The sequence below is a fragment of the Capricornis sumatraensis genome, chromosome 10 (assembly GCF_032405125.1).
Source record: "Capricornis sumatraensis isolate serow.1 chromosome 10, serow.2, whole genome shotgun sequence".
Classification (NCBI taxonomy): domain Eukaryota; kingdom Metazoa; phylum Chordata; class Mammalia; order Artiodactyla; family Bovidae; genus Capricornis; species Capricornis sumatraensis.
Genome location: NC_091078.1, coordinates 94,675,271 through 94,736,425, shown reverse-complemented (window position 1 = coordinate 94,736,425; position 61,155 = coordinate 94,675,271). Strand labels below are relative to the sequence as shown.

General features: G+C 54.7%; 2 protein-coding genes across 5 annotated transcripts; both read left to right on the top strand.

The window, feature by feature from the left end:
• The first annotated feature begins 2,272 nt into the window (after nucleotides 1-2,272).
• On the top strand, nucleotides 2,273-33,169 carry TEX264 (testis expressed 264, ER-phagy receptor). Of its 4 annotated transcripts, none has more exons than XM_068982305.1 (6): nucleotides 2,273-2,321; nucleotides 3,312-3,385; nucleotides 5,969-6,260; nucleotides 16,431-16,652; nucleotides 29,104-29,272; nucleotides 32,576-33,169. In XM_068982305.1, exons 3-6 carry the CDS (start codon nucleotides 6,003-6,005, stop codon nucleotides 32,869-32,871), a joined length of 945 nt encoding a protein of 314 aa, XP_068838406.1. In that variant the 5' UTR covers nucleotides 2,273-2,321; nucleotides 3,312-3,385; nucleotides 5,969-6,002; the 3' UTR covers nucleotides 32,872-33,169. The 4 variants fall into 4 exon arrangements, with proteins under 4 accessions (XP_068838406.1, XP_068838408.1, XP_068838409.1 ...); XM_068982307.1 differs by lacking the exon at nucleotides 2,273-2,321 and adding an exon at nucleotides 2,607-2,710; XM_068982308.1 differs by lacking the exon at nucleotides 2,273-2,321 and adding an exon at nucleotides 2,646-2,723.
• Nucleotides 33,170-37,676: 4,507 nt separating this feature from the next.
• On the top strand, nucleotides 37,677-46,132 carry GRM2 (glutamate metabotropic receptor 2). Its single transcript, XM_068982556.1, has 5 exons — nucleotides 37,677-38,126; nucleotides 40,590-41,427; nucleotides 42,941-44,016; nucleotides 45,652-45,832; nucleotides 46,059-46,132. The coding sequence occupies exons 1-5, from the start codon at nucleotides 37,677-37,679 to the stop codon at nucleotides 46,130-46,132; spliced, it is 2,619 nt and encodes an 872-aa protein (XP_068838657.1).
• The last annotated feature ends 15,023 nt before the right edge of the window (nucleotides 46,133-61,155 follow it).

Here is a 61,155-nt window from a genome sequence, read left to right as displayed (position 1 = left end):
GGCTGTTGGGAGACAGGACAGACTGGAGCATGGGGGAGGGAGATGATCCCAGAGGCTAGGCGATCAGCTCTGCTCAGACATGCTACTAGGGGTAGTGGAGAGTGCCTGGACTGCTGTCCCCTGCTGGCTAGGAGAGGCCTTGCAGGAACCCTACCAAGGGCAGAGCTGGCTTTGCTGAGAGCGGCCTGCAGTGAAGCCTGGTACCCTGCAGCCCGTCACAGGCCAACTCTGCTTTCACCACAGAGGTGCTGAGGCTCCTAAGACACATCCTGAACTCTGACGTGGGGCTCTGGAGTTCCCCTACCACGCTCAAGGAAGTGAACAGAGAGGACAAGATGAAAGGGCCTCTCCAGACAACGGTTTCCTGGGAGAAGTTCATCAGCTTCTGAGAAGCAGAACTGACCATGCAGAGAGAGGCTGTCTCGTCTGAGGCAGTAGCCAGCCCTTCCTGGTCGCACAGGAAATGCCTTCATATCCATTTGCCTGGGGGCACCAGAGGGTTTGATCATCTGCCTAATATCCACCAGTAGAACACAACTGCCACAATCCTGCCAGCCCAGCCCTGAGTGCCTCTGAGAAGTCAGCTACCCATTCTGGTTGGCCCAGAGCCCTGAAGATGAGGTTCAGTCTTCCCTTCCTGTGGACAGAACAGTGTGAAGTAGAAGGAAAAGAAACCAGCTACAAGTGCCTCCATATGCTCGGTCTACCCTTTGCTAGTATAGTGGGATCCCCCCAAAAAATGATTCACTTCCCAACCAGTCCTCTGTGTGAGGAGCACCTAAGTAGCTCTTGATCTGGCCTGTCATGTAGACAAGCTTATGAGCAGAGTTGTCCCCTGCCCCATCCCCTCCACTGCAGGACTGGGCCTCTCAGGAGGGTGAGGTTTTATCTTTGGGGCCCTGGAAGAATGCTTTGTTGTTTTGTAGTTCCACTCCAATCCAGTACTCTTGCCTGGAATATCCCATGGGCGGAGGAGCCTGGAAGGCTGCAGTCCATGGGGTCGCTGAGGGTTGGACACGACTGAGCGACTTCACTTTCACTTTTCAGTTTCATGCACTGGAGAAGGAAATGGCAACCCACTCCAGTGTTCTTGCCTGGAGAATCCCAGGGATGGTGGAGCCTGGTGTGCTGCTGTCTATGGGGTCACACAGAGTCGGACACGACTGAAGTGACTTAGCAGCAGCAAAAACACTAGCTGAAGATTGAACGTGTCCTCAAGGAGCTTACAGTTGACTTGGGGTTTGGTGCAGTGGTAAAGAATCCGCCTGCCAATGCAGGAGATACGAGTTCAATCCCTGAGTGGGGAAAAATCCCCTAGATTAGGAAATGGCCACCCGCTCCAGTATTCTTGCCAGGAAGATTCCATGGAGAGGAAGGAGCTTGGCGGGCTACAGTGCAATGGGGTCGCAAAGAGTAGGACACGATTGAGCACGCACACTGTGTGTGTGTGTGTGTGTGTGTGTGTAGAGTACATAACTTAAAAGGGCAGACGGGCCTCCCCCATCCACCTCTAGGGTACTGAAGGAGGAACCTGGAAGGTGGAGTGCCCCCCCCAGCCCCCCCCGCCACCCCGGTGAGCTTCAGGAGGTCAGGGCCTTGATTTTGTTCATTTAGTATCCGCAGCCCCTAGAACTGTACTAGCAGGAAGCGATGCCCAATAAATGTTGGATGGAAGAATGATCACCTCTGTGCTCCGTTTGGCGGGGGGAAGGGGGGCAGAAGAGGGGAGAGGTAGACGCCGAGTCTTGGAGGTAGCTGCTATCTGCGCTGTCCGAGATGGGATCCCGCTTCCTCTGTGAGCTTCAGCTGTAAAATGGGAGCAAGTGGTCCTGCCTTGCTCGGTTCCCAGGTCTGTCGGGAAGCCCTCAGTGAGACAAAGTGACAGTACCTAGGGTGAAACAAAGGCCAGAGGTGTACTGCTGTGCTGCGCTTCCCAACCTCTGCCAAGGATCCCCTCCGGTGCAGCCGTTTGGGACCCCAGACTGCCTCTCTACTCCCCTCTCCTGTCGTGGCACTCTCGACAGTCCAGAAGTTAAAAGATTGTTTCTAAGTCACCGTCGACCTGCAGCCCAGTAGCTTGTGGGAGGCAGGAAAGTACAGGGTGGCATTGGCCCCTGACCGCTCAGCAGGACAGGCATACGTCTGTTGCCATGGACACGGGGCGGGGCAGGCCCCGCCCTTGGGCCCCGCGCGCACGCGCCCACGGCCACGGCCACGTCCTGCCGCGAGAGGGGGCGGAGCGAGCGTGCGCGGCGGGCGCGCGCAGGCTCCGAGACCAAGCCGCGTGCGCGGATTGGCGTCGGCGGCTGGTGGCCGCTGAGGTGAGGGCCAGGTCTGGGAGGTGTCCTCGCCGGGGCGGCTCTACACGCGCCAGAGGCTTGGAACCTCCGTGCGCCTGGGCGCGACCTCAGGGCCACCCGCGTCCCCACCGTGACCCCGGCCCAACCGCTTTTTGCATCTCATCACGCCCACAGCTCGTCCCGGCTTCATCCAAGGGCCCGAACGCGACCTTGGACCACTCTACCATCTCGGGCCACCCTCTGCCTCGGCCACCGGTGCACGGCACAACCGGAGACTAGGGACTCCGGGGCGGGCGAAGGGGTGGGGGTGGGCGGCGGGGTCCGACAACTGGACCAGAACCGCACGTAAACTCCGCCCCTGTCTCCTGAGGCCGCGCCACACAGCGGTGGCTGAAAACTTTAACTTCCTTGTAAGTTGCAGAGGTGCGTGGGACCCCTAGAGGTCGTGGCTGAAAAGGAAAGGGCTGGTTACAGAGCGAGGTGAGGGTGAGCAGGGGCTGGACGCCGTGATTGCAGAGTGGAGGCAGCCTCTCCTCCCCTCGCAGGCCCCTCTGATTCTCAAATCTTTGGCACTAAAAGTTTTGCCTGTGGCTGGCCCTTTAAGGGCGGGCCAGCCGCCGCGGCGCACGTGAGCTGCTTCAGGAAGCCAGCGCGGGGCGGCCCTCCCAGATTGTCTGCTCCGGCCTCTGACCCGAGGAGAAACCGAGAGGGGTCACAGCCTGCCCAGGGTCAGCGGCAGGGGTTGGCTTAGGGCCAGGCGCGGTGGCTGGACCCCTCCAGGAAGAGGACGCTCCAAGTACAGAGGTGTATGCCCAGAAGTCTAGTGAAGAGCTGACATTTTTCAGGCGGAATCTGGCTTCTGATTTCCCTAAGGGGTCTGAGGGCGTGGTGGAGGTACACCACGTCTTGTGGAGGGGAGAGTTCTTGTCGAGGCCCCTGTGGGCGTTCCCTGATAAGAGATCAGTTAGGGCAGGGCGCCCGGCTTAGTGGTTATTTTCTTTCTGCCCTCAGCCCTGGAGCACTTGGAGCTTTGGCCCCTGCCGCGCTGGATGCCATGAGTTGCTAAAGTGAGCCTGGCTTTAGAGGTGAGCTTCTCCAGCCCTTCTTCTTCCCTTTCTCTTGCCCCACCTCCTTCCCGTTCTGCCCAGAGCTCAGCGGGGACCCCAGGTACATTCCCCGCCTCTTTTGACCAGTTTAGGAAGTGTCTAGGAAGTTTAGGAAGTGAGAGGAAGAGAAGGGTTCCAGGAACTAAGCTCCTTTGAAGAGACAGGAAGTGTGCAGCGGAGAGAGCAAGGGCCAGAGGGCTGATCACTCCCAAGACAAGTGGGAGACTTAGATGCTGAGAGCTTCCAGCTAAGAGCCTTGGGTTCAGAGGTGTCCTGCTGCTGCTGCTAAGTCGCTTTAGTCCTGTCCGACTCTGTGCGACCCCATAGACGGCAGCCCACCAGGCTCCCCTGTCCCTGGGATTCTCCAGGCAAGAACACTGGAGTGGGTTGCAATTTCCTTCTCCAATTCAGAGATGTCCAATTCAGGACATTCAGAGATGTCCAACATAGATTAAATTTTTGAGCTTTTCTGGAAGTCCTGTTCCCAGGGAGGAGAGAAGTGGAAATGGGGGAATCAGACTACCTGGATTCTCATTGCCTGCATTTTGTCCAGGCAGTTCTGTTTAGTACCTTTGTGACCTTGGGCAAGTCTCTTAATCTCTAACCACTTGTTTTCTGATCCATACCCATCTGGTTTTGAGGATTAATGAAGTAGCTGTGTTTTAATATTCAGACAGTGCCACTTCCCTGGTGGCTCAGACAGTAAAGTGTCTGACTGCAATGTGAGAGACCCAGGTTTGATCCCTGGGTTGGGAAGATCCCCCGGAGAAGGAAACAGCAACCCACTCCAGTACTCTTGCCTGGAAAATCCCATGGACGGAGGAGCCTAGTAGGCTACAGTCTATGAGGTTGCAAAGAGTTAGACAAGACTGAGCGACTTCACTTTCTTTCTTTCACTTTCTTATCATCATCAAAGAAATCAGGTGTGAAACTAACTGAAGGCGAGTTGAGGAAGACAAAGAATGCATCCGAAAGTGCAACTGTAGGGTAGGAGGAAGGGTGGGTGAAAAGACCATTGCGATACAACGCAAGGTCATGATGCCAACGGTCTAGAAGTTTACTGTCCGTTTCTGTGAGACAAACGCTCTGTGCACATTGACTGCAAAGACAGTTCTTCTGAAAGAAGTTTTGAGACCCAGAAGCCACAGGGAATAAATTATTCCATACACCTAAGTTTTCCATAGAGCTGCAGGGTTGATTTTCTGTTCCTGAACCCTATAGTCTTCTCTGTGGTGTGTTCCTCCCCCACCGCCCCCACCCTGGGTGATGGAGCTCAAACCCTCTAAGAGCGTTAGTCTTCTGGCCCCAAGTTGCATGGAGGTCTGGGCAGTCTGTCTGGAATGGCTCATACACCAGCCTATGGGTTGTGTCCTTCAGCCTGCTCTTGGATATCTTCTCTGCTTTTTTTTTTTTTCCCTCCCCTAAAATGAGTATCTTTATTGCTTATACCATGCAGATAGCAAATAGGTGAAGCAGGGAAGGTCCAGTGAGGAAGAGGGAGAATCATCAGATAAATGACATACACAGAAAGGAAAAGACACCCCCTAGCAAACCTACATGATGCCTCTCTGTGAACTACCTAGTACAGGAGGTCAGTGGGGGAGAGCTGAACCCCCACAATGAAATTCCAAACATCCAGAGCTGTTGGGGAGAAGGGAAGGAAAGGGGCGGGGCGGAGCAGCCGTTGGACCCCACGTCTGACTTCCTGCCTGGCCAGCACCCCTCCCCCATGGGATGCACCCTCCCTGTTGTGTGTCCACTTCTAGGCTGCTTCCCTCTGCCTCTTCCTCTGCTCTGTGGACTGGAGAAGTGGGATGAAGCTTCTTAGCCTGGGGAGCTCAGCAAGTCCAGGAAGCATAGTGCTGGACTTTGCTCTGGCTGCTCAGGCCCCCTTTAACCTGGCCTCTCCTTTGGTTCTGGATGGATGAGCTTGTTGGATAGCAGTATTTCTTGGAACAGATGTGTTTAGTCAAAGAGACTTTCCTATGCGAGCCCCTTCCTGTGGCACATTTTTTCCCCCTGAGGTTTCATTCCTCATGGTTTCCCTACTTTTAATAAGAGGGCCCTGTGCTTGCCCCTCCTCCCTCTGGCAGTGGCTCACAAGGTTTGGGGAGGCTGGGCAGGCAGTGTGTCTCAGTTGTAAGGAAGAGGCAGTGTGGGGAAAAGGCTGGCGGGCAGGCTGACACCTGCCCATCAGGGGCAGCTGATCAGGGCCGAAGTACGATCAGCCGCCCCTGATGGGCCAGACACGTGTCCCCCGCTGACTCACTCCTGCGCCTCTCCGTGACTCAGCTTCCCCAGGTGTGACCACGACTGCCAGCTGACAGAGTTGCTCGGAGAGTCTCCATAGTTGTGATTAAGAAATAAAGAGGCTTGTGGCTTCAGTCATCCTTTGTAGCTCCCTTCTAGGTCACTGTGTGTGTAAACACCTCCGGCTCCTCCCCCTCCCGGGTCAGAGCACCCAAGGCAGGGCTGAGGTTGGGCCACAGCTGGCTGGCGGGCAGGCAGGCACGTTGGTCAGAGCAGGCTACCAGCCTCCTCTCCCTTCTGTCTCCTTTGCAGCTGCCTTGGGGTGTGGCGTGGGGGGCACAGAGCCATGTCGGACCTGCTCCTCCTGGGCCTGATTGGGGGCCTGACTCTGCTGCTGCTGCTGACGCTGCTGGCCTTTGCCGGGTACTCAGGGCTGCTGGCTGGGGTGACAGTGAGTGCTGGCTCACCCCCCATCCGCAACGTCACCGTGGCCTACAAGTTCCACGTGGGGCCCTACGGTGAGACTGGGCCGCTTTTCACGGAGAGCTGCAGCATCTCCCCCAAGCTCCGCTCCATTGCTGTCTACTATGACAACCCCCACATGGTAAGGAGCCTCCTGTGCCCTGGCTGGGGTTCTTCCCCCTGGACAGACGTGGGGCAGGGCTTGTTGGGCTAGGGGTGTTTTGGTTTCTGAGGAATGGGTGGGGAAATCATTGAGCTGGCCGTGCAGACCACCTCCTCTCTGACCTTGAAGCTCCTTCCAGATCTAGTCTGGACTTCCGCTGCCTGCATCCATGTGCTGGCTTTCTACTTGTCCCAGTCTCGTGTCCCTGCCTTGCGGCTCCCACGAACTTCTGAGTGCCACTGTGAGTCCCTAGGCTCTGCCGGGGCTTTGCCCTGTTGCTTCCTCTTCTGGCCTTCTTTCATTCCCATTTGAAGCCAGCATTCTAAAGCCAGGCTATTCAGATGCTGCCCTCTCTTTGGGGTTGTATCTTGTTTCATCGGGGGCTTCCCTGGTGGCTCAGAAGGTAAAGAATCTGCCTGCAATGCAGGAGAGCCGGGTTCAATCCCTGGGTTGGGAAAATCCCCTGGAGAAGGGAATGGCTACTCACTCCAGTATTCTTGCCTGGAGAAGTCCATGGATAGAAGAGCCTGGTGGACTGCAGGCCATGGGATAGCAAAGAGTTGGACACAATGAGCAACTAACACACACACACACACACACACACACACACACATACACACACTTGTTTCTTTGCCTTCCCTCTTTCAGCTCTTCTGCCGAAAGGAAATAAAATCTTACAGTCATTATGATGGTCCCTCACCCAGGGACAAGGTATTTCTTTGGATGTCAAGCTGCCTAGTTCAGAGAGGGCCTTGGGGGCAACTGGAGCCTGGTGAGCTGTCTGGGATGCTGGGGTCAGGACTAAGCTGGCATCACAGGCACCCTGTGGGTGTCTGGCTGTACTTACAGCCTGTGGTGAGTCAGGGCTCACCAATGTGGCTTCCTGCCATGCTGTGGGGGTGGTGCTGCCCACTGCTGCATGGGCTGGCAGCTCTGAGTCTTGGCAAACCAGGTGTTGGGAATCCCCAGCTCTGGTTTCTTTGCCTGGAGAGCTCAAGTGGGCAAGGCCTATAGCCTCCACACTGCGTGTTGAGCGGGCCTCACTGGGGTGCTCAGTCGAAACAAGGATATGCTGACTCCCTCTCTCTGCCAGGTTCTGCTTGACACCTGCACTCTGGAGATGAACACACCTGGCCCTACCCTCAGGAAACTGTGGGGTTGGCAAGTCAGCCCATAAAAATGAATGTCCACCAAGACACTGTACTGTGTTCAATGTTCATGGAACTTTGAGCTTGGGTTTGCCTCAAGTCTCCCATGGAGGCTCAGAGAGGAGGTCTGCCATGAGTATAATTTTACTTTACTGGGAAGGGCCTTCTGGCGAAGGGAACTGCAGAGCACTTAACAGGAAGTGTGGCAAGTGAAAACGTGGGTGGAGAGCGATGTAGAAGGCTTGGCTGGGCCAGGCAGTGGGAGGAACAGCGGGTTGGGAGGACAGGTAAGGCACAGTTTGCCACTTTTGATTTAGGAAGCTAAGTACATGGCGAGGGGAGGAGAGTGGCAGGGGGCCGTTGAGACTGGGCTGAGTCCAGGTGAGAGGCGGCTTGGCCTGGTTGAGGGATGAGCAGACATGGAAGTTTCGAGGTCACGTGACTAGGAGATGGCACTGAGACCCGAGTGGGATGGGGCAGCTCTGGGCTGTGGGAAGCTCCTAGACCAGACGCCGGATCCCGACCCTGGCCGGGTTCTGCTGTGCAAGTCTCTCCGCTACCTTCCCCTGGTCCCTGCCCCTCCTCCCACATCTGACCCAGTTGGAACCCTCTGCAGGAGCTCAGTAGGAGGGACAAGGGTCCTTGTCTTTCCTCATCAGCATGTCCTGTTCCAGAAGCCGTATGTTACCTCTTGGATTGGAGGTGTTAATTCCAGAATGGCAGAGGGCTGTGGTACCTTTGGGTCATTGCCAAAGACTGGCTCAGGGAAGAGTGAGGTAGAAGAATCCTGGCATGGGGCACCCTCCCCATGGCCTCCTAACCCAGCCACCTCCCAGAAGTCAACCACACAGCTCTCCTGGGGATGTGATAGACTCTCTGGGCTGGGTCTTGATTTCCAGGCTTGGCTAGGCACATCCTGACTTGGGTACCAGTCTGAGGGCCCATGGCCTGAGAGCACAGCCTTGAGGTTAGCAGTCCTGGGTTCTGATTCTGTCTCACCACTGTCCTGTTGGGTGATTTGGGGCATAGCACATAACCTGTCTGAACCTGCATTTCCTCATCTGCAGAGTAATGTTAAAAACACCTGTTTTTAGGTTGGCTGGCAAGGGTTAAATCAAGTGACAGGTGAGGCATTCCCTAGTAGCTCAGCTGGTAAAGAATCTGCCTGCAATGCGGGAGACCTGGGTTCGATGACTGGTTTAGGAAGATCCCCTGGGGGAGGGCATGGCAACCCACTCCAGTATTCTTGCCTGGAGAATTCCATGGACAGAGGAGCCTGGCCAGCTATAGTTCCTGGGATTGCAGGGTCAGACACAACTGGGTGACTAAGCACAGCACAGCACAGCGCCTTGAGGTGCTGTGGTTGAGGATCAGAAGTTGTAACAACAAAAAATGGGTGGAAAAAACACTCATGCTAATTAGGTGTGATGAGGATTGTTAGGCTGGGCACTCATAACCCAGGCCTAGGCCCTAGCCCTGGCTGTGACCATCGGGTTGGCACAGAGAATGAACACATAGTCAGAGCAGCCCCTCTGATCCTGTCTATCCCAGTCCTAGGTCACTCGGGAAGTAAGCTGTGTCCCCATTCAGAGCTGAGTCACACCCTAACACCTGGGATGGCTCACCTCCTGGGCAGAGATCCTAGAAGGTTCAGGGGACCCTGGACCCCCAGGATTCATGTTCTCATGGCTACCACAGATTGATGGGTCCATGAGAACTGGGGCCTCTGGGTCCACAGTGCTGATACCATGGGGAGGAGACTAACAGTCATTAGCAAATGGTGCAGTACTATCTCACCAAGTTTACTTATGCTTTCTTATTTGCATCTAACACATATTTGAGCATCTGGTCTGTGCCACTCTGTCTTGGGCACTGGTACACAGTGGGGACCAAGGGATGCAGCCTTCAGGCCCTCTCCATGGATATTAGAGGTGTCAGGGAAGCCTGAAGGAGAGGCCTCTTCCAGTCCTGGGGAAGGCTGAGAAGCGAAGCTTTTTGCTCCCTGGCTGCCTCCCCCAGCACAGCAGTGTCCAGCATGGGGCCCTGCGTGCTGTGATTCACAGGAGGAAGGGACAGGATGTGGCTGAGCTGTGGAGTGTCCCATCCCCACTCCGCCCTCCCCAGCACAGCCCAGCACAACACAACAGGAGCCAGAACCTGGCTTCTCTGAGTGTGGGAGGGAGTGAGGCTATTTCAGGCTCTGAGTGGGGCAGTGAGTGACCAGGTGAGGGGTGGCCACCCCGGTGAGGTGTGGACTGACAGCTCCCAGCCACGCCCCTTCTAGGTCTCACCTGGACAGAGGGAGGTTGGTTCCTCAGAAAGGCCTGGCAAGGCTCCCCTGGTCTGGCTCAGGGCCCAGGAAGTAACACAGGAAAGGGCACCAACAAGGCAAGATTTTGGCATTGCTGTGGATGGACCCTTTCACGTGAGATGCTGTATATCCTGGAGAGACCTGTCTATGTGTGGATGTCAGTTAGCTGGCGAGCCCTATATCTTGGAGTTCTATATGGGAGGAGCCTATAAATCTGGGCTAGTGATTCTTGTGCCAGAGGAATCATTCTGTTTTCCATCCCTGAGGGCCTTGGTGGCGCGCGCACACACACACACACATACACACAGTTCTGTCGTGCTCTCTCTCTCCTACTTGGACAGTGACTTTCGCTTCCCCTCCTAGGCCTGGTCCCTCTGGGAGCCTTGGTTGTTGGCAAGGCGCTGGAGAGGACCCTGCACACCTCATTTGATCCTGACCAGTTCTGACCTGTGACCAGGCCCTAGAGGTCGGGCTGCTGTCACCATGCCTGTGGGCCTGTCCCGTCTGACAGCCTGGCCCTCCTCCTGCCCCACCCTCTGCTGCTGCCATCTCTGCTGCTATTTGGGGCTTAAGTAACCTGCTTGCCCGCCCTTTGTGGGGAGCTTGGCTGAGGCAAGTGGGGCGTGGCAGCCTGTTCAGCTTACCTGATCAAGGCCTAGGAGGGAGTGCTTGCTCCAGGCATGGAGGGGGTGGCGGAGGGGACTGGTGGCGATTGGGTTCTGCCTTTAGTTAGCTTGTTGTTGTGTAGATGCTCAGTTGTGTCCGACTCTGTGAGGCCATGGACTGTATCCCCCTAGGCTCCTCTGTCCATGGGATTTCCTAGGCAAGAATACTGGAACAGGTTGCCATTTCCTTCTCCAGGGAATCTTCCCAATGCAGGAATTGAACCTGCATCTCTTGCGTTGGCAGGCAGATTCGTTATGGATAAGCCACTGGGGAGGCCCCTTTAGTAAGCTGGACCATACTGAAGTTTCTTTCTTCCCCTAGTCCCTGTGAGAGTCGGCCTGGGGGTCACCAAATCTGCAGGGGCTGAGTAAGAGTTTCCTGACGTTGGCCTGTGCCGTGTTTTCTCTTCGGTGGGTATGGGGATGGGGTCCCCTGCTCCCCCTGAAGGCACTGAGGCCACATGGAGCCTGAGAAGGGCAGGGTGAGGGGTTGCACCCTCAGGACAGGCAAGGGGGATGTGGACTGAGCTGGTGCTTCCTGAAGGCCCAGACCATCATCACCCAGCTATCCCATGGCGATAGTCCTGCCGCATGCAGCCCAGGCCTTTGCTCATAGCAGGTTAACTGCAGGCAGCTGTAGAAAGGCGAGACTCGCTCCCAACAGAGCTGGCCTTGGGAAGGAGAAGGGGTGAGGAGTGGAGGAAAGGGCTTTGGACGTAGCCTTCGGGGTTGGAATCAAGGCTCCGTTGCTTACCAGCATGTGACTGAGCACAAGTCCCTTGGTCTTTCTGAGAATCTCTGCTTCAGAATTTTACTTTTTGGGGGGCACTAGATAAGGCCACATACCCAGCTCCTGTTAGGTGCTCAGCCGTCTTGGCACGTGCGCATACACACCCACCCGCCACATCTGCTCCTCCGAGGGCCTTATGCCATGGAGACATGACGCTTGTAGGTACTCTGCCTGCCTGTGGCCTGGCCTTCTGCAGCTGTCCTGGGCCGTGTGAGAAGGTGCAGTGTGGGGAGAAGCCCTTGTGCAGGCCCCTCCGCCCTGTGCCCAGTCACTGAGTCGTCTCTTTGTGACTCCTCTGTGACCCCGTGGACTGCAGCCCACCAGACTCCTCTGTCCATCGGATTTCCCCGGCAAGAATGATGGAGTGAGGTGTCATTTCCTCGGAGAAGGCGATGGCACCCCACTCCAGTACTCTTGCCTGGAAAATCCCATGGATGGAGGAGCCTGGTGGGCTGCAGTCCTTGGGGTCGCTGAGAGTCGGACACGACTGAGCGACTTCACTTTCACTTTTCACTTTCATGCATTGGAGAAGGACGTGGCACCCCACTCCAGTGTTCTTGCCTGGAGAATCCCAGGGACGGCAGAGCCTGGTGGGCTGCCGTCTGTGGGGTCACACAGAGTCGGACACCACTGAAGTGACTTAGCAGCAGCAGCAGCAGCCATTTCCTACTCCAGGGTATCTTCCTGACCCAGGGATTGAACCCGCATCTCTTCCATCTCCTGCAGAGGCAGGCAGATTCTTTACCCCTACCCACTTGGGAAGCCCCAGGCCATCCCTTGGCAAGGCCTATTTCCTGGGCTCCCCAGTGGCTGTGGATTGTATGTGGCGTGGTTCTGGAGTCAGTCTGCCTGGGTTTGAACCCTGATGCCAACATTGCCTTGCTGGATGCCCTTTGCTGAACAGCTTTACTCCCTGGGTCTCAGGGATATAATGAGCTGATGCCTAAAAGGCAGCAACTGAGGCCAGTGGTGAGCACCATGTCAGATGCCAGCTGATATCCTTAGGATTATGCTTGAGGGTGAAAATAGAAAGGCCCTGAAAGACTTCTAGATGGGAGCTCCCAGCAGCCCCTGGTCCCCCCTCTGGAGGGTGGCATCCTGCTGACTTCCCTCCCCTCAAGCCTGAAGTGTGGGTCCTGTGCTCTAACCCGCTTGTCTGTGTCACCATTTCCTGCCTAGTGCCAGTTCCACCGTGCCTTTGGGGCTGACCTTCTCAGGGAGGTTGGATCTGGGGGCTTGCTGTGTTGACGTGCAACGTGCAGGAGGGTACAAGCCCACCATTCACCCTGTAGTAATGGTCAGGGTTGGCTGATCTCTTCTACAGGGGACACCAGTGCAAGTGAACGGCCTTGCCCCACTGCTCCCACTCCCTGGCAGCTCTGGGCTGGGTGGGCCTGCCAGGAAGGAGTCTAGTAGCCTTCTGGGCCTTGGACTGGTGGACAGGGCAGCTTCCCGTCAGCTTATGCAGGCTACAGACCCGAGGCGGGCCATTCCTATTGATCCTGAGGGCTGGGTTTGGTCTGGGCTAGCTGAAACCATTTTTCCTTCTTGGATCCTGAAATTTATTGATCTTGTCCAGTTTCCAGATTCACTGAGATTGTGGCCAGGCAGGGACCATCTCTTCACTGACGTCACACAGCAGGGTACTGCAAGGCCTTTCCAGAAGCGCCAGTGGGGTCAGACTGTACTCGAAAGCTGTAGGCTCCAAGCCCTCTTCTCACTGGGCTAGGGCTCAGGAGGCCTCACAGCCCGAAGGAGGTACTCTGGGATCTCTTTCCTAGCACTTGTGTTCTGAGGGCAGATTCTGGATGGTCCCCTCACTTACCCAAGTTGGTGGTAGGTCTGGCCACCACCCTGTTTCCCTGGTATGGTTCCTTGCTGGTGCTAGTTCTGAGCACCAGCTCTTGTTCTGAGCTTAGCTACCCAAATGATCGATATGGGGAGGAAAGGGAGAAGGCCTTTAGATCTGGAAGGCCCAGGCTGCCTTCCGAAGGTCAGGCCCAAAAAGGATACTGCACTGAACAACGGGGGGTGGGATTTCCAGCCATCAGGACACTCCTCCTCTTTGGGCCCTTGACAACCTCAGTGAGCCATTCCCCTGAGGGAAGGCCTGGGCTGTGCTGGGAGCCCAGGAAAGCCTTCCCCTGCTCTGAGACCAATCTTGCCACTGCCCAGCTGGTCTTAGGACCTGTCCCATCTCTTCCTTGCTGGTACCTGGTTCGGCTGGCTCCCAACTCTTCTCGGTATGGGGCTGCTCAGCAGGTGGTGGGCGTGCTGGGTAACCTCCTAGGCTGCCCCTTAGCCCCTCGGACAGGGGAGGGGCAGGAAGTGTTCTCACATAGAATTGAAAAGGTGCCCAGGCAGGAAAGGAGCACTTGTGCCCAGGATTTCAGGAGCTCTGTCTCCTTATTGGCTGCCTCCCTCCCCCATGACAAGAGTTCCTCCTCTGTCAAAGTGGAGGGAGCAGAGGTTTGCTCATGATGCAGAGCCCATATGTGCATGTGTGTGCATGTAGGCATACCTGTACTGTTGCTGAAGAACTTCCCTTCTGCCTAGAGGTCTGGAGTGGTGGGGAGAGGGAGAGGCCACCAGTTACAGGCAGCCCAAGACCTGTTCCCTGCAGTGAGCGTTTGGGGATCAGAGAGGAGGGCCTGCCCAGCGAGGAGCAGCAGAAGCTTTCGGAGGAGGGTTGAGCTGAATCTTGAAGGATGGGGGAGTTTCCCAGGCAGAAGGGACTCAGAAATAGGGTTAGGAGGACATTCCAGGCAGAGGAAGTAGCCTACGCAAAGGGAGGAAGCATGGGAGGATGTGGCATGTTTGGCGAGCTGCAAATAGTTCCATGTGGGCATGTGTGGGGGTGTGGTGGGAGAGGAGGCTGGCAAGGCTGGCTGGCCAGAGCCTGGATTTGTTTCTCCCTCTGCCACTCAGATGCTTAGTGGGCGCCTGCCCACCTGGCTTTCGGCCCCTACTCAGGGCTAGGGATGCAGAGAAGGCGCGCTCGGTGAGTGTGTGGACAGAGCCGGGCAGTGTGTACACAACACTGAGTGTGGACCGCTCTGAGACAGCCTCGCATGCGGGCCTCAGGAGTTTCATCTTAGATAGAGGTGAATTGGGAGGATCCATTGAGAGGTGCTAAGCAGGATGATCACAGTGTCCTGGTGCCTTTGGGGGGCTGAGGAGGATTGGAGCTGGAGCCACTGAGGTGATCAAGACCGTGGGGCCCAAACCCAGGTAGGCCAGGGGCTGGAGAGGGGACTGTCAGTTGGCCTTCCATCCATTTCTCTGTTTAGCCTGTGGTAGATGTTTCCAGGTACTCTTGCCTGGAAAATCCCATGGATGGGGGAGCCTGGTGGGCTGCAGTCCATGGGGTCGCTAAGAGTCGGACACGACTGAGCGACTTCACTTTCACTTTTCACTTTCATGCATTGGAGAAGGAAATGGCAACCCGCTCCAGTGTTCTTGCCTGGAAAATCCCAGGGACAGGGGAGCCTGGTGGGCTGCCGTCTCTGGGGTCGCACAGAGTAGCACACGACTGAAGCGACTTAGAAGCAGCAGCAGCAGGTGTTTCTTTTGTATGGCATAGGTCACTAGTTTAGGAACAGAAAGATGGGCTTCGGCGCAGGCACTGTCCTTTGGTCTGTCAGCCTGAGACCTGCCCTCTGGAGCCGCCTGGCATTCTGTCCATCCTCAAGTCTTGGGTGTGAGTGGGGCGGTTGCACCATCTAGAGGCAAGAGGTGGTATTGCAGCAGTCTCAGCTCCTCTGGGGAGGGTGGGGGAAGCATTGGGTTGAGAGAAGTGATGCAAGGTTGGCTTGATGGAGGCAGCAGGTCACAGCATGGGGCTGCTGTCGAGCCACCCTGATAAGGCCATCCGGAGGGCGTTTGGGCCTGAAGGATGCGCAGGGAGGAGCTGCATGTTCGGAGGTTTGGGTAAATGGGCATTCTAGGCCAGTGGTTACCTCTTGTTTGGCCTATGTCATAGCTACTATAACTGACACGTATGGAGCGCTTGTCATGTGGACCATGGCAAGTGCCAGACCATGCTAAGGCCTCCTGGGAAGTGTCTCATTTAATAGAGTTCTGTAAGTTGTTATCTAGGCACTGGGCTTCAGGAAACCAAGGGACTCATCCAGAACACGGGACTTGAGATTCACACGCAGGCCTCCCTCTCTCCAGAAGCTGTGGTCCTGACCACTGCCCCATATTGCCTGCCCCCAAAGCCCTGAGCTATGCCTAACGACCTAGGATTCAAGGGGACCGAGCTGCAGAGAGTTGGGGTGCCCCCCAGGGACTATGCAGAGGTGGGATTCGGTGTCCACTTCAGGCAAAGTGACACTCCAGGGTCAGGGCTTACTTGGCCAGAACAGAAAGGCAGGGCAGGGCTGAGGGTCCCTTAGGGGACTGTTGACCAGGCCTGGAAAGGGCCATGGAAGGGCAGAGACAGGCAAACATGACTCCACGGTACTGGGATGGCAGGCTGAGGAGAGGGAACGTGCAGGTAGAAGGAGTTTAAACTGAGGGGTTAGTAGGCCCCAGGGAGGGCCTTCTGATCGAGGGAAACCTGGGACAGAGAGCCCCAGGTCTCTGGTAAGTCTCTCGGGTTTAGGAACAGATACTCCTGGGGGCTGGTACAGATTCAGGCGGCAGGAGGTGAGACACACCAGGGCCCCTTGATGCTAGGAGGAAAAGTAAGTACTGGGCTTGGCATGCCTGGAGTCAACCCTAGGAAGTCTCAGAGCCTGGGAGCCCTTATCTGCCTGCAGTTTGTGGGAGCCAGGGGAGGGAGGGGAGCAGAACACAGTGAGGTGTAGGTACTAGGGGCCCAGAGAGATTTGGAGGGAACCAGCATTCTCAGCCAATAAAGGGGCTCTGGAAGTGGGGCAGGGTTTAGGAAAGGGCGTGGGTTGGAGCAGAGGTACGGAGGCCTTGGTGATGGGGGCCAGCCCTGCCCAAGACCCTGGGGCCAAGGGTCTCACTCTGCTTCCTGACCAGTGCTCCTGTGGCCTCTTTGCAGCCAGCAGGGGCCTGCCCTGGGCAGTGGAGAATGCATGAGACAGGATGCTGCAGGCCTGGGTTTCAGCAGGAAAACTGTCAGCTCCATTGTGGGGTCTGGGCTGTGTGGCTTGTTAGAGCTGGTAGTTCCCCCAGGCCCCAGCTGGCCCAGAAGCCAGGAAGCAAGAGGCTTGTGGGCCTCCGTCCTTCGCCAGCCCTGACACCCCTGCTCTGCCTCCCCAGGTGCCCCCTGAAAAGTGCCGCTGTGCAGTGGGCAGCATTCTGAGTGAAGGTGAGGAGTCGCCCTCCCCTGAGCTCATCCGACTCTATCAGAAATTTGGCTTCAAGGTGTTCTGCTTCCCGGCGCCCAGCCATGTGGTGACGGCCACCTTCCCCTACACCACCCCCCTGTCCATCTGGCTGGTTCCCCGCCGGGTCCATCCTGCCCTGGATGCCTACATCAAGGTGAGACACAAGTCGTGTGTGTGTGTGTGTGAGAAGGGACAGCCAGTCCTTTGAGTGGGAACTGGGAGGCCTGCCTCACCTGCGGGGAAAGGTGGTCTGGGGAGGGTGGCACCTCATGGAGCAGGTGCCTGTGGAGCTACAAAGATGGGCAGAGGCTACTGACATTTCTTCTACACACCCAAGACCTTGTGGGTCCCAAGCATCTCCCAGGAGCACAGGGAATTTGTTGAAAAGTCCAGCCGTGTCCTTTAAGCTCTGACTTGGACCGTAGACATCCTTAGTGTTCAGCTCCCACTCCAGGCCCACCGTGCCCCATCCTGCTGGAGGCTTGCAGACCAAGGGCCCCGAGACAGACTTTCCCTTCTGTAAATTCCTCCTCCTCCTCCTCTAAAACATTTGGAAACTTGGGTGCTAGGGAGATGACCCCGACTTGGGCTTGGAAGCGATGGCTTATTCATCTGTCCGCCTCGTATTTTTCAAATGTCTGTGCCAGGTGCTATGCTGGACATGGTGTGAGATCCTGGTGTGTGAAATAGGTGTTTACAGTGAGGCGGTGGAGATAGGTGATAATGTCAGACAAAAATGGGATGGGTACTAGGAGAGGAGAGGGTGAGAAAAGGCAGGGAACCGAGTGAACAGGGTGGTCAGGGATGGCCTCTCGGAGGAGGTGACGTCTCAGGCAAAAATCCTAGAAGAGCCCTTGGAGGGGTGGTAGGAACGTTCTCGGCAGAGCGAGGGTGAAGAGCATGGGTTTGCTCTAAAGACAGTGGGAAGTCTGTACAGCGTTCAGCCGGAACCCGGGTTGTGGCTCGTGGGGGCCGGGCGGAGGTGCTTGAAGCTGTTAGGAGTCCTGCTGTGCATGGTGGCAGCTTGGGCTGGGGCAGTGGCTGCGGAGATGCAGACAAGGTGGAGATGTGCAGTCTGTTTCGGAGGTAGAACTGTTGACGTTGTGGGTGGGTTGGATTGGAGGGAGGAGGAGTGGGAGAATCACGCCGCGGTCCCCTCTGGCCAGGGTGGGTGGGTGAGCGTGTCTCCACTGACGTAAGAAAGGCGGAGGGAGGAGATGAGGGGCAACCAGCTCTGTGGGCTGTGTCAGGGGGTCTGCCTGGGGGGCATCCTAGGCAGGGTGTGGGGTCGGCAGTGATGTGTGGAGTCTGGGGTTCACAGAGGGTTAGGAACAGAGGGTGGATATGTTTGGCGACCTGCGCCTATTGACAGCATTTGCCCTGGAGGACAGCCGCGGCAGCAGCGGCTGGGCAGGGGCATGGCCGGCGTGGCCGGGGTCGGGGAACAGGAGGACAGAGTCGACAGGAGTGTGAGCCTGGCGGTCTGGGGAGAGCCTGGTGGCTTGTTGTTCTCCAGAGCATCTTGGGAAACGAGACAGGGCCTTGGTGATGGATGTGGGAGCTCAGACACGCCCTGGTGGAGGGGGTGTGAGAGTCTCTGTCAGGGCTGGGGAACGAAAGGTTGGGGCCCCGGGGTCGCCAGCTGTGGCCGTGGTGGGCGGGGCGGGGGAGAGAAGCAGGAGGGCTGCTGTGGCGGGGAAGGGGCGTGGGGAGGACGGAGGAGGGTCGCCTTTGTGGGCTGGAGGGTGCCAGCCAGAAGGGCGCGGGGGCCTGGGGTGGGCTGGAGGCCCGGGGCAGGGTGAGGGGGCCTGGGGGAGCTGGCGGGTGGTGAGGGCAGGAAGGCAGGCATCAGTGCCCGAGGCCTACTCAGCGTTTGTCCCCAGGAGGGGCTGGTGTGCGGTGTCTCCGGTCCTGTCTGCATCGTCCTCAGATTCAAGGGCCCGTCTGGGGGAGCATCCCTGGGAAGAGACTTTCTGGGTTCTGGACCTCAGAACAGGACGTGTGGCATGTGGTGTGGTGGCGAGCCACTCAGCCACCAGAGCCTTTTCTTGGCTTCGGGAGTTTATTTTTAGACACCTTTGTCCACGTTTCCCGGCCCCTGACAGCTTCACAAGTTGCCTGGTTCTGACGTCACCTCTTTGATGAAAGCCCTTCCTCCTACCACTGCCTTCCTGGGGGCCTGTCAGCTGTGCTCCCGGCTCAGTGTTCCTGGGGCTGGGGCGGCAGCAGGGGGTGTACCATCCCCTCTCCTGCCTGGGATGCGGAAGCCACAGGTGCAGGGCAGTGCAAGGGGCTTCTCAGGGATGTCTGTGAGGCGTGCTGTGTGGGCTGGGCCACCAGCTGGGGGAGAGAGAGAGACGCCAGGCTGCCCACAGCGCAGGCACGGCCCAGCTGCTCTGCTGGTTTCTGCGGATGGGGTCACCTCTGCCCCCGTGTTCAGCCTGATCTTTCATCCTGGGAAACAAAGCCAGGTGAAAGACGAGGAAGGGGCAGGTTCTCTTTGTTGGTCTCCGCCTGCAGTGGCCAGGGGTTGGCCCTGTGACTCTCAGCCTGGGTGGCTGCAGAGAATGTAAGGCTCTCTCTCACAGCTCTCTTCCCCCTGACCGCCAGGAACCAGAGAAGAGAGGATGCTGAAAAGACTCTGGGCCCTTCCAACTCTCCCAACCCTGACATGCCTTTAACTGTGTGCGTGTGTGTGTGTGTGTGTGTGTGTGCATGCGCATCTGTGTATACACAGTACATACATGTGCACACGTCTTCTTTCCCCACCTGGCTGGCTTCTCTCTGGAGGAGGCTGGGTCTGCTGCAGAGTTGCTTCAAACACAGTGACAGCAGCTGGCCGGCTTTCTATTTCGAGAGGGGTGAGGGAAGCAGTCGCCAGAGGAGGCAGCCTCACCTGCTTCCCCAGAGGCTCGGGCGAGGATGGAAGGTGTGTGATCCCAGAGCCTCAGGTGGGGCGTGGAGAGCAGCTGCTGTCCTGGCAGCGGGAGATGTTTCTGAGCTGGGGACAGCATTGGTCGCATGGAACAGCAAGGTCCTGGGGGCCTCTGTGAGGCGCCCAGAGAGAAGCACTTGTCAGGCCTCTGTGGGAGTTCTGGAAGGACGGCTGGATCCCAGCCCTGTGGTCTGTGGGGAAGCCCCTGGCTCTCTGGCCAGGCTTTCCCAACTTGGCAGTCTGACAGGCTGTAGGAGCTAGACTCTGCCTCCCTCCACGGGAACCACTGGGGCCCCAGGCCAGGCACTCTGGGGCAGCACGTGTGTGAGGGGTCCCTTGGTGGAAGACCCCCCAGCTCTGTCAGGCCACTCCTCTGCAGTCCAGAGAATTAGTAAGCCTCCAGGGCAGGAGGAGACCCTGCGCAGAGCCCAGGAGGGGTGTTCTCGGTCAACTGAAGACGGGGACTGAGCTCCCTTGAAATTCTAAGGCTACAGAAGGGGTGGGCCCTGGACTCCAGCCCAGAGCAGCAGACAGAGGTCTCAAGACTCACCTCCAGGTGGGACCAGTCTCGACGAGCGTCCAAGGAATGCTTGGGGCACGCGAAACAGACCAGAGCAGAGCTGGAGGCCCAGGGTCCCTGTGTGGAATGGTGTGTGAGGTCACTGAGACTTGGCTCCTGTCTGTCTGTGGCTGGCGAGGAGATCACGGGGAATGTTAGACTGGTCAGCAAAGCCCCCTGTGCCTGACTTCCTTCCGACAGGATGTATGATCTTTTCCACAAACCCTCTTCCCCAGGTCTCTGCTTTTCCTGAGTTTTCAAGAGAGGGTCCTTTTGAAGTCTGTACATCTCTTGAATCTGGGGAGACAGAGCATTGTCTGTGTGGAGGCTGCTTGGCTGGGAAATGCAGGCGGGCCCTGGAGAAGGGTGACAGGCAGAGCAGGAGAGTTCCCCCAGTGGGGGCAGCTTGGTGGTAGAGTCCTGGGATAGCCGGGTTGACGGGGCTATCCCGCCAGGGACAGCTGTGAGCAGAGACCGCAGACCTCAGTTCTCAAACTGTTCTGGGGTCAGGAGCCTCGGTGCTGTGCTCTGGTGCCCCCGCGGCTGGCAGCCAGGGGTGGGGGCTGCACTCAGACCTTTACCTGCTTCAGCCGGGCTAGCTCTGCCTCGGGGTTTGACACATCAGATGACCTCCTGAGCTTTTTTTTGGAGGAGGATGTTTGAGACTTGCCTGGTTTGAAAACCCCCGTCTGCATCACTGGGCAGCTGCCTCCACCGTCCCCAGCCGACCAGACGTCCACCCTAGATCCTGAGGACTCCGCTGCAGTTGCCGTGTGAGTGGAGCTGGGAGGCGCCAGGCCTCATCCCTTGTGCAGGTGGGGGCCAGAGGGTTCCCAGAAGAGGACTTTGTTGGGGAGCTGGAAGCTGGACCTGGAGGAAGCCCAGGGGAGGGTCAAGGTGGCGATCTCCCCAGAAGGGCTGTGCTTGAACCCAAGTGGTGGGTGAGAGGCCGGCAGTGTCCAGGGACGGCCAGCTGAAAACAGAAGCGGGGGCCTCCGTGGGGCGCCTGCAGAGGTGGTCAGCCTGTTGGGCTGTGGGCAGGGAGGCACCTCCCAGCAGCGTGGTCAGAGTCTTGGGCCCTCCAGTGGCTCCAGATCGCCTGTGTATGTTTTCCCTCAACCTGTCCGGGTGACTTTGAGGGAGTCAGTGGTGGGAGCAGTTTGAGTCCCCGCTGAGGCCAGAATACCAACAGGGTGCAGGGTGCTACTGGCGGTGGGAATCCAGGTGAGGAAGCCCCCGTAGGATATGGCATTTGGGGTCCTCTCTTTCCCTGCCCATCACCTTTGCTGAGCTAATGTGGGAGGGTTTCCGAACCTTATTTTTAGTAGGAAAAGCCCTCCTGGTATCTCAGCTCAGTCACTTCCTCCACAGTTATTCACTAAGCCCTCTTTTGTGTGGCGTTGTTTGGGCCATGGAGGAACCAGCTGGGAAGCAGGCATCGCATCCTAGTCAAAGCCAGCGTCCCCTTGGCTTTACCAGTCAGGACCCTGAGGACAGGGGAATGGAGGTTGCTCCAGGTCGGGGGCTGAAGCAGTGACCGCGTCTCCCCTGGACAGACCCGCGGATGGCTGCGCGCCTTTTGTCCCTCTGCCCTGTGTGTGATGGGGGCTGGGCCCAAGAGGCTGAGGAGTCGTCACAAACTTGGGTTGCGCTGGGAGTGGTCCCCAGAGTGGGCCTGGGATAGCAGCCCGGTGGCCTCACACCCACCCAATCCTCTGTCTCCAGCCCTCGTGGGCAGAGTAAGCCGCCGAGGCTGTCAATGTAGGAGCCTGCTGGGGGAGCCAGAAGCAGGGGCGGGAAGAGCCTGGCTGCCCACTGGCCCAGCAGGGACTCGTTAAGGGAGACCTTGGCAGCTGTTCTGGGCACAGGAAGCAGCTGCTGCCGTGCCTCTTGGGGCCACATCCTCGCCCTCAGTGAGGTGGCGACGTCTCCGTTCCCAGGCTCCCTCCCGGGGCTCCCAGGCCAGCTCGCGGCCCATGTTCCTGCCCCCTGCTCGCTGGCCCGCGCAGCTCAGTGCCACCAGGACAGGGGCTGAGGGGTAAAGCCCCCAGGACGCTCCCCTCCCACCATCTCTCCCAGCCACAACGCTTAGCTGTGCCTCGGGGGCGTGGGGTGGGGAGGGGAGAGGTGGGTTCACTGGGAAAGGCAAAGCAACCTTCGGGGGTAGAGGGTGGAATCTGGGCTGAGCCTTGAAGGATGGGTAGCGTTCTCTAGGTAGGAAGGCAGACCAAGCAGAGGCAGTGAGGGGGCGTGGCTTGTGTATCCGCTGTGGCCGGGGTGCAGAGGAGGAGCAAGAATTTGGGCCCAAGAGATGAGGCTGGGTCCTGCAGGGTTTAGGGAGCCACGAATGGTATGTGAGCAGATGAGTGACAGCTTCCGGGCTGGCTTTGGAACAAGGCTAGAGCACTGGGAGAGAGAGAGAGGAAGAGTCAGAGGCTGCAGTCAGACTCTCAGTACCAGCAGTTCAGCAGAGAGTAGCGGTGACGCCATTCCCAGGTTCCCCTGAGCCAGGAGGAGACCTCCACCCCACCTCCCCCTACACACGCACGGGGGCTCGGCTTCCCTGTCGTCCCTGGATGCTGAGTAGGGAAGCCCACGCAGGAGGCTGAGGCTCTCCCCTCTGTCCGGGCCCTGGAACCTGTTCCTCAGCCTCTCTGGCTCACCCCTCCCCACTGCCCTACCCCCAGGAATGAAAGCGCAAAGCCAGCCTTTGCTGGGGCGGGCGTGGGAGCCACCGCACTCGAAATACCAGCTCGGATATGGTAGCTTGGCAGCCCTGCAGGACCCTGGGGGCTGAGGCTTGTCTGGATGGTGCTGTGGGCTTGCGCCGTCAGCAGTCCCAGGAGAGCAGTCTTCCCCAGGCAGATGGGCTTTTCCCAGGGAAGAATTCTTCTACTCTTCTCCAGAGAACTTGGGATTCCAGGAACAAGGAAGGAGGAGAGATTCCAAGGAGGGAGGTCCCTCCACAGCAGAAGAGCTCTGCCTTTTAGTGGAGCCCTCAGACCAGGAGAAACTGCCTGTCTGGATATGCAGACAGGAAACCTAAGGCTCCAGAAAGAGGGTCTTCCCTGAGAGGTGAGCGGAGGTGCCAGTCGGAGATGAGAAGTTCAGGGCCTTCTCCTCCTCCCCTAGCTTCTCCCTTTCCCCCCACTCCTCTGTGCCCAGTGGCCCACCTGTCCTTCCCCCTGGCACTTGCTGGTTGCTCTTGGCTCCCAGGCGCCTGACTTCACGGCTCCATCTGCACCAAGCAGCCTTCCCGCTGGTAGATAATCAATCAGCAACATTTTCATTGGCTCATAAGCCGAACGGGGCTCAAGGTCCTTGACTGCACAGATGCTGCAAACAGCGGCGGGATCTTGGAGAGGGGTGGGCTGTAGAGCCTGTCATCTAGGAGGCTGTGGCTCCCCTTCTAGATTGGAAAGGAGAGTGGTAGGATCCCAGGTCTGAACCCACAAGCTGCCCTTGGGGGTCCTCACCCCCACAACTCCTCAGCCGTCTGCTCCTGCTCCGCAAGGGCCCAGAAGGCCAGAGCAGGGCCGAGCTGGGATTGAGTATTGGCCATGTGGACCCTGAGGAAAGGCTGGGCGTGGCTGTGTGTCAGGGCCTTCCCAATCGACCCAGGTATTAGGTGCGTAAGGGCCTGTGCCCCCATGCCTGCCTAGAGGGAACCACCCTCCTCGGCTTCTTCATACCCCAGTCACCCTAGTCTCCACTCTGCTGAGGTCCCCCTCCTGGGCTGCCCAGGAAGCCAGGGCCTGGGTGTGCAGGGATATGAGCAGAGGTGTAAATTGCATGGCAAGCTGCCGGCTCTGAGGTGAAAATGAAAAGTTTTCAGGCAGCGGCGGCAGCAGGCACAGCAGGCTGGGGTGCCAGGCACCGCGCCCCGCTCTCCCTCACACCTTCCCTGTCTGCAGTCTTCCCCAGACTCCTGCCCCATCCAGGCCTGGCTCCTCTGCCTTCCCCTGCCTTTGGGGCCAGGGCGGGCCTTTCAGCCCTCAGGGAGACCCTGCCCCAAGAGGGCCTTCAGCTCTTGCTTCTGTTTTGTCTTCTAACTAGCTGGCGAGTGCAAAGACAAACGGGCTGTGCTTCTGTTAATACTGCGGACTTAATATTTGTGGTAGTTTCTCCATTGATTCTTCTTCAGGTTTTCAGGTGCACAGTTGTCCTGTCTTTAAGTAGCAGAGTTTTTACTCCTCTTCTCCAGTTCCTCACTTATTTTGAGATCATCTCTTCTAGACTCTTTCATCCTACAGTTGGGCAGATTGAGACCCAGACATCTTTGGTTGCTCAGCAGTAAAGAATCCCCCTGCAATTCAGGAGGCAAGAATTCAATCCCTGGGTTGGGAAGATCCCCTGGAGAAGGAACTGGCAACCCACTCTAGTGTTCTTGCCTGGAGAATCCCATGGACAGAGGAGCCTGGTGGCCTTCAGTCCACGGGGTCACAAAAGCTAAACAGTAAAGACTGAGTCCGAGGGGGAACCCACCCATTTGTCCATAGCCAGACCGAGGCCCTAGGCACCTGCTTGGAGCTCTTTCTGCCACTTCATGCCTGCTCGGTCCTGTTGCTCCCAGCAGCCCCATTTCATTCCTTTTCCCCTTTGCCTCTCGTTTGCAGAGCTCTGAGCCCTCCTGATGGCCCCCCTGTCAGCACTTCAGGGTCTCCGGAGTGTGTCCTGCTGTCACCTTCTGCCCCAGACAGTTAGGTTCTGGGCCAGAGGTGGTCGGAAGGCCCACTGGGGATGAGAGGGATCCAGGGAGAGGGAAGTTGACAGAAGTTCCCGGGCAGAATAATAACAATGTGCCACGTTCCAGCCGCAGCCCCTGCTGCGCCTCCCGCATCGCTTTGCACAGACCGGCTGCCTAAGGGCCCTCCAGGGTCTGAGCCCCCACCTGCAGGGACTGCTGTGTGCAGGCGGCTGCACGTCAGTGTCTGTGTAATTAAAAATGAGCATGCCTGACTTCACCCAGTGAAGAGATGCCGCCACCTCAGTGGGATGCAACAGCTGTGTGCTGGCTGTGTGGCTGCCCAGCTGTCCAGACCCGCGTGGAGAGGCAGGTCGGCCTGGGCCACTCAGTGAACAGGAAGACCCGGGGCCCCTCACCCCAGTGAGACAGGAAGTAGAGCGCAGTGATGGGGTGGAGGTGGATAGAGCAGCCCTCCTTCATTTCTGGGCCTAGGGCTCCTCTAGGAGATGCATGACCCATGGCCATGCCTTTTTGGGGATCTGAGGCCACTTATCTCTGAGCAGACCCAGGCTCTGGGCACCCAGGTTTGGGACCCATCCTGCCTCCCCAGCTCCCGGCCTGACCTCTTCTGCACGCCACACGCTGCCCACCCCGAGCCCAGGCCAGGGCACAGGCTGATGGCCTGAGAGCAGAGCACCAAATGAGGGCAGTTCCGGTCCTCGTCTTCCTCCCGCCTCCCTCCCCTCATTCAGTAAGAACCATCAGGGAGGCAGTATGGGTCCTGGGGGGAGCCTGGGCCTGGCATGCCAGTCTAGTTCTTTTGCAGGATGCCTGAGCTGCACCCCCCGGGATGTGGGCTCAGCCTGAGGCGAGGAAGGAGTATGTGGAGTGTTCCAAGGTGGCCGAGACAGTGGCGCCACGGTGACCTTGGCACGCTGCTCCTTCCCTTGTCAGCCGGCTTCCCATGTCAGCCGGCTTCCCATGGGGCTGTGATGCCGGTGCAGGCATGGCGGGGGCAGTGCTGATGACAGGTCTCCTGGAAATCCCTGCGTTATGGGTGGTGTCCCAAGTCTCCCGTCTAGTTTCTGTGTGTGGAAGGCCCAGATGGGAGGGAGGCCTTGGAGATGTGTCTGAGGGACTGGAATGCTAGATCCAGTCTCTAGCCATTGCTGGTGGCACCTTGGCATGAATAGTTGCCTTCTTCCTGTTAGGTGAGGAGAACTGTAGACACCTCAGTCTCTCCCACCTGGGAGCAAGGCGTTAGGATCCCCTTGAGTCTGTGTGTGGGAGCGAGTTGCCCTGGGTAGTGGCTCATCACATGACCAGTGGCTTCAGTGGTCAGAGCAGGTTCCCCTGTCCTGGCGATGCTTTCTCAAGCCTCTGACTATCTGGGCTGTGGGAGGGGGTGAGCCTAGGGCTAGGAAGACTCCAGGCCCATCCAGGCCCCTCTCTGCAGCCCAGTGTGGCATTGGCCTGGTGTCCTTGGCAGTCAGTTCTCCAAGGGCTCCCTGGGGCTGGCTGAGGGAGAGGCAGCTGGCCTTGCCTTCCTCCGATGATTTTCAAGTGTTCACCAGGTCATCACCATGCTGCTGGGTGGTGCAGCAAGGACCTGGGAGCTGGCCCCTGGCTCTCCTCTCGTCTCGCAGAAGCTGTCCCTGTCTGGGCGGGAAAGGGCTTGTTCTCTCTGCCTGATCACTTAGGGACAGAGCATCTGGCCAGTCCTGCCCCCACCCTCTGTCCCTGACTCATTGTTGGTCAGTGGGCAAAGCGTGGAAAGGGGTCTCAAGGAGAGGCTACTGGACAGTTAAGCCCCTCCACCTGCTTCTGGGCCTGGGTTGGAAGTTTGTGCCTTTGCCTTCTTCCTGCCCCTTCTCTGCTCTGATCCTGAATTTTGACAGGATCTGGCATGTGTTAAAATGATTTAAGGCTGAGCTGTCAATGAGATTTTAATTAGCTCCATGCCTCTCTCCAACAGGGAGGGCCAGGGTCCCCCCACCCCCAGGTGGCAGGGGTAGGAATGGGCTGGGTGCGGTATGAGGCTGCCCCTCCAGGGGCCTGGGGACAGACTTGGGCAGCTGGCGCTCTGTGTGGGGTGCTGTGAGGAGGGAACGCTGGGCAGGGCAGGAAGGCCCGGCCAGCCCCAGGCCAGTTTTCTCTCCCTCCTCTGTCTCCCCTGTTCCTCTGTTCTCGTGGACAGCTTTGAGATGAAGGCGACAGCAAGGATGGAGGGTGCAGTTTCCATGGCAACAGGGCTGTCCACAGCCAGGCAACTTCAGAGCCGGGCTCTCCGGAGGAGGCAGATGCACAGAACAGCCACAGAGCTGCCTCCCGCCTGCCAATGAGGGGGCTGGCAGAGCAGGTGGCAAGGGTGGCTGCTTGGTGGTACCCACCCTGATGCCTAGTCTCAAGGAGAGGGTGGAAAGGGCACTGATCCCTCTCATCACCCCTGTCGCTTGCAGAAGGGAAGCTCGGCAGGTGGCTTGAGCGTTTGCGAGGGCTGTCCCTAGAGTTTCTGGGTGCCCACAGCCTTGGTTCCTGCAAGCCTCCCCCAAAGCCCCGTGTCTCCAGCCCTGAGAGACGGCCTCCAAGTGGTCTGCTGCTGTGGTGGCCACTCGGCAGCTTCCTTTTGGACCCTTTGATGCCCAGAGCCTGGCATGCTGGGGAAGGCCATGCCCCGACTGGGTTTGGGGGGCCCTTTTTTACCTTTAGCTCCCAGGGCATGACCTGGACCTCTTCAGGGAACCTCCCTGCCCCTGGCCTTGGTGACGTGACCCAATACACTGAGGGGTTCAGGTTTGGCACATGCTTGCCCCCAAGTGCTGGCATTACAGGGGCTCCAGAGCCCGGTAGCTCCTCATTCCTGATGCTGTGTCCTTGTTCACCCTCCTCTTGAAGACCAGGGCTGGGGTGGCTGTGTGGGTGGGTGGAAAACCAGAGGCAGCCACTGGTGTGTTCGGAGGTCGGAAGAGCTGGGACCGTGGACTTGTGAGATGACCCAAGTTAGCAAAAAGATCAGATCCAAACTGTTAAAAATAATGACTTCCTTTCAGTGCTCTTGGACGCGTCAGGGCTAGGGTGGCCTACTCTGTTTGAGTGCAGAGAGACTTGGGACGAAAGGCCTTGTCCGGGTCTTCCATGGAGTCACAGGCTGAGCTGCAGCTAGACCTTGGGCCAGGACATCCACCCCCACATGGCCTCCAGCCAGTTGCTGAGGGCCCTGGCTGGATAAACCTTCCTTCCTTCTCTCTCCCGGGGGCTCATTTTTACCTGTTTCCCCTTGCTTCAATTGAGAGGGGTTCCTCAAGCCTAAGCTTGGCCAGGCAGGCTGACAAGTGGAGTCCTGGAGAGGCTTCTCCCCACCAGGCAGTAAGTCTCTCATTACTGCTAAGTGGAAGGCTCATTTCAGAGCTCATGGTGAGAGCCGGGCCAGTGCTATAAATAGCCGTGTTGTGGAGGTTGGCGGGTGAGAAGTGGCAGGGCAGGGGCCTCGCAGTCGTCTTGGTGGGTAGTTGAGCTCTGTTGCAGGGAGGGGGGCAGCTGTCCTGGTGTGTCTGCCCGTGTCAGGGCAGCTCTCTCATGCGTCCATGCCACTTCCACATGTGTTGGGGGCTGCAGAGCCCTGGGTTCTGTGTCCAGACAGGAGTGGACTGCCTGACTCCACGTAGGGCCTATAAGCTGGTGTTTCAGCCCACTGGGGTGTCGGCCAGTGTCCAGTGTTAGATCACTTGTCCTGTCTGTCCCTCCAGCCTAGGGTCTGCCACCTCCACCGAAATCCTGGACCCAGGTCTGAGAAGGGGTGGGAACCAGCCATGTCCAGTAGTCTCAGAGGTTGGGATAGACCTAAACAGGCAGGGAGATGGGAGTGGAAGAGGGGTTTGGCTGGCCTGGAGCCCCTGTTCAGGCTTTGTCCGTAACATGCCTGCAAGGGCAAGGACTGGAGGTCTGAGAGTCAGGCCCTGGCCTCCCCTAACATTGGCTGGTAAGACAGCCTTGTCCAGGGCAGAGAGGAGGTCAGGTCCAGGGATGGCAAGTCTGGCAGGTAAGACCTTGGCTTGGGTGCCTGGGGCCACAGATTTTGGGGTCCCTGTCCTAGGGAAGTTGGGGTGCTCAGCTTCAAGGCTCTGTGAGACAGTGCTTTCTGGAACAGCCTTTGGTACCAGGATTAGCAGTGCCAGGCTCCTGAGTCCTTTCAGCACCTGTCTAGGACTCCCAGGTCGTTAGAGCACTGTCCCCTTGGGTGTGGGCCCTGCCCACAGGATGCTGTGTGGGTGCCTCCCTCAGCAGAGATTTGGAACTTGGGGGAGATTGGGGCAGGAGGAGCCAGCCCCCCGGGAGGGAGGAAACAGTGAACGGTTTCTGGGGCCACTTGGGGACACATCAGAGGCCCTGTAGGGCTCATTCTGCCTTTCGTGCTCTCCAACAAGGAGCGGAAGTTGTGTGCCCACCCACGGCTGGAGATCTACCAGCAAGACCAGATCTATTTCATGTGCCCCCTGGCACGGCAGGGAGACTTCTATGTGCCTGAGGTGAAGGAGACAGAGCGGAAGAGCCGGGGGCCTGCAGAGGCCAATGACGCCTTGATGGATGGCACAGGTACAGGGTCGGGGGTGAGGGTGGGGTCTCACCTGGATCCCCCCTCCTGGATGTGTGGGCCTGGTGAAAGAGCCTCCTCCCTGGCTGTGTGGCCCTGTCGGTGTCCAGACCTTGGCTTGGCAGAGGTGGCAGAAGGGACCCAGCTCCCCATGTGCAGACTTGCCTGTCCCTAGACACACGGATCCATGGAGGCGTGGCTTCACACGTTTCCCTGGCAATGCAGATAGAGATCCTGCCCTGGATTCCCTTCACCTTCAGGTGCAGCAGGAGAACCCTTGGAAGCTCAGATCACAGACAGCTGGATGCTCACGGCGGGGTGGGGGCATTGCTGAGGCTGCTCAGGAAAGGCATTGCTTGGGTCAGGCTCATTAGAAGGGAGATTGACCCTGGATGTGGAAGGTAAGGAGGGGAACACGGTGTCCCTCTGGTCTGGGCCCTGACCGGAGCCAGCTGCTTTGTCCCTTTCAGGGAGGAGCCAGAGAGCACGCAGAGGGAGACAGGAGACAAGCCCCTGCCCCTTCCACCAGAGCCAGCCCTCCTACCCCAGGCCCGGGCACCAAGTGGCTTGCGTGCTCTCAGTCTACCCCTGGGCTGTCCCCAGGAGGCCAGGGGGCCGGCTGGTAACATCCCAAGTGGTCTAGAGGGTCTCAGCCTCGGCCCTGCTGGGAGCCTTGTGGGAACCTGGCAGTCCGTGACCTGTGGGAGTGGCGCAGGACCAGGGAGTGACTGCCTTCTTCCCCTCCTGCTCTGGGAGGCTCCCTCTGTCCATCCAGTCTTCAACAGCCAAGGTCACCCTGAGAGACATGTGTCGGTGCGAGCAGGGGCGGGTATCGGGAGGCTGTCTTCACTCCCTAGGGGCCATGTCCAACACAGTTAACTTCATCTGCCACTTAATTACCTCCATGGGGCACTGCTCCCACCCGCCTGGTAGCGCCTGGCAGACACTCTTCAGCGCCCCTACTGTGGGCCCAGGACGTGGCACAAGGTCAGCAGACCCTGGCAGTCCCCAGGGCAGGAAGGGGAACACCCTGACCTTCCTTCAACCTCCCTCTGCTGCCCGCCTCCTTGGCCCACCCACCCAGCTCCCCTTCCAAACACTGCCTGCCAGGGGTGTTGAAGGACTACTTGGCACCCGCTCCAGCTGGCTGCAGCCTCGCTACCACGCCCCCAGCTTCTCGGCCTGTCCTCCCTACCAGCCTGCCTGCCCACTCCCTGAAGTTGGGGGCCAGAGGTCTGCCCACCTCCGACAGGGTCTGCCCTGGCACCTGGGGTGGACTCCGGGTGTCCGCCTGCCAGGTGCATGCCACTTGCACTGTGGTGTGTGGTGGGCGCTTGGCTGCCCGAGACTTGGCCTGTCCCTTTCTGCCTCCCTGCTGTGGCCCCCACTTGGGCTCAGAGGTGAAAGGGGTGATTAACTGCCTTCTGCCTGTTATTACATTGATGTATTATTTAGCTCCAGAGAGGCGATGAATATTTGATCTCCTTGCACTGGCTGTGGGCAGTGGAGGAGAGAGGGACTGGGGTGAGGTGGCAGCTTCATTCTCTGCCTCAGCAGCCTGGGGGGTTTGGGTGCTGCCATGCCTGGTCTGGTCTGTCCTGCCCGGAGACACAGGCCCAGGGCTCGGACTTGCTCCTGCACAGACCCTGATGGAGCTGGAGGGCTGTCCCTCCCCTGCCTTGCACTCTTTAGTCGGGGTGTCCACATGTGCCCGGGACCTGTTCTCCCCTGGCAGGCTGGCCTGAAGGGGCAGCCCTGGGCTCCTCCTTTGATCACCGGTAGCCAAGGGGCTGGAAGAGGGAGGAGGCAGGCAGCTGGCAAGCAGGTGGGTCCCCACACCTGGGTTCCTAGAGAGCCCTTGGCTGTGTGGGCAGGTTAACCCTGTTGGGGCCAGGGAGGAATTATTCCCCTCTTTTGCTCCATTCAGGCCTGCAGCCTCTGGGGCACCAGTTATCACTTAAGGAGAAAAAGAGGGGCTGCTGTCCTGCCCCAGGGTCAGAGAGAACCACCCACAACTCAGGGACCTGTCCTGGTTCACTCTTGAATGCCTCCACCCTGGGAGCCAGGACTGAGGCCCCAGCAAGACTAGGGCCCTGGGCCAGCAACCTGGCCCTTGCAGGGCTCACCTCACCCCTGCAGTAGGGCCCAGAGTCATCTGGGGGCCGAGGAGGCTTAGGAAGTAGACGCCCTACACATACCCACCCTGAGCCCCAGCTGAGGCTCAGTGAAAGTTCCAGGCCAAGTCCAAATGCCAAGCAGTCCCCAGCTGTGCCGGACTTGGGGCTCCATCACCATGGAGATAGGATCTGCGGAAGCTGGCCCACCCCTCACCTTCTGTGATGTTTGACTGCTGCCCCCTCCCTCTCCCACTGGAAGGGAGGCATGTCCACCTTCTGTCGGTCTGAATTCCTACACACAGTGGGCCTGAGCTCTCTGCCTCTCCTTGCCGCCCCCAGCCGTTTTTGGTGCCTCTGGTCTGAGATGAATTGAGAGGCTGCTCCAGAAGAGGGCAGATGAACCTGGCCCAGAGGATGTATTGGGGATAGGAGGAGCAGGCTAGGATGGATCTCAGGGCTCCCCAGCAGGTAGCAGAGTGCTCCGTGGTCCCCTCCTGCAGCTTTGGGGCTCAGGAGCCACTAGAAGTTGGGGATGGGTAAGGGCTCCTCTGGGGTGACCCAGGCATAGAGGAAGAAAGTCCTTAAAATGCTTCATCCCCACACCCTCCTCCCCTGTAACTGGCTGTTGAGAATTTCTCAGGACTTCTTCATCAAACTCCTCCCTTAGCATCCTCCTCAAGTTGGGGCTCAGTGCGGGCCAGGGGCAGGGACACGGCTGCCCCTTGGGGAGCCCTGCGTGTGGGCAGCAGCACAGGAGAGCAGGCCTCCTGGTCCCTTCCGCTGTCCTCGGGCCTCCTGGGCAGCGTTCTGGCCTTGGACAAACCCGTCTCCAAGCCTGAAAGGGGAAGTGGAGGAGGGGACTCTACTGGAGTCTTTGTTCTACCCTCAGCTCCTCAGGTCAGGGCTGAAGGGTCCTTAATGGGCTGCGGGGGGCTCGGGGGGCAGCAGGCTGACCTTCTCCCCCTCCCCCCACCCCACCCGGCCCCTCTTCTCTGGCTCTGCCCTGTCAGTGGACCCCCAGGCAGGGCAGAGGGCAGCGGGAACGAGCCTCCTGAGCCTGGGGCAGCTTTATTATTCATGAGCACACTGCAGGCTGAGTCGCTGTTGCTGGTCAGAGAGCCTCAGTCCTCTCCCTGGAGGAGAGGGTGGGGGTCCCAGCTAACCTGAGCCCCCCCCTTCCCCCTCCAGGTGCTGACACAATGAGCGACACGAGTTCTGTGAGCCTGGAGCTGGGTCCTGGCAGCCGGGACACTTCAGCGGCCACACTGTCCCCCGGGATGTCCCCCAGCCGCGGCTGGGACGATGGAGACACCCGCAGCGAGCACAGCTACAGCGAGTCAGGTGCCAGCGGCTCATCTTTCGAGGAGCTTGACCTGGAGGGCGAGGGAGCCCTGGGGGAGCCACGGCTCAGCCCTGAGACTGAGCCCCTGGGGGCTCCCAAGTGGCCCCGGGAGCCCAGTACCCCGGAGAAGGGCGAGGAGTAACCGCGGCCTGCACCTCCCTGTGGCGCCGCTGCTATGGAACTGAGCGTCTCTGCAGTCCTCTTCCTTCACCTCCCGGCCTCACCTTGGGGCCAGGGCTCTCACATAGCCCTGACTTCTTCCGCCCCAGGCCTCTGGCCAAGCCTGCTCCTCACTGTCCTCTCGGCCCCCCAGAGCCAGGGGACCCAGGACTGTTATCTGCACCCAGCCCCTGGGGCTGCCACCCCTGTTACATCTTTTTATTCAGATTCACTTTGAGCTTCCGGGACCCGGAATAAAAAAAATGATTTTCTTGTTTTCACCTGGATTTGTGCTGTGTGTTTGTTCCCCCTTGGGGAGTCCTGTGCAGATAGGCCCGGAGTGGGCAGGAGCACCCCCGACCTGAGAAGAGGAAGGTGCCCTGCTGCCCTGGGCCGGGGTGGGGTGGGGGAATTGGAGGCCCTTTGCCCCTGCTGTGTAGCTCTCCTTGACAGCTGCTCCTCCATTGCAGCAGCCCCAGGGTCTCCCCCAGGCTTCAGGAGAGCAGGCCAGGCGGGACAAAGGGCATGAAAGCTGATCCTCGGGTGCCCTCCACCCGCCTTTGCCTGCAACAGAGGGGCACCTTCGTGTCCATGGCTCAGGTGCTGACCCTGGCCATCTGCCCAGCCGGTGAGGACATCCTTGCCAGTGCCTGTGTACCCGTGTGTGTGCAAGCACACGCACGTGCTTTTGGTTTTTTATGTGTAACCGCGGATGGGTCAGGTGGCGGTGGTCCAGGGCGTGGCTGGCTGTGTGGATGGTGGTGTGACTGCACGTGCTCCTGTGCGCAGTGTCTTAAGTGCAGTTGTGCTACAGGGGTGAGAACCTGGCTGTTTGGAACCATCACTCAGGGCTTGTCCATATAAGCTATGTGTGTACAGCTGCCTGTGTGTGGGGGTGTGTTCAAGTGGAAAGCTGTGTGTTTCTCTGTCCATATATAAAGCTGTAGTAGGTCTCTGCAGCTGTGTGTCCGTGACTAGCCATATATGTGTGGACATGTCCCTGTGGACAGCTGTGTCCACGTGTAGAGCTGTGTCTGTGTGTACAGTTGTGTGTTTGTGTGTTATGCTGTGTGTGCGGCCATGTGCACACGTGCAGCTCTTCATGTAAGGCTGGGTGTGTGAGCGCGTGTGCACAGCTGGGTGTGTAACTGCCTGTCCATGTGCTGCAGTAGGGCCGCGTGGCTCACTTGCTGCAGGCTACACACCAGGCCACCCGGGCTTGCGCTGTGTTTAAGGCCCGATGTCTTTGGCGTGGCTGCCTTGGTGGGTGGGCTGGGGTTGCTGTGCAGTCCCCTCACCTCAGCACCCCGCTGCTGTCAACCCCTCTGCTCCAGGGACCCGGCCCATCGCTCACGGACCCCAGGGAGCAGCTGCGCTGAGACAGCCGGAGAGGGTGAGAGCAGCAGGAAGTGAAGACAGCATGTCTGTCTCCGAGGCCTTGTCTGACAGCTCTGCACCCTTATGCTGCTGCCACCTCGCCTCCCATTAGCGATGGAGTTTGTGTTTGTTTGGGTTTGATGTGTTGGTCTGTTGCGCAGCTGTGCACTTTCCAGAGCAGTGGGGCATTGGGCTTCTGTGTCCAGGGAAAAAGCCTGTCCTTCCTCGGTGAGAATCCCCTGAGCCCACGTGTAGCTGTGTGTACCAGAGGCACCTGGATGTGCTGTGTGCTCACAGGCCTGCGTCCGAGCTGGCTTCGCCTCTCCTGACACCTGTGGAGGAAAGGGCAGCGCCTGGGGAACACATGTTGAGAGACCCTGTGCGGCTCGCACATGCTAGTTAGCGTGTGTGCAGAGTGGCTCCGAGGCTACATCTCGGTGCAGCACCCTACCTTCCCAAATCCTTCAGTATAGTCTGGCGATGCCGATTATCCCTGGCCCCTACCCAGGGGCATCCTTTCTCACTCCGCTGCAGGAGGGAACAAGAGTCAAGAATGTCTTCTCAGAGCTGTCCCCGCTGTGTGGGCTCCAGCTCCTGCTACCACTCCCTCCTACACAGCCGCCAGTTTCAGGAGCCTCTTCCCCAGCCCCCTCCCCTCCCAGATCCCCCTGCTGGCCCCAGCTTGTCCCTCAGGGTTGACCCTAAGTCCCTGGGCCTGCAACCCCACCCCCCACCCAAGCTTGGTATCTCTTTGCCATTAATACCCTTTACACATGAGAGTCGAGATTCGTGGAGAGGTCAGGGGAGGTCAGGGTTGGGGGGTGTGGGGGGGTATAATGGCTTTAAAGTTCATCTGCAGGAAGGAAGAGAAGGTTCCATCTTCCTCTGACCCTTTCCCCCCTCCCCCATCCCTTCTCGCTCCATCTCTTCCTTCTAGTGACTCAGGCCCCAGCTCTTAGTCGGGACTGAAGACATGCCCTAACCCCAGCCCTGGCATGTGGATGGGAACGCAGTATGGGAGTGGGTAGGGAGAAGGGACGTGAGGACAGGGAGGCAGCAGGCTAAGCGCTCCCCCTTGGTCCCACGTGCCCCATTACCTGTCCCCTAGGGGGGCACCCCACAACCCAAGAGCCAGCCTTCCCGCTCTCACAGATGGAAACCCACAGCACTGTGCGCACCCCACTGGGCTCAGTGACCTTCCCAGCCGCGTGCCTCATGCTCGCTGGTCTTCTGGGACTCAGTCTGACTTGGGGCGGAGGGGACCCGAGGCACCTGCTCTAGCAGAGGGCAGGAGAGCCCGCGGATTCAGCACCACAAGGTGGACAGCGTCGGGCCGGTGCTCCTGAAGAGCAGGGGAGTGTTGCAGGCGTATGGAGGGAGGCGGAGGCCGGGTTGGGCGCGGGAGATCGGGAGTGAGGAGGGACGGAGGAGGGGTTGGGGGCGGGCCGGGGCCGGGGGCGGGGCGGGCAGCGATTGAAAGCGGCCGGCCGAGCGGGCGGGCAGAGCGCAGAGCTGCCGAGCCAGGGAGCGAGCGAGCTAGCGAACCAGCAGGAGCTGGAACCCCGTGCCCCCGGCTCGCTCCGCTCGGTTTTTCTCCACGCCAGAGCGGAGCGCGCAAGGTAGGGTAAGCCGGGTGCTGCTGCGGCCGCCACCGACCGTATCGATCCTGGGGTCCCTCGGGCTCTCGAGTTCCGGGGCGCCCGGGGCAGGGACTGGCCAGGGCATCCAGACAGCGCTAGTCAGGAGCTCCGGGAAGCGGGAAGGCAGCCCCAGGCGTCCCGCCTTTCTTCCCCAAAGATCGCACGCCCTGCATCTTGCTCCTCGTTCCTCCTACCCCTCGGTCCTTTGGTCAGTCTTTCTGTCTGTGCCTCTGTCTGTCTCAGCCTCTCAGGCTCCATCTCCCCAAATCTTGTGGCCCAGGCTCTCAGGCTGCCCTGCTTCTGAGGTTCTCTCTCCCCTTCAAGGTTCTGTCCCTGTTGGAGCTTTGGTCTCAGCCACCCCTGTGGGAGGATTGTGGTTGACTCATTTGGACTCAGCTCCCATTGGGTCTGTGCCCCCATCTGTGTTGGCCTTCATGCTTACCTCTCTCTCCTGTTTGCCTGCTTGAGCTGCTTCTTTCTGGGGATGCACAGGATCACAGGTCCCCTGGCCTGGCCCCAGCAGGAGAGTAACCCTGGGGTGCTGAGGGGGCCAAGTGAAGAGCCCTTGTCTCTGTGGCCAGGACGTGGGGTCCTTGGACTAGTTCTGCCCTTCGGCAGGCTCAGTTTCCCTCTCCTAGCCTGCCTGAGCCTGTGCTATTGTGAGAGCCTGTGTGGCATGGGTGTCTGGGTGGGCAGCTGGGGCACAAATGATGGGGTGCAGAGTGGAAGAGGGAGGCAAGAGTCTCTGAGGGCCAGGGTGAACAGGGCCCTGAGGCCAAGGACAGGGAGATTGGAGGTGGTGACTTTCTCTGCTTGGTTGTGAACTGAAGAGAAAACGAAGGCAAAAAGTCTCAAATGGCAGTCTATATACATAGTGTTAAGGTGTCCAAAAGTCTCACCCTGAACCCTGTTCTGAGATTTTGAGTAGATGGACTGCCCACCACCCCTGACACACACACACACACACACACACACACACACACACACACACACACACACTCACATCTACTTTCCCTGTTGACCTTAGGACCTGTGGCCACTTCAGTGTCCCTCCCTGGGGCCAGCCTCTCTACCTCGCTGTCTAACTTTCAAGACCCAGAGTCTCTGTTTACTTCCTCAGTCAGGAGGAGAGGCTGGGAACCTTGGGTACACATTTGAGCTTCCCTAGAGTTCGAGACTACCATTTAGAGCTTCTTCCTTCCCGCTTCCCTGGTGGGTTCTCAGCCCTCAATGGCTCCTCTCTGGAAACCCAGGGATGGGGACTGGACCCCCAAGTTTGTAACTGTGACCTTCTGCTGCAAAGCTGTTGACTTTGGGGTCCCAGGAGGTTTGTGCAGGGTGCTGGAGATTCTTCTGGGTCTTCTGTTTTCTGTTTGGGCCTCTACCCTGTGTAGTTTCTCCACCTCTGCTAAATTTAGGATGAGCGCAGAGCCCATCTCCAACCCCAGATCCAGGCAGGACTGGGGGACAGGCCAAGGGGTGTCCCAGGAGCTTCTCATCCTAGTTACGGGCACCACCTCTCCCTGGCTCCTCAGTCCCTGGGAAATAAGTTTAGGGGAAGCAGAGTCAGGAGGGCTAGCCACTCTCAAGTTCCACTTCTCCCTACCTGTTTGTCTGTCTGTCTCTCTCTCTCTGCAGGAGCTGGGTCCCTCCTCATCCTCTTCCTGTCTGTCCTTTCCTGGTCTATTTCCACCTCTCTTTGCTTTTGCTGCTTCTGCCCTCCTCCCCTGGAGGCCCAGGTCTGCCGGACCCATCCATCCCCTCTGGGGCCATGGGATCACTGCTTGGGCTCCTGGCTCTGCTACTGCTGTGGGGCGCTGTGGCTGAAGGCCCAGCCAAGAAGGTGCTGACCCTGGAGGGGGACCTGGTTCTGGGTGGGCTGTTTCCGGTACATCAGAAGGGTGGCCCAGCAGAGGAGTGTGGCCCTGTCAATGAACATCGCGGCATCCAGCGTCTGGAGGCCATGCTTTTTGCGCTGGATCGTATCAACCGTGACCCGAGTCTGCTCCCAGGAGTGCGCCTGGGTGCGCACATACTCGACAGTTGCTCCAAGGACACGCATGCTCTGGAGCAGGCACTTGACTTTGTGCGTGCCTCACTCAGCCGCGGTGCCGACGGCTCACGCCACATTTGCCCTGACGGCTCTTATGCCACCCATGGTGATGCTCCCACTGCCATCACTGGTGTCATTGGCGGCTCCTACAGCGATGTCTCCATCCAGGTACATGGGGGCTGTTGACATGGAGGCTGGGCAGGGAAGCCAGAGGGGGCGGGCACCTGGAATTCCAGCTGAGCAGGGACTCTGGGTTACTGTGCGCTGGAAGAGGACTTGAGGCTTCCTTTGAGTAGCTTTTCAAAAGTCTAAGAGAGTGCCCCTGTGGAAAAGTGGGGGTCAAGTTTTAGAGATTATGCAAGGAAAACATCCCACTTCCAAGACACACACACACATCTGATGTTAAACAGCCCTAAGAAGCTTAACAGCCAGGCCTTTTGTGTCAGAACTCTAGTTTTGCATCTTGGTTTTCCCACTCACTGTGTGACTCTGGACATTATTTCTCTCTTCTGAAGCTCAGTTTCATCCTTATAAAATGGGATAATGCTTACCACTCTTAGGGGTGTGGTGGTAATTTAATGAGGTAACACATGCAAAGCATGAATCAAGGGGGCTGGCAGATCATAAGAGTGTAATCAATATTAGCTGCTGCTGTTCTTAAGCCACTTTATAGATGAGGAAACTGAGGCTTAGAGAGAGGCAGGCCACAAGTCCAGGTGCTCATAAAATGGAGACATGAACGTAGGGCTCTCAGCCAAGGACCTCGGGGACTGTCAGATCATCTCTCTGTATATTGGAAAGCGGGAGACAGAAACCAAGAGCAACCCAGAGAAGAGAAACAGGGGAGGGAGCCCCAGAAGGAAGAGAAGCAGGATGTGTGTGGAGGTGAGGAGGAGGGTACCCCAGGATCTGTAGTAAGTGCAGGATGACCAGGTGAGGGGGAGGGACCCAGGCCCTCCCTCCTGTTCTTCCCACAAGGGGTCAGCAGAAGGCACAACTGATGGCCTTTGGCGCACCTGGCTGCTGCGGCCCAGGGGGATCCTCCTTGTCCTTGACTGGGTTCCACCTCTTGCCTGGACCCTTACCTGTCTAGTGCCAGCCTAGGCTGCTGGAAGATGAGGCCAGAGCTGAGATGGTGTTGGGAGTCGCAAGGAGGGCCTCGTCTAGGGGCCTCAACTGCCTCGAGGATGCCAGCAGAGGGCATTGCCATCAGAAGCCAGGCCGGGACCCCTGACTCAGAATGCTTATTTAGGAGAGAGGAAGCAGGAGTCTGAACCAGGGAGGCAGCTTCTGGCCTGGGGTGGGGAGGGAGGCCTGCTCATACCCCTATTGCAGGGAAGGAATTACCGGTTCTGCTGGGCCTGCTGCTGGATGTGGCCAGTGGTAGCTTGGACAGGCGTGGCTGCACCAGCACCTCCATCTGTAGTCTGACCTAGGGGCAGGGATGGGGAGGCAGCCTCCCACTGCTGATGTCTTCAGGGGCCTCTGGGGTGCTTTCCCAGCACCCCCTGTGCACAATTCTTTTCAGGGCCCCTTGTATTTACCTCCAGGAGCCCAGTTACCTCTGCCTCACCCCAAGCTGCCTGACTCCCGCAGCAGGACCCACAGCTCAGCGTCCATCTGCTTTTTCTTTGTCTGGGTCAAAACAAGGCTCAGTCCTTTATCCTGCGGCTGCACCTCTCTGGAATGGTTCATCCACATTCCTGCCCCTTCTCTCTCACCGAAATCCCTATCATCTTCCAGGCACTGTGGCTCCATGTACATCAATATTCTTAATCAGCTCAGCAACCTTGGAAGGCAGGAATGAGAAACTGAGGTTCAGGGAATTTCCTAACTTGCCCGGGGGCGCAGAGTCAGACAGTAGAGGGAAGGCGCTGACACTGCCCGAGTAAATGTCTATGTCCCAGCTGCAAACACAGGACCTGACCCCCTCTTGTGGAACCTGGGCCACGCCCTGCTCTCACCCACCATGCCGCCAGGTTCTTGGCTGGACCTCACTCTTAGGGGCACATCCCAGGGATCTGAGGGTGAGAGACTGGCTGCCAGGTAGGCAGGAAGCCTTGTTAATTTCCAGCTCAGGCATCCAATAGAGACCCACTCTTGGGCTCTCAGGGCTATGGAGCCCTCAAATCTTAGTCTTCCTTCTTTGTGGAGCCTTTTCCTTCTCTTTCCATCATCCCATCAGCATTGACTCTGGGATAGAGAGCTTAAGACCCCTGAGCATCCCAGAGGCCATCCAGTGCCTCCTCCCTGTGCAGCCAACAGATAACCTATCTCCACTCAGGACTTAGGTTTTTCTTTAGCTCTCTCCTTTTGCTACAGCTGTGCATCTGAAGGGAGACAGGGGAGGGGTTCAAGTGTGGCTCAGGACCACGGTGCCTTGGCCCTAGGTCTTTCTGAGCCCTTAGGAAGGGACAGAAAACTTGCTGCCCCCAGGGGGAAGACACATCAAGATGATGTAGGTCTTTGGAGAGAGGGAGACATCATGACATCATGACATAGATGACCACATGGGCACTTGATCCCAAAGTCTGATAGCTGGGTTGAGGGGCACAGCTGTCTCTAGCATTTGACTTGGTCTCTATCTTTGCCCTCTCGACCACTCCCCCCACCCCGCCCACCTCACTGCAGGTGGCCAACCTCCTGCGGCTATTTCAGATCCCTCAGATCAGCTATGCCTCCACCAGTGCCAAGCTGAGTGATAAGTCCCGCTATGACTACTTTGCCCGCACAGTGCCCCCCGACTTCTTCCAAGCCAAAGCCATGGCTGAGATTCTCCGCTTCTTCAACTGGACCTACGTATCCACCGTGGCATCCGAGGGTGACTATGGCGAGACAGGCATCGAAGCCTTTGAGCTAGAGGCCCGCGCCCGCAACATCTGCGTGGCCACCTCGGAGAAGGTGGGCCGCGCCATGAGCCGCGCGGCCTTCGAGGGCGTGGTGCGAGCCCTGCTGCAGAAGCCCAGTGCCCGTGTGGCTGTCCTGTTCACCCGCTCCGAGGACGCCCGCGAGCTCCTCGCTGCCACCCAGCGCCTCAATGCCAGCTTCACCTGGGTTGCCAGCGATGGCTGGGGGGCCCTGGAGAGCGTGGTGGCAGGCAGTGAGGGTGCTGCTGAAGGTGCCATCACCATAGAGCTGGCTTCCTACCCCATCAGTGACTTTGCCTCCTACTTCCAGAGCCTGGACCCATGGAACAACAGCCGGAACCCCTGGTTCCGTGAATTTTGGGAGCAGAGGTTCCGCTGCAGCTTCCGGCAGCAAGACTGTGCGGCTCACTCCCTGCGAGCCGTGCCCTTCGAGCAAGAGTCCAAGATCATGTTTGTGGTCAACGCTGTGTACGCCATGGCCCACGCCCTGCACAACATGCATCGTGCCCTCTGCCCCAACACCACCCGCCTCTGTGATGCAATGCGGCCCGTCAACGGGCGCCGCCTCTACAAAGACTTCGTGCTCAACGTCAAGTTCGATGGTAATGGTGCCGGCCAGGTCCACCAGGCTGCTGGCTCTCGGAGGGTGAGAGGGAGCAGGCCCTCAGGTTCTAGCACATGGCTAGGAAAATACAGCCCACCGCAAGTCAGGGACTTACCCAAAGGGCTGGTGTCAGAGTTGGGACAAGGCCAGCCAGGCAGGGACGACTCCAACAGGAGCCAGACCTGAGGTGCCACTTCCTGAGATTCTTCCAGGGAGTAGACACCTGGCCTGGCTCTGCACTGTGAGGGTCTCTGCTTCCTGCTTGGGCCTTGCCTTCTATCTCCCGCCTCTTTATCATGCAGGGGGTAGGACTGGGAGACCTCAAGCCCATTGTCAGGCAGCAGGCTATCAGACGGCGTGAGAATAACGGTGCATCAGGATGACCCTCTATTTTCCAGGAAAATTTCTATTCCTAATCTTGCTTTTCCACTCGAGGTGGCCATGGTCTCTTCAAACCAAAAGTTACCTTAATAAAAGTTCCAGCTTCAAGAAAAATAAATGCCACAGGGTCATCACTGTGCTTCAGAAAGAATGACTGCAGGAACAGCGAGAGAGGGTGCCAGGGCTGACAAAGCTTGGAGCTCTGGATCAGGATCAAGAAGAGTAGCAATTCCTATAAGATTGACATTCAGAGTTATGGGAGAGTCAGGCTGGGGGTTAGTGTTGCATTTGGGTCTGATTGGGTTGACATTAGAACAAGGCTAAATTTAGCCCTCTGGGCTAAGTGGAATTTATAGTAGGGCTCATGTTGGATTTTAAGGACTTCGAGGACTGGGTAGAAAGAGTAGAGGCCGTGGGGGACCTGCATTTGACTCCAGGCTGCACCATTCACCATGGGGTCTTAAGCATATCATCTGCTAACTTGAATGCCATTTGTCACTGGGACCTGGGATGATGGGGTCCCTGCCTTCTCAGCCTGGTTGGGCGATGTGAGGATCACAGGGGGATGGGGGTGGGGAGTGGAGTGATTTGTGAGCTGCCTGCCAACCACATTCTGGTAAACATCAGTGGTTCCAGATGACCACTGAGGTTGGGATTCGCTTATACTGCAATCAGTGTTAGGACTGGTCGGGGGTTGGAGCTGGAGATATCACTGATGGGATTAAGTAGGACCAGGACTAGACCTAAGGTCAAGTTTAGCTTTTGGGGGTCTCCATGTTAAGTTTGGAGAGAGGGTTGTGGTGTGTTTTGGGATACAGTTGGGGTTTGGGTTGGAAGGTCTAAGACTGGGTTTTGGGAGTCATGGTTGAGTTGGTGTGGGCATTAGGTTTGTGGAGATGCCTGAACTTTAAGGCTGGGGTTCTGTTTGGGGCTTGGGGTTGGGGTCTGTTATTTATTTAGGCCTCTCATTTAGAAAAATGGCTGAGGTTAGGCAGGTTTTTGTGCTGGGGAGAGGATCAGAAGGACAAGGACTGACTTCAGCTCTGGGGTTTGGGTTCCATGTTAGGGCTGAGGTCACATCAGGATGACCCACCAGTCCAACCCTCTCTTCCTTCCCTCCCCAACCCCAGCCCCCTTCCGCCCAGCTGACACCCACAGCGAGGTCCGCTTCGACCGCTTTGGGGACGGTATTGGTCGCTACAACATCTTCACCTACCTGCGGGCAGGCGGTGGGCGCTATCGCTACCAGAAGGTGGGCTACTGGGCAGAAGGCCTGACCCTGGACACCAGGCTCATCCCCTGGGCCTCACCCTCAGCCGGTCCCTTGCCCGCTTCCCGCTGCAGTGAGCCCTGCCTCCAGAACGAGGTGAAGAGCGTGCAACCAGGGGAGGTCTGCTGCTGGCTCTGCATTCCCTGCCAGCCCTATGAGTACCGGCTGGACGAGTTCACCTGCGCCGACTGTGGCCTGGGCTACTGGCCCAACGCCAGCCTCACCGGCTGCTTCGAGCTGCCCCAGGAATACATCCGCTGGGGCGACGCCTGGGCCGTGGGACCTGTCACCATCGCCTGCCTAGGCGCCCTGGCCACCCTTTTTGTGCTGGGTGTCTTCGTGAGGCACAACGCCACCCCTGTGGTCAAGGCCTCGGGCCGAGAGCTCTGCTATATCCTGCTGGGCGGCGTCTTCCTCTGCTACTGCATGACCTTCGTCTTCATCGCCAAGCCATCCACAGCGGTGTGCACCTTACGGCGCCTCGGTCTGGGCACTGCCTTCTCCGTCTGCTACTCGGCTCTGCTCACCAAGACCAACCGCATCGCGCGCATCTTCGGCGGGGCCCGGGAGGGAGCCCAGCGGCCGCGCTTCATCAGCCCTGCCTCGCAGGTGGCCATCTGCCTGGCCCTTATCTCGGGCCAGCTGCTCATCGTGGCCACCTGGCTGGTGGTGGAGGCCCCGGGCACAGGCAAGGAGACAGCCCCTGAGCGGCGGGAGGTAGTGACACTGCGCTGTAACCACCGCGATGCAAGCATGCTGGGCTCGCTGGCCTACAACGTGCTCCTCATTGCGCTCTGCACGCTCTACGCCTTTAAGACCCGCAAGTGCCCCGAGAACTTCAACGAGGCCAAGTTCATCGGCTTTACCATGTACACCACCTGCATTATCTGGCTGGCCTTCCTGCCCATCTTCTACGTCACCTCCAGTGACTACCGGGTGAGCGATCTGCTCCAGGGCAGGCTGAGGTCGGGGAGGGGGGCAGAGTAGGACATGGGACCTTCTGTTTCCTGGTACCTCATTGAGTCTTCTGATAACTCTGAGGCTCCAACAGGTTAAATGCTCACCCAGGAGCTCACAGCTTATGGTGGCCCAGTTGGGACTGGAGGGCAAGATGGGAAGGCTGAGTGGGGCCTAGAAGGAGTCCTGGAACTGAACTTTGCAGGGCAGTTAGGTTGGAATAGGTAGGCTGGAGGTGGGGAGGACAGTCAATACGGAAACTGATCGGAACGGAGGGTCTGCATTGCCCTCCCCTCTGCCTCCCTGAGTTGCAGTGGGGGGTGTACATGGTGGAAAGGTAGGCAGAGGTGAGAAGGAGGCAGGAATGGGAATGACAGGGCAGGGCTGTGGAGCCAGCAGCTCCAAGAGGTGCGATGCTCTGAGGCCCCTCGGAGCTGGGCAGTGTGACGCGGCACCCCCGGAGATATGCGACTCTGGGGTTGCGAGAGGAAACCAGGGAAGTCAGGGAAGGTGAAGCAAGGAGCGGGAGGTGATCTGGGATGTAGAGTTCGGGAAGGTCAAAGCAGGTGAAAACTGTACCCCAGTTGGTGGCTTCCAAGCAAAATTCCAACTGGCACTGAATCCTCCACGGTCTGCTCAGCTTCAGATGGGGCGCTCAGGGAAGGCCTTTCCGAGGAGGTGACAGGTGAGGGGCACTCTGAACAATAAGAGGATAGTCTTGGGTGGTCCTTGTAACTCTGGAGTAAATTCCGTGGCTCTCCCCATTTTGCAGATGAAGAAATGGAGACTCAGGGAGGTTCAATCCCTTCCCTTAGGTCACTCAGCATGGGAGTATAGAGCAGGGTCTGAGCTGACAATCTTAACAATTAAAGGAGCAGGAAAATTGAGGCCACAGCCCCTGCAAAGGCCCCCTCCCTCAGGACAGAGGTATGGTGGGGAGGGCCAGGGCCAGCTGGGCTTGGCTGCTCGAGCACCTGCTGGACCACCCGCCTGGGCGGTGGAGGCTGGAGCTGGGGAGGGAATCTGCTGTGACTCAGCCTGGATTTGGATATCATTTGGACTTGCATGCCAGTCATAAGTGGCTAAGGACTCAGACAGGAGGTACACACACCGATCCCAAACACGCATGCACACACACGTATCCCCACATTCACACACAAGTGCACATACCTGCACAGCTGGCATGCATCCATATCTACCCACCTACACACATCCGTACACATGCATCCTACACTTTGACACAACTGCACACTCTCACCAACCCCTGCACACACACCCGCGTACAGATACACACACGATTACATGCCAGCACTCCACGCCTGCATCCCTACACACACACATGCCTGCACACACACTCCCATGCATACATGCACCTTGCGTGTTCAGCCTAACCCCACAGCCAGAACTTTGGTCTTCCTGGAAGACACTGCACTGAGGCTGACGCTGGGACTGTGCCCAACCTTCCTGAAAATTCTCTGGGGCGTGGCAAATGGATCAAGGCCCAGGGCTGGATGCTTTCGGTCCCCCTGCTCCCTACCCCACCACCTGGGGAGGGTTCCCGGGGCCAGGGCCAGGCCCGTGGGACAGACTCATCCTTGACCTCTCCCACTGCAGGTGCAGACCACCACCATGTGCGTGTCGGTCAGCCTCAGTGGCTCTGTGGTGCTCGGCTGTCTGTTTGCACCCAAGCTGCACATCATCCTGTTTCAGCCGCAAAAGAACGTGGTCAGCCACCGCACGCCCACCAGCCGCTTCGGCAGCGCTGCTGCCAGAGCCAGCTCCAGCCTCGGCCAAGGTCAGCGTCCATCTGTGAGAAGCCCCCGCCCCAGCTCTCAGCATGGGGGCCACTTCCTGGGTTGCTGAGATTCCTTAGCTGGGGGTGGAGTGCCCCCTAGATGAGGCTGAACAGGAGTGGGGTGGTGGGGGGTGGTGAGCTGCTCCCCGCAGTCCTGCCTCCCTGATGCCCACCGACTGTGAAGGGGCCTCGGGACTAGCCCCAACCTCCAGTTTCCTCTTCCTAGGGTCTGGCTCCCAGTTTGTCCCCACTGTTTGCAACGGCCGCGAGGTGGTGGACTCAACAACATCATCGCTTTGAGGATCCCCACACTCCTTCCTTGACATGGCTGCTCTCCAGAACCTGGTGCAGACCCATGTCCAGGGCCAGGAGGAAGATGGCTGGAGCACTGCAATAATGCCAACCCCATGCCCACCCCCAGCGCCACTCACCACCTTACTCCAACCCTTTAGAGTCAGATGCCGGGATCCTTGGCCTGGGAGCCTCAATAATGACCACCAACTGCCCTTGTAGCTGTGTTCCCTCCTTGCCAGGCCCAGGACTTGGAAGGGAGCGAGCCAGGGTCTGCTCTGCCCTGGAATAGAGTGGCTGGGGACTGCAGGCCCCAAATCCCCAATCAGCAAAGGTGCTTCCAGCCCTACCCCTCCTTCCTTCTAGGGCCTTTTAAATTTTTTATATAACTTATTTCGGGATAGGGAGGGGGGTTAAAATAGGGGCTGTCCCTCCCCCTGCACAGTAGTTTGTCCTGTGGTTTATTTTGTATTATCTGTAAACAAAGTGTCTTTATTAAAAAAAAAAAGAAAATCACACCTTGCCTCTGATCCAGGGAGGTCCTTTCATCCCCGCCCCAGCCCCTCAGCCTTCATTTTGCTAGAATTTGTTCACTCTGCTCTGTGCCTGTGCTAGGAGGATGGAATCCTGCCTGATGGAGAGACAGAAAATGAATGTCATCCTTCCTTGAAATGAGCTGCCACAGACTGGCCAAAGCACCACTGGGGTGAGGATGGGAGGTTTAAATGGATTCAAGCTCATCTGGCCGTCTAGGGCAGAACTTGGGCAGTGCGAGCGATGTAGCAGGAGCGGCAGCTGACTGTGACCCTTGGCTCCTGCCTAGCATTTGAGGAGCCTCTGGTCAGTGCAGAGCCAGGCTGGACATCTGAGGTGGAGGGAGCCAAGAGGAGGCAAGAGGAGGCTTGAGCATCGTGAGGAAGGATGAGGTGGGGCAGAGAGGGGAGTTGGGGAGGCCATCTGCTGTTAGTCCGATAAAAGGAGGGAGAAGAGGCCTTTCTCTCTCCCTAAAGGAACTCTCTCAGCTGTTGGATGGTGGAGCCCAGCGTCCTCGGGCTGCCCCCGAGATTGCAGTCTGAGATTTACCAGCAGAGGGCGCTGAGACACAGGCTCGGCCGCACTGCGCAGCCAAGCAACCGCTGCCCTCATGTGGCCTAGGGGGCTGTGGGCACCCGACTACCACAGGAGCTGAGGAACCTCTTTGGGGGAAACCGCAGAGGGTGGTATCTCAGAGGGACGAAGTCCTGCACTGGGAGACGGGCAGGCCAAGGACATTTGTTATTTTTAAGTGAATTCATTTGCATCTATAGACTAGTGAGGCTGTGGGCTAACAATTTAACTTTGGGCTAACAATTTAAGAAATGAAAACAGAAAACTGAAAAAAGAAAATTGTAGGAGTGGCTTTCCCTCTCGAGCCAATATTTGGGGTGTAGGGATGCCAAATAAAATACAGAATGCCCAGTCAAACTCGAATGTTAAGTAAACAATGAAAGCTTTTTTTTGGTGTGAGTATATCCCATATTTGGGATATACTTATACTAAACATTTTTATTGTTTATCTGACATTCTAATTTAACTGGGCGTCCTGTGTTTCCGAGTTTCCCCAGTGGCTCATTGGTAAGGAATCTGTCAGCAATAAAGGAGGCGTAGGAGACTGGAGTTCAATCTCTGGGTCGGGAAGATCCCTGGAGGAGGGAATGGAAACTCACTCCAATATACTTGCCTGGAGAATCCCATGGACAGAGGAGCCTGGTGGGCTACAGTCCATGGGGTCGCAAAGAGTCGGACACGACTTTGCGACTAAACAACAACAACGAACATGGTTCACAGCTTAAAAGGTACAAACGGGTAGTCAGTGAAGAATCTCCTTCTATTCCTGCCGTCCATCCAGAGAGAAGGGCCCAGAGGCCTGGGGATGGGAAAGAAGGGCAGGAGGCGAGTGAAGAATTCCTAAAGTCGGTGCTCAATCTGGGCCACGTCCCTTTCCTTCCCTGGGCCCCTCCTCCGTCCCCTCCCTTGGCATCCCGACTCCACGGCAGGGGTTGTAGGCGGAGAATCTCACCTGAGCCCTCCTCCCTTAGACCAGCCAACAGCAGGACTCCGCTCAGGGAGGGGATATGGTGGGGCGAGGTGGAGGCACCGTGTCTGCTTTTAGGGGGACCGAGGCCCCGGCGTCCCTTCGAGGACCCTTCCAATCGGGCAACCCTGGAGAGAGACCGGCGCCTCAGCAAATGAGGGTTACCGCCGGGGCGTGGATCCCGGGGGCGTGGCCCCTGAGGGCAACCCAGTCCCGCCTCCGCCGCGTCGCCATTGGGCGAGGCTGGGTGGGGGCGGGGCCGGCTGCTGGCCGCTGTGGAAGACCGCAGAGGGGGTGGGCTGAACTCCGCGATGGTGCGCGACTGGGCCAGACGACGCGAAGGTGCGAGACGCTGCGCAGCGAACGTTAGCGGCCCGGACGACGCGGCGCGGAACCTCCCGGCTTCCGGCACCCAGACGGCTTGTGGCGCCAGAGGGCTCTTGAAGGGACGCGGCAAGGCCGCAGCGCGAAGTCTCTCACAGTCCGTTTAAGTAAGGCTGTATTTTGTATTTCCGCACAGTTGAACGTCTTGGTGGCTAATTAAATGGTGAATAAGGCAAACCCTGAGGGAAAGCTCCTGTGGTTGCGGTCCGTAGCTGCCTGTGAGAATGGCTGGCAGCTTTTTTCTGACGTACCTTGCAACTATGAGAAGTGCAGGAGCGAGCGGCGAGGCTGAAACGTATCTGACAGAGTTCTTCCCCCCCATTTCCAGCGGAGTGAGGCGCGCAAATCAGAGTGAGCTTGGGATGGAGACTAGTTGAAGCATAAGGGCAACTTTAAGTCCGTTAGCGAAGCTGTGGGGAAGGGGCGGTGTTACACTCTTAACTGTGTGCCTGAAATGTCCCTATTTCTCTAGTCCGCCTCATGACCCAGTCACCCGCTAGAGGAAGGTGTGCGTGTATGTGTTTTTAATGGAGGGAATTTAAAATTTTAATTTATTTATGTGTTTTTTTTTTTTTTTTTTTTTTTCTGTTTGCTTGTTTGTTTTACCGCACTGGGTCTTGGTTGTTGCTCTGGCTCTTTCTAATTGCGGGTAGCTGGGGCTACTCTTCGTTGCAGTGCCCGGGCTGATGGCGGTGGCTTCTCTTGTTGGGAAGCACAGGCTTTAGGGCGCGCGAGCTTCAGTAGTTGCGGCTCCCGGGCTTCGTTGCACGGCGGTATGTGGGATCTTCCGGGATCAGGAATCGGACCTGTCTCTTGCATTGGCAGGTGGATTCTTTTTTTAATTATTTATTATCATCATTGTTGGCTGTGGTTGGTTTTTGTTGCTGCGCGGGTTTCTCTAGTTGCGCCAGAGGCGAGCAGGGGCTACTCTGCGTTGAGGCACGCAGGATTCTCTGCAGTGGCTTCTTGTTTCGGACAACAGGCTCTAGACTCGCGTGTTTAGTTGCTCCGCGGCATGTGGGATTTTCCCGGACCAGGGATGGAACCCGTGTCCCCTGTATTGGCAGGGAGATTCTTAATCACTGGACCACCAGGAAAGTCCTGGAGGGAAATTTCTTGGGGTAAACTGTAGGTAGCTGTCAGCCTGTCTGGGTGGACCTGGATCTCTATCAACAGGGAGCTTGGGTAAGAGTGGTTCAAGCCACTCTGCTCGCTGCTCCTCCTGGTCCAGGGTAGCCGGGCAGTGAACCCTCCGCAGAGGCAGATTCTTGAGAGAATATGGCAACTCAAGAAGTTAGTGATGTATTGATAGCAGAGGTGTTGGGGACAAAAAGTAGAGCTGAGGGGATGACACAGAGCCTGGAAGAAGATTCAAGCTCTTCCCCTGGCCAAATTGTGTCAGAAGTTTGCACAGAGCTCCTTTCAGGTCAGAGCTCTCTGTCCATTCCTCTGGCCTCACTGTCGCTGCTCTCACTTCCGCTCCTGGGGGCAGGGGTCATGAGAAGTAGGGGGGAAAGGAAGGGACATTGAGGGTCTGGAAAAAAAATGTGCCCACCCCCAACCTCCTACAGAAAAAGGGAAGGAGCCTCCCATTCCCACCATTGTGGGCCAGCGATGGCATTTTCTCAGTCTAGGGAATAGGGGCTAGAACTGGGCAAAGCAGGGCAAGGAGAAAAGGGGCATGGGTGTTAAACGGAATTATAAGAGAGGGAGGAGTAAAATAGAGGCAGCTTGAGGTTCGGGAAGGCAGGAGGAGCAAGAGGAAGAAAGTAAACATGGAGGCTTTAAACCTGTGGACTCTTGCCAAGATGTCAGGTTTTTTTTCTTTGTTTTGGTTTTTGTTTTAAAGAAAAATTGCTTTATTCTTTCTGTGAAAACAATTCTCATAAACAATTTAAGCAGAAAAGTACAAAATAATAATAAAAATATTGCCTCGTTTCATCACTCAAATATAACCGTCACTGACATTTCTTTTACAGCATCCTAAAGATATTTCTATGCATTTTTACAGATAGTATGGAGATAGAAATACTTTCATAAAAATGGGATCATGCCATATGTTTATGATTATTTTTTTAGTTAAGATTTAATTTTACTTTATTCTAATTGAAGAAAGTGAATGTGAAGTGAAACTGAATAAACTCTGAACTACACATACATTTCTTCACCTCTAAAGATATTTTTCCCCTGAAAGATCTCTGTATGCTTAAGAAAAGAGACAGTGAAATTTAGAGGTGAATATTCCTTTAGTCTCAGGAAATTGAAGGAGAGTTTGACCTGTGGTCAACCTTCTTGCAACATGAACAAGAGGAGGATGAGCTGATGCTAGCCCTTTCTGAGGCCCACTGCATCTGGTCTGAGGGTTGCTGATTGTCTAACCTGTCATTGGTGCATTGCCGATGCAAGGATGAGTACAAGGTAGACAGACACAGGTGTTATGGGTCTGTTGAGGTATTTCAGAGAAGGGAGCCCAGACACTGTAGCTTTTCTGTGCTCGTGTCTGTACTCACATTGGTTTTCATCCCTCAGGGATGATGGTATGAGAGACTCTGAGTCTCATGAACCTTGGGACACTGAGCTCCCTGTCCTGGATCATTTCTCCAAGTGAAATAAATTTGGTGCTGGGACAGTCTCTTGTGTCTTGTGAGTTTGATTCACAAATCTGAAACTCACCCTGGTGGTCTTGCAGCATTGATTTTTTTTTTATTAATTATATTCTCATTTTAGACTATATTGATTGATTAATTCCTTGTTGATAAATTGAGAACATTTCTCATTAATTAGCCATTTTACACTGCATTAAAATGAAATTAGAGCATTGATTAGTAGTTTTTCCCTGTTAGATTTCATCAGTTTCATCATGTTTAAATTCTGTTTGGTGGCTCAGTGATAAATAATCTGCCTGCCAATTCAGGAGGCACAATTCAGGGTCTGATCCCTGGGTTGGGAAGATTCCCTGGAAAGGAAATGGAAACCCACTCGAGTATACTTGCCTGGAGAATCCTGTGGACAGAGGATCTTGGAGGGCTACAGTCCATGGGGTCGTAAAAGAGTCGCACATGGTATAGTGACTAAACAACAACTGAACAAACTTAGTCATGTAATATTCATTCCAAATTTTGAACCAGTCTGTTGTTCCATGTCCAGTTCTAACTGTTGCTTCTTGACCTGCATACAAATTTCTCAGGAGGCAGGTAAGGTGGTCTCGTATTCCCATCTCTTTAAGATTTTCCAGTTTGTTGTGATCCACACAGTCAAAGTCTTTTGCATAGTCAATAAAGCAGAAGATTTTGTTGGAACTCTCTTGCTTTCTCGATGATCCAACAGATGTTGGCAATTTGTCTGTCAAACCTTCTCTGCCTTTTCTAAATCCATCTTGAACATCTGGAAGTTCACAGTTCACATATTGTTGAAGCCTCACTTGGAGAATTTTGGACTTTACTAGTGTGTAAGATGAGTGCAATCATGCAGTAGTTTGAACATTCTTTGACATTGCCCTTCTTTGGAATTGGAATGAAAACTGACCTTTTCCAGTCCTGCGGCCACTGTTGAGTTTTCCAAATTTGCTAGCATATTGAGTGCAGCACTTTCACAGCATCATATTTGAGGATTTGAAATAGCTCAACTGGTCCACTTGACTTCGCATTCCAGAATGTCTGGCTCTTAAGGTAGATGATCACACCATCATGGTTATCTGGGTCATGAAGATCTTTTTTGTATAATTCTCCTGTGTATTCTTGCCACCTCTTCTTACTATCTTCTGCTTCTGTTGGGTCCATACTATTTCTGTCCTTTATTATGCCCATCTTTGCATGGAATGTTCCCTTGGTATCTCTAATTTTCTTGAAGAGATCTCTAATCTTTCCTATTCTATTGTTTTTCTCTATTTCTTTGCATTAATCCCTGAGGAAGGCTTTCTTATCTCTCCTTGCTGTTCTTTGGAACTCTGCATTCAGATGCTTATATCTTTCCTTCTCTCCTTTGCCTTTCACTTTTCTTTTCTCAGCTATTTGTAAGACCTCCTCAGACAACCATTTTGCCTTTCTGCATTTCTATTTCTTGGGGATGGTCTTAATCACTGCCTCCTGTACAATGTCACAAACCTCTGTCCATAGTTCTTCAGGCATTCTTGTCTATCAGATCTAATCCCTGGAGTTTATTTGTCGCTTCCATTGTATAATCGTAAGGGATTTGATTTAGGTCATACCTGAATGATCTGGTATAAGATATAAGATCTAAGCATCTGAATGCAGAGTACCAAAGAATAGCAAGAAGAGATAAGAAAGCCTTCTTCAGCCATCAATGCAAAGAAATAGAGGAAAACAACAGAATGGGAAAGACTAGAGATCTCTTCAAGAAAATTAGAGATACCAAGGGAACATTTCATGCAAAGGTGGGCTTGATAAAGGACAGAAATGGTATGGACCTAACAGAAGCAGAAGATAGTAAGAAGAGGTGGCAAGAATACCCAGAAGAACGGTACAAAAAGGATCTTCACGACCCAGATAATCACGATGGTGTGATCACTCATCTAGAGGCAGACATCTTGGAAAGTGAAGTCAAGTGGGCCTTAGAAAGCATCACTACGAACAAAGCTAGTGGAGGTGATGGAATTCCAGTTAAGCTGTTTCAAATCCTGAAAGATGATGCTGTGAAGGTGATGCACTCAATATGCCAGCAAATTTGGAAAACTCAGCAGTGGCCACAGGACTGGAAAAGGTCAGTTTTCATTCCAATTCCAAAGAAAGGCAATGCCAAAGAATGCTCAAACTACCACACAATTGCACTCATCTCACACACTAGTAAAGTAATGCTCAAAATTCTCCAAGCCAGGCTTCAGCAATACGTGAACGGTGAACTCCCTGATGTTCAAGCTGGTTTTAGAAAAGGCAGAGGAACCAGAGATCAAATTGCCAACATCCCGCTGGATCATCAAAAAAACAAGAGAGTTCCAGAAAACCATCTATTTGTGCTTTATTGACTATGCCAAAGCCTATGACTGTGTGGATCACAATAAACTGTGGAAAATTCTGAAAGAGACGGGAATACCAGACCACCTGACCTGCCTCTTGAGAAATCTGTATGCAGGTCAGGAAGCAACAGTTAGAACTGGACATGGAACAACAGACTGGTTCCAAATAGGAAAAGGAGTACGTCGAGGCTGTATATTGTCACCCTGCTTATTTAACTTATATGCAGACTACATCATGAGAAATGCTGGGCTGGAAGAAACACAAGCTGGAATCAAGATTGCCGGGAGAAATATCAATAACCTCAGATATGCAGATGACACCACCCTTATGGCAGAAAGTGAAGAGGAACTAAAAAGCCTCTTGACGAAAGTGAAAGAGGAGAGTGAAAAAGTTGGCTTAAAGCTCAACATTCAGAAAACGAAGATCATGGCATCCGGTCCCATCACTTCATGGCAAATAGATGGGGAAACAGTGGAAACAGTGTCAGACTTTATTTTTTTGGGCTCCAAAATCACTGCGGATGGTGATTGCAGCCATGAAATTAAAAGACACTTAGTCCTTGGAAGAAAAGTTATGACCAACATAGATAGTATATTCAAAAGCAGAGACATAACTTTGCCGACTAAGGTCAGTCTAGTCAAGGCTATGGTTTTTCCAGTGGTCATGTATGGATGTGAGAGTTGGACTGTGAAGAAGGCAAAGCACCGAAGAATTGATGCTTTTGAACTGTGGTGTTGGAGAAGACTCTTGAGAGTCCCTTGGACTGCAAGGAGATCCAACCAGTCCATTCTGAAGGAGATCAACCCTGGGATTTCTTTGGAGGGAATGATGCTAAAGTTGAAACTCCAGTACTTAGACCACCTCATGCGAAGAGCTGACTCATTGGAAAAGACTCTGATGCTGGGAGGGATTGGGGTCAGGAGGAGAAGGGGACAACCAAGGATGAGATGGCTGGATGGCATCACTGACGTGATGGACGTGAATCTGAGTGAACTCCAGGAGATGGTGATGAACAAGGAGGCCTGGCGTGCTGCGATTCATGGGGTTGCAGAGAGTCAGACACGACTGAGTGACTGAACTGAACTGAATGATCTGGTGGTTTTCCCTATTTTGTTCCATTTAAGTTTGAATTTGGCAATAAGGAGTTCATGATCTGAGCTACAGTCAGCTCCCTGTCTTGTTTTTGCTGACTGTATAGAGCTTCTCCATCTTTGGCTGCAAAGAATATAATCAATCTGATTTCTGTATTGACCATCTGGTGAAGTCCATGTGTAGAGTCTTCTCTTGTGTTGTTGGAAGAGGGTGTTTGCTATGACCAGTGTGTTCTCTTGGCAAAACTCTTTTAGCCTCTGCCCAGCTTCATTTTGTAGTCCAAGGCCAAATTTGCCTGTTATTCCAGGTATCTCTTGACTTCCTACTTTTGCATTCCAGTCCTCTGTGATGAAAAGGACATCTTTTTTGGGTGTTAGTTCTAGAAGGTCTTGTAAGTCTTCATAGAACCATTCAACTTCATCTTCTTCAGCATTACTGATTGGGGCATAGACTTGGATTACTGTAATATTGAATGGTTTGCCTTGGAAACAAACTGAGATCATTCTGTTGTTTTTGAGATTGCACCCAAGTACTGCATTTTGGACTCTTTTGTTAACTATGAGGGCTACTCCATTTCTTCTAAGGAATTCTTGCCCACAGTAGTAGATATAATGGTCATCTAAGTTAAATTTGCCCATTCCAGTCCATTTTAGTTCACTGATTCCTAAAATGTCAATATTCACTCTTGCCATCTCCTGTTTGACCACTTCCAGTTTTCCTTGATTCATGGACCTAACATTCCAGATTCCTATGCAATATTGTTCTTTACAGCATTGGACTTATTTCCATCATCAGTCACATCCACAACTGGGAGTTGTTTTTGCTTTGGGTCCGTCTCTTCATTCTTTCTGGAGTTATTTCTCCACTCTTCTCCAGTAGCATCTTGGGCATCTACTGACCTGGGAAGTTCATCTTTCACTGTCATATCTTTTTGCATTTTTATACTGTTTGTGGGGTTCTCAAGGCAAGAATACTGAAGTGGTTTGCCATCCCCTTCTCCAGTGGACCACATTTTGTCAGAACTCTCCACCATGACCCATCTGTCTTGGGTGGCCCTACACTGCATGGGTCATAGTTTCATTGAGTTAGACAAGGCTGTGGTCCATGTGATCAGTTAGATTAGTTTTCTGTGATTGTGGTTTTCATTCGGTCTACCCTCTGATAGATAAGGATAAGAACCTTATGGAAACTTCCTGATGGGAGAGACTGACTTTGGGAGAAACTGGGTCTTGTTCTAAGAAGAGAACCTCATAGAACCTCTAAGAAGAGGTGGCAAGAATACACAGAAGAACTGTACAAAAAAGATCTTCATGACAAAGATAATCATGATGGTGTGATCACTAATCTAGAGCCAGATGTCCTGGAATGTGAAGTCAAGTGGGCCTTAGAAAGCATCACTACGAACAAAGCTAGTGGAGGTGATGGAATTCCAGTTAAGCTGTTTCAAATCCTGAAAGATGATGCTGTGAAAGTGCTGCACTCAATATGCCAGCAAATTTGGAAAACTCAGCAGTGGCCACAGGACTGGAAAAGGTCGGTTTTCATTCCAATTCCAAAGAAAGGCAATGCCAAAGAATGCTCAAACTACCACACAATTGCACTCATCTCACATGCTAGTAAAGTAATGCTCAAAATTCTCCAAGCCAGGCTTCAGCAGTACGTGAACCGTGAACTTCCAGATGTTCAAGCTGGTTTTAGAAAAGGCAGAGGAACTAGAGATCAAATTGCCAACATCTGCTGGATCATCAAAAAAGCAAGAGAGTTCCAGAAAAACATTTATTTCTGCTTTTGACTATGCCAAAGCCTATGACTGTGTGGATCACAATAAACTGTGGAAAATTCTGAGAGAGATGGGAATACCAGAGCACCTGACCTGCCTCTTGAGAAATCTGTATGCAGGTCAGGAAGCAACAGTTAGAACTGGACATGGAACAACAGACTGGTTCCAAATAGGAAAAGGAGTACGTCGAGGCTGTATATTGTCACCCTGCTTATTTAACTTATATGCAGACTACATCATGAGAAACACTGGGCTGGAAGAAACACAAGCTGGAATCAAGATTGCCGGGAGAAATATCAATAACCTCAGATATGCAGATGACACCACCCTTATGGCAGAAAGTGAAGAGGAACTAAAAAGCCTCTTGATGAAAGTGAAAGTGGAGAGCGAAAAAGTTGACTTAAAGCTCAACATTCAGAAAACGAAGATCATGCATCCGGTCCCATCACTTCATGGCAAATAGATGGGGAAACAGTGGAAACAGTGTCAGACTTTATTTTTTTGGGCTCCAAAATCACTGCAGATTGTGATTGCAGCCATCAAATTAAAAGACTACTTAGTCCTTGGAAGAAAAGTTATGACCAACATAGATAGTATATTCAAAAGCAGAGACATTACTTTGCCAACTAAGATCCATCTAGTCAAGGCTATGGTTTTTCCAGCGGTCATGTATGGATGTGAGAGTTGGACTGTGAAGAAGGCAGAGCACCGAAGAATTGATGCTTTTGAACTGTGGTGTTGGAGAAGACTCTTGAGAGTCCCTTGGACTGCAAGGAGATCCAACCAGTCCATTCTGAAGGAGATCAGCCCTGCGATTTCTTTGGAGGGAATGATGCTAAAGCTGAAACTCCAGTACTTTGGCCACCTCCTGCGAAGAGTTGACTCATTGGAAAAGACTCTAATGCTGGGAGGGATTGGGGTCAGGAGGAGAAGGGGACGACAGAAGATGAGATGGCTGGATGGCATCACCGACTCAATGGATGTGAATCTGAGTGAACTGCGGGAGTTGGTGATGGACAGGGAGGACTGGTGTGCTGCTGTTCATGGGGTTGCAAAGAGTTGGACATGACTGAACTGAACTGGTTGCAAAGAGTCAGACAGAACTGAACTTGGTCTTGTTCTGGTGGGCGGGGCCATGCTCAGTAAATCTTTAATCCAATTTTCTGTTGATGGGTGGGGCTGTGTTCCCTCCCTGTTGTTTGACCTGAGACCAAACTATGATGGAGGTAATGAAGAAAATGGAAAGGAGTAGATCAAGGCTGAATATTGTCACCCTGCCTATTTAATTTATATGCAGAGTACATCATGCAAAATGATGGTCTGGATGAAGCACAAGCTGGCGTCAAGATTGTCGGGAGAAATATCAGTAACCTCAGATATGCACATGACAGCACCCTTATGATAGAAAGTGAAGAAGAATTAAAGAGCCTCTTGATGAAAGAGGAGAGTAAAAGCTCAACATTCAGAAAACTAAGATCATGGCATCTGGTCCTATCACTTCATGGCAAATAGATGGGAAAACAATAGAAATGGTGACAGACTTTATTTATGCTTGCTCCTTGAAAGAAAAGCTATGATCAGCCTGCTGCTAAGTCGCTTCAGTCGTGTCCAACTCTGTGCGACCCCAGAGACAGCAGCCCACCAGGCTCCCCAATCCCTGGGATTCTCCAGGCAAGAACACTGGAGTGGGTTGCCATTTTCTTCTCCAATGCATGAAAGTGAAAAGTTGAAAGTGAAGTTGCTCAGTCGTGTCCGACTCCTAAGAACCCCATGGACTGCAGCCTACCAGGCTCCTCCATCCATGGGATTTTCCACGCAAGAGTACTGGAGTGCGTTGCCATTTAGACAGCATATTAAAGAGCAGAGACATTACTTTGCCAACAAAGGTCCGTTTTGTCAAAGCTATGGTTTTTCCAGGAGTCATGTATGGATGTGAGAGTTGGGTGTATTCTTTCTATCTTGAGTTGTTTGAGTTTTTGTATATTTTGGATATTAACCCCTTATCAGATAGATCATTTGCAGTTATATCTTCTGCAGTTCAGTAAGTGGCCTTTTCATTTTGTTAATAGTTTTCTTTACTGTGCAAAAGCTTTTTAGTTTGATATAGTCCCATTGACTTATTTTCGGTTTTGTTTCGCTTGCCTGAGTAGACACATCCAAAAAAATTATCAAGACCAGTGTCAAAAAACCTACAGCGTATGTTTTCTTCTAGAAGTTTTATGGTTTTAGGTGTTAAATTTAAGCCTTTTATTTTATTTTTTAATCCATTTATTTTTATTTTTATTGAAGTATAGTTGACATACAATATTGTTTGATTTTTAAATGAATTTTGAATTTATTTTTGTACATGATGTAAGAAAGTAGTCCTGTTTGATTCTTTTGCATGCAGCTGTCCAGTTTTAACAACACTATTTATTGAAGAGGCTGTCTTTTTCCCATTGTATATTCTTGCCTCCTTTGTCATAGTTTAACTGCCCATAGGATCATTAATATAATGAGCCCATGTATGTGTGGATTCATTTGTGGACTCTCTGTTCCATTGATCTGTGTGTCTTGTTTTTACACCAGTGCATATTGTTTTGATGACTGTAGCTTCGTAATATAGTTTGGAATCAGGGAGTGTGATACCTTCAGTTCTGTTCTTCTTTATCAAGATTGTTTTGGTTATTTGGAGACTTTTGCATTTTATTAAAATTTATAGAATTATTTGGTCTAGATCTATGAAGAATGCCATTGGTGTATTGATAGAGAGTGCATGGAATTTGTAGATTGCTTTGGATAGTATGGTCACTTTAACAGTGTTAATTCTTCTAATCCATGAACATGATATATCTTTCTATCAGTTTGTATCATCTTCAGTTTCTTTCATCAGCCTCTTAAAGTTTTCCAAATACAGATCTTTTACCTCTTTAGATATATTCTTAGGTATTTTATTTCTTTTGATGTGATTGTAAATGGAATTGTTTTATTCATTTCTTTTGCTGATTGTTTGTTCTAATTGTTTATAAATGCAGTAGACTCCTGGGCTGGGAAGCTCAATGCAGGGCTCAGATCACTCACTCCTTGGACAGAACCTCAGGAGTTATAATTGTTCTTCTGTTTGTGGATCTCCCATCTGGGGATATGGGTCTTGACTCTACCACATCTCTCCCCTTCCTACTCCTTGTGGTTCTTTCTTTATATCTTTAGTTGTAGATCTTTTCTGCTAGTCTTCTGACTTTTCTTATCAATAGTTTCTTTATAGAGTTGTGATTCCATTATACCCATGAGCTTAGGGTCTTCCTGCTCACCATGTTGACCATACCACCCAGGGAAGATTTCAAATCTTAGGTTTTATTAGTTTACTTTGCCAAATTTTAATTGAAATTCTTCTTAGTAAAAAGACTCCCTTGCTTCCAGTGATTATATCCCCCTTTTTATTATGAAAAATTATATGTAAAAAGTAGAATACTTCAGTGGACCCATTAGCTACCTTTTAGAATGACCAACTTCTGCCTAGTATTTTTTCATATTTACTCCCATTCTCTTCTTCCCTCACGTTCCAGAATTTTAAAAATGTAAACTAGGAGTGTTCTTATCCTTTTAACGTAAACAATAAACAACATTTATTATTTATTGTGTTCAAGAATCTCTTATATACATATGTTATTATACATATTGTGCATAGGTTATTTCATTTTATCCAATACCTATATTAAATAGATTTTATTAATATACCCATTATACAGATGTAAAATGAATTTTTATTGAAAAATGTACACAATTCATAGAGGTAAATCTCAAATCTTTTTACAAAGTGAACATATTTTAGGATGTTTGCCTCTTGGCTTATTTGCTTGAATAAAAGGTTGACTGGTTTAAATATTTTGAGTCAGATTTCCTAGTTTTTACCTAATGTCCTTTTTCTGTTCTAGGACCTCATCCAGGACACTACATTATATTTAGTTGTTTAATCTCCTTAGGCTCTGTTGGAGGAGGTCATCCAGAGAGCATAATGCTGGTTGACCCTTGAGATAGACTCAGGAAATCAGAAGCTCCTTATCCCCTCCCTGTCCTTGGAATGTATGTCTGCCTGCCATTCCCATAGAGGGATCTTTCAAGGATGCAGCCTTGACAGAGTAATGTGTTGTTGAGAACATCTGGATGGTACATGACCAAACCCCATTAAGGCCTCTACATAAACTTTTAAGATCCTGGTTGGTGTGTGCAGAGATCTACTTGTCTGCAGCTGCCCAAAGTGAACCTTGAAAGTAAGTGCCCTTGCTTATTAAATATGCCACCTTCTAATCCGGAGTGATCTCCCTCTTTTCTTCTGTCTCTCCTTGTCTTCCATGTACAGGGCCAATTTGTGAACCAACAAGCTCTTTTAAATTAAAAGAAAATTGTTTTGTATCTTTTTTCTCCAGTTTTATTGAGATATAATTGACACACATCACTATGTAAGTTTAAGGTGTACATCAGAAAAGCTTGATTTATGTATATTGTGAAATAATTATTGTAGTAAGTTTATTTAACATCCATCATCTCATAGCTTCCTAGCTGCCGCTAGCAGTAAAGAACTTGACTGCCAATGCAGGAGCCCCAGGTGTGATTCCTGGGTTGGGGAGATCCCCTGGAGAAGGAAATGGCAACCCACTCCAGTATTCTTGCATGGAGAATCATCTCATGTAGATACAATAAAAAGAAAAATTTAAGGGAAAAAAAAACTTTTACTTGTAATGAGAGCTCT

Excerpts from the sequence above, each read along its gene's own strand:
- TEX264 (XM_068982305.1), top strand. The coding sequence starts at position 6,003 with ATGTCGGACCTGCTCCTCCTGGGCCTGATTGGGGGCCTGACTCTGCTG. Across the intron at positions 6,261-16,430 it reads ACTATGACAACCCCCACATG|GTGCCCCCTGAAAAGTGCCG; the intron begins GTAAGGAGCCTC and ends CTGCCTCCCCAG. Across the intron at positions 16,653-29,103 it reads CCCTGGATGCCTACATCAAG|GAGCGGAAGTTGTGTGCCCA; the intron begins GTGAGACACAAG and ends CTCTCCAACAAG.
- GRM2 (XM_068982556.1), top strand. The coding sequence starts at position 37,677 with ATGGGATCACTGCTTGGGCTCCTGGCTCTGCTACTGCTGTGGGGCGCT. Across the intron at positions 44,017-45,651 it reads TCACCTCCAGTGACTACCGG|GTGCAGACCACCACCATGTG; the intron begins GTGAGCGATCTG and ends CTCCCACTGCAG. Across the intron at positions 45,833-46,058 it reads CAGCTCCAGCCTCGGCCAAG|GGTCTGGCTCCCAGTTTGTC; the intron begins GTCAGCGTCCAT and ends TCCTCTTCCTAG.